This window comes from Manis pentadactyla, chromosome 5 (assembly GCF_030020395.1).
Source record: "Manis pentadactyla isolate mManPen7 chromosome 5, mManPen7.hap1, whole genome shotgun sequence".
Taxonomy (NCBI): Eukaryota; Metazoa; Chordata; class Mammalia; order Pholidota; family Manidae; genus Manis; species Manis pentadactyla.
The window spans coordinates 56,798,534-56,870,622 of NC_080023.1; the positions used below are offsets into that span (position 1 = coordinate 56,798,534).

Here is a 72,089-nt window from a genome sequence, read left to right on the forward strand (position 1 = left end):
TGTTGAGGTATGTGAGCTCTTTATATATTTTGAATGTCAACCCTTTATCAGATCTGTCATTTTCGAATATATTCTCCCATACTGTAGGATACCTTTTTGTTCTATTGATGGTGTCCTTTGCTGTACAGGAGCTTTTCAGCTTGATATAGTCCCATTTGTTCATTTTTGCTTTTGTTTCCCTTGCCCGGGGAGATATGTTCAAGAAGAGGTCACTCATGTTTATGTCTAAGAGATTTTTGCCTATGTTTTTCTCTAAAAGTTTTATGGTTTCATGACTTATATTCAAGTCTTTGATCCATTTCGAATTTACTTTTGTGTATGGGGTTAGACAATGATCCAGTTTCATTCTCTCACATCTAGCTGTCCAGTTTTGCCAGCACCATCTGTTGAAGAGACTGTCATTTCCCCATTGTATGTCCATGGCTCCTTTATCGAATATTAGTTGACCATATATGTTTGGGTTAATGTTTGGAGTCTCTATTCTGTTCCATTGGTCTGTGTCTCTGTTCTTGTGCCAGTACCAAATTGACTTGATTACTGTGGCTTTTTAGTAGAGCTTGAAGTTGGGGAGTGAGATCCCCCCTACTTTATTTTTCCTTCTCAGGATTGCTTTAGCTATTCGGGGTCTTTGGTGTTTCCATATGAATTTTTGAACTATTTGTTCCAGTTCATTGAAGAAAGCTGTTGGTAATTTGATAGGGATTGCATCGAATCTGTATATTGCTTTGGGCAGGATGGCCATTTTGATGATATTAATTCTTCCTAGCCAAGAGCATTGGATGAGTTTCCATTTGTTAGTGACCTCTTTAATTTCTCTTAAGAGTGTCTTATAGTTTTCAGGGTATAGGTCTTTCACTTCCTTGGTTAGGTTTATTCCTAGGTATATTATTCTTTTTGATGCTATTGTGAATGGAATTAACTTCCTGATTTCTCTTTCTATTAGTTTATTGTTGGTGTATAGGAAAGCCAGAGATTTCTGTGTGTTAATTTTGTATCCTGCAACTTTGCTGTATTCTGATATCAGTTTCAGTAGTTTTGGGCTGGAGTCTTTAGGGTTTTTTATGTACAGTATCATGTCATCTGAAATTGTGACAGTTTCACTTCTTCTTTACCAGTCTGGATTCCTTGTATTTTTTCGTTTTGTCTGATTGCTGTGGCTAGGACCTCCAGTACTATGTTGAATAACAGTGGGGAGAGTGGGCATCCCTGTCTTGTTCCCAATCTCAGAGGAAAAGCCTTCAGCTTTTCACTGTTCAGTATGATGTTGGCTGTGGGTTTGTCATATATGGCCTTTATTATGTTGAGGTACCTGCCCTCTATACCCATTGTGTTGAGAGTTTTTATCATGAATGGATGTTGAATTTTGTCAAATGCTTTTTCAGCATCTATGGAGATGATCATGTGGATTTGTCTTTCTTTTTGTTGATATGGTGGATGATGTTGATGGATTTTCGAATGTTGTACCATCCTTGCATTCCTGGGATGAATCCCACTTGGTTGTGCTGTATGATCCTTTTGATATATTTTTGAATTCAGTTTGCTAATATTTTATTGAGTATTTTTACATCTACATTCATCAGGGGTATTGGTCTGTAATTTTCTTTTTTGGTGAGGTCTTTGCCTGGTTTTGGTATTAGGGTGATGTTGGCTTCATAGAATGAGTTTGGGAGTATTCCCTCCTCTTCTATTTTTTGGAAAACTTTAAGGAGAATGGCTATTATATCTTCTCTGTATGTCTGATAACATTCCGAGGTAAATCCATCTGGCCCAGGGGTTTTGTTCTTGGGTAGTTTTTTGATTACTGCTTCAATTTCTTTGCTGGTAATTGGTTTGTTTTGGTTTTGTGTTTCTTCCTTGGTCAGTCTTGGAAGGTTGTATTTTTCTAGGAAGTTGTCCATTTCTTCTAGGTTTTCCCGCTTCTTCGCATATAGGTTTTCATAGTAGTCTCTAATAATTCTTTCTATTTCTGTTGGGTCCATTGTGATGTTTCCTTTCTCATTTCTGATTCTTTTGATGTGTGTTGATTCTCTTTTTCTCTTAATAAGTCTGGCTATGGGTTATCTATTTTATTTATTTTCTCAAAGAACCAGCTCTTGGTTTCATTGATTTTTTCTATTGTTTTATTCTTCTCAATTTTGTTTATTTCTTCTCTGATCTTTATCATGTCCCTCCTTCTGCTGACCTTAGGCCTCATGTGTTCTTCTTTTTCCAATTTTGAGAACTGTGACATTAGACTATTCATTTGGGTTTGTTCTTCCTTCTTTAAATATGCATGGATTGCTATATACTTTCCTCTTAAGACTGCTTTCGCTGTGTCCCACAGAAGATGGGGCTTTGTGTTGTTGTTGTCATTTATTTCCATATATTACTGGATCTCCATTTTAATTTGGTCGTTGGTCCATTGACTATTTAGAAGCATGTTGTTAAGCTTCCATGTATTTGTGAGCCTTTTTGCTTTCTTGGTACAATTTATTTGTAGTTTTATACCTTTGTGGTCTGAAAAGTTGGTTGGTAGGGTTTCAATCTTTTGGAATTTACTGAGGCTCTTTTTGTGGCCTAGTATGTGGTCTATTCTGGAGAATGTTCCATGCGCACTTGAGAAGAATGTGTATCCTGTTGCTTTTGGATGTCTATTAGATCCATCTGTTCTAGTGTGTTGTTCAGTGCCTCTGTGTCCTTACTTATTTTCTGTCTGGTGGATCTATCCTTTAGGGTGAGTGGTGTGTTGAAGTCTGCTAGAATGAATGCATTGCATTCTATTTCCTCCATTAGTTCTGTTAGTATTTGTTTCAGGTATGTTGGTGCTCCTGTATTGGGTGTATATATATTTATAATGGTTATATCCTCTTGTTGGACTGAGCCCTTTATCATTTTGTAATGTCCTTCTTTGTCTTTTGTTACTTTCTTTATTTTGAAGTCTGTTTTGTCTGATACCAGAATTGCAACACCTGCTTTCTTCTTTCTGTTGTTTGCATGAAATATCTGTTTCCATCCCTTGACTTTAAGTCTGTGCATGTCTTTGGGTTTGAGGTGAGTCTCTTGTAAGCAGCATATACATGGGTCTTGTTTTTTTATCCATTCAGTGACTCTATGTCTTTTGATTGGTGCATTCAGTCCATTTACATTTAGGGTGATTATCGATAGGTATGTACTTATTGCCATTTCAGGCTTTAGTTTCATGGTTACGAAAGGTTCTAGGTTACCTTCCTTACTATCTAAGAGTCTAACTTAACTCACTTAGTATGCTGTTACAAACACAATCTTAAGGTTCTTTTCTATTTCTCCTCCTTTTTCTTCCTCCTTCATTTTTTATATATTGGGTATCAGATTCTATACTTTTTCTCTATCCCTCAATTGGCTTTGGGGATAGTCAATTTAATTTTGCATTTGCTTCGCATTCAGCTGCTCCACCCTCCCGATCATGATTTTACTACCTCTGGTGACAGCTACCCAACCCTAGGAACACTTCCATCTATAGCAGTCCCTCCAAAACAGACTGCAGAGATGGTTTGTGGGAGGTAAACTCTCTCAGCTTTTGCTTATCTGGAAATTGTTTAATCCCCCCTTCAAATTTAAATGATAATCTCACCAGATAAAGTAATCTTGGTTCCAGGCCCTTCTGCTTCATGGCATTAAATACATCATGCCACTCCCTTCTCACCTGTAAGGTTTCTGCTGAGAAGTCTGTTGTTAGTCTGATGGGCTTTCCTTTGTATGTGATCTTATTTCTGCCTCTGGCTGCTTTTAACAGTCTGTCCTTGTCCTTGATCTTTCCTATTTTAATTACTATGTGTCTTGCTGTTGTCTTCATTGGGTCCCTTGTGTAGGGGGATCTGTGGATCTCCATGGCCTGAGAGTCTATCCTTTCCCCAGATTGGGGAAGTTTTCAGCAACTACCTCCTCAAAGACACTTTCTATCCCTTTTTCTCTCTCTTCTTCTTCTGGTATCCCTATAATGCGAATATTGTTCCACTTGGATTGGTCACACAGATCTCTCAATATTCTTTCATTTTTAGAGATCCTTTTTTCTCTCTGTGCCTCAGCTTCTTTGTATTCCTCTTCTCTAGTTTCTATTTCATTTATTTTCTCCTCCACCGTATCCAACCTGCTTTTAATACCCTCCATCGTGTTCTTTACTGATTGGATCTCTGACCTGAATTCATTCCTGAGTTCTTGGATGTCTTTCCGTACCTCCATTAGGATGTTGATTATTTTTATTTTGAACTCCCTTTCAGGAAGAGTCATAAGGTCAAGGTTGTTTAAATCTTTCTCGGGAGTTGTATTAACAAGTTTATGCTGGACAAGTTTTCTTTGGCGTTTCATGTTTGTATATTGTGCCCTCTAGTGTTCAGAAGCTCTATTCTGCAGCTGCTGAGCCCCTGAAGCAATGTCAGGGGTCACAGGGGAGTAGTACTGGGGGTAGGAAAGAGCTGTTCCCCACCTCCTGGCTGCTGTGCCTGTCTCCACTGCCTGAGTCAGCAGGAACATGGAATTTGTAGCATGTTATTAATGGAGAATGAATTCAGGTCAGAGATCCAATCAGTAAAGAACACGATGGAGGGTATTAAAAGCAGGTTGGATACGGTGGAGGAGAAAATAAATGAACACTAGAGGGCACCATATACAAACATGAAACGCAGCCAGATATGGATCCCTGCTTTCCACAAGCACCCAGAATCCCAGTCTACCCAGGAACTCTGCCTGTATTAACTTTCCAATCCAGTGGTCATGCGAGTCTCATGAAAGCATCATGAAATGTAGGTTTGTGCTCCCAGCGCAGATCTCTGGAGCTAGGTATTCAGCAGTCCCAAGCCTTCCACTCCCTCCCTGCTCCGTTTCTCTTCCTCCTGCTGGTGAGCTGGGGTGGGGTAGGGGCTCGTGTCTCGTGGAGCTACAGCTCTGGTACATTACCCCGTTCGCTGAGGTCTCCTCTTTTCTCCAAATGTGTGCAGTCTGACGCGTCCTCTTTCCTGTTGCTCTGTCAGGATTAGTTGCTCCAATTAAATTTTCTAATTGTATCCAGTTTTGGGAGGAAGCCTCTGTCTCTCCTCTCACACTGCCATCTTTAATCGCTTCATTCCTCTCTCACTGCTTTTAATACTCTGTCTTTTTCCTTGATATTTGCCATTTTAATCATTATCTGTCTTGGGTCCCTTGTGTTGGGAGATCTGTGCAGCTCCATGGCCTGAGAGACTATCTCCTTCCCCAGATTGAGGAAGTTTTCAGCAATTAACTCCTCAGAGTCACTTTTTATCTCTTTTTCACTCTTCTTCTTCTTCTGATTCCCCTATAATGTGAATATTGTTTCACTTGGACAGGTCACAGAGTTCTCTCAATATTCTTTCATTCCTAGAGATCCTTTTCACTCTGCCTCAGCTTCTCTGTATTCCTCTTCTCTAATTTCTATTTCATTTACTGTCTCCTCTGCTTCACCTAATCTGCTTTTAAATCCCTCCATTGTATGTTTCATTTCAGATACTCTATTCTTGAACATTTGGATCTCATTCCTGAATTACTCCCTGAATTCTTGAATATTTTTCTGTACCTCCCTGAGCATGTTTATTATTTTTATGTTGAAATCTCTTTCAGGAAGATTGATAAGTTCAGTTTCACTTGGCCCTCTTTCTGGTGTTTGTGGAATTTTGGTTTGAACTAGGTTTCTTTGTCATTTCATATTTGTAGGTGGCGCCCTCTAGTGCCCATAAGATCTATTCTCTGAAGTTGCTCAGCCCCTGGAGTAGTGGTGGGGGTTGCAGGTGAACAGCGCTGGTGCCTGTCAGGAGGAAAGAAGTCTTTCCTGCTTCCCGGCTGCAGTTCCTATCTCCACTGCCAGGGCCAGTTGGCCAAGTACGCAGGGAGAAGCCTCTATGTTTTGCACTTGTAGTTGCTGCAGGTGGGGCTGCCCTCCCACTGACCTGGTGCTATGGCAGGGGCAGCCGGTTTACAAGCTTGTGTCAGCTGGGAGGAAGGCTGCAGCAGGCTGCGTATCATGTTTGTGGGCCTTGTAGCCAGGGGAATGGAGCACTTGAAGCTCCTAAATGTTCCCAAACTGCTGTGCAGAGTGCACCCTGATAATTTTGTCCACCTGTTCTTTCTTCTCAGCAGCAAGCTTTGTGCAATCTGTGCCACTTTAGCAGCCCTCTCGCTGTTAGGAAGTCTCTCTGACTTCCCACCTTTCTTTTGTCACAGAGCATCCAGATGTGGATCCCTGTTTTCCACAAGTGGCTGGAATCTCAGTCTCTCCAAGCATTCTACCTGTCTTAGCTTTCCAACCACACTGATCTGCAGAGCACCATGTAATGTAGGTTTGTGCCTCACATCTCCAGGGCTGGGTGTTCAGCAGCCCTAGGCTTCCACTCCCTCCCGCTCAATTTCTCTTCCTCCTGCCAGTGAGCTGTGGTGGGGGAGGAGCTTGGGTCCCTCTGGATCACAGCTTTTGTACATTACCCATTTCCTTGAGGTCTGCTTAGTTTCCCCAGGTGTAGACAGTCTGCTACAGCCTTCTATCCTGTTGCTCTTTCTGGATTTGATGTTATTTGTTATATTTTCATATTATATGTGGTTTTTAGAGGAGGTTTCTGTCTCATCTCTCATACTACCATCTTTAATGCCATTGGAAATCTATTGATTTTTAATATTGCTCATATATATGGCCATCTTAAAGAACTTATAATAACCTATAATAATTTTTAGTTATATTTGATTTTTCTCAACAGACTAAATCCCTTCCTTCCCTATCCTATAACTCTGAACTTAGCTTCTTACTATAATCACTGTCAGTTGTCCTCACTAATAGTAACTGTTCTCTTTGTCCAATGTCCCATTCATGTGAAGAGTCCAAAATGACCATGTGGTATATGTAACTCTAAGTTCTGTGGAAACCTTATTTGTGACCCCTGATAGAAATGTCTCTACTATCCTGTTCCCCTGAAGCCAAACCTAGAAGAATCTAGGGATTCAAGATCTTCAGTCTCATCTCTGTACCTCAAGTCTTTTTCTGTCCAAGACCTGCCTTGAACATATGATGCTTCTCGAGGTGGGGAGTTGAGTTACCTTAGTAGTTCTTCTATCTTTGCAATTAAATTCTAAACCTGGTGCTCTGCTGCTGCAGAGGAAAGGAGTCTCTTTAAATACTGCCAAGGAGAGCTTCTGAATTTCACAGCAAATTTTGATTTATTTGTTTAAACTGAGTCTACCATTTTCTTTTTTCAAGGTTTCTGAAACTTAGCGAAAGTCATTCTACTCTATGAGCTGTACAATCATCATTGTTCCCACTTTGTCCATAAGCCAATACTTTACCTTCCCTGTACATCTCATACCAATTCCTTCTCCCCTGTGTGCTTATAAACTGTGATTAATTGAGTGCTAGGAGTTCTCACCATTGTATATGTCATCAGCAATAAGATTGTTACTGCCAGATGTCAGTGAATTGTCCAATTCCTAAATCTCATTTTGTGGGTCTGCTTTTTAAGCCAGTTCTGGTACAAACTCAGTCTGTGTTTCCCTTAGAAAGCAGAGCTTGAGATAAGGATCAGAATGTGATAGTTTATTTTGAGAAATCCTAGAGTATAGGAGTAGGAGACAGGAAAAGGTGAAACAGAAAGGCAGAAAAGTCAGTACAAGTATTTTGCTAAACTAATCATCATTGTGAGCAACTAGGACTTAAGCCCACAGGGACCCAGTAAGAAGCTTTATTTAATATACCAACAGATGTCCACCTGAAGGGTGGGAAGGGCTCCTAGTGAACAGTGCTGCTAGATCATGCACATGTGGGTGCTGATTTTCTCTAGCTATTGCATGCAGTGGTGTCAAGCCCCAGTGCAGAAAGTGAGAGGTCTATGCTACCAGGTTGTGTTTGTGCATAAGCCTCTTGCCACAGCAAAGATAGAGACATAAATGGGCAAAAAATGTAGGAGATAGAGCATAAGAAGTACTAAATATGAAAGAGCCCTCCTTTTTTTTCTCGTTTCATTTTGTAGCATGTTATTAATGGATAAAATATTTTTTACCACCTCTGAGGTTACTAAAAAGGCTAAACTTTAATTTTAAAATTCTCTTTTATTCACTGTTTATTCTTGTCTGTATGTATATGTGTATTTATCTTGGCCTAAAGCTGCCAGTTTATTAGCTTTCCCCAACTGTTTGCTGATCTTTGGTTTTCTGTTCATATTTAAGAATAAGTTAGTAGAATGGCTCACTGGTAGCTCTTTATACCTGTGAAGGACTTGTTAACTGACTGGCTTTGACTCTTGTGCTTAGTGTGTATTACTAGACATTACCTAAGGGGACCCATAAATGTTACAGTAAGAAAGGTTTTACTTGAATTCATTACATTGGTTCCCATTACCTGATTTTACCTTGGACAATTTATTTCAATTCCTTCAGAAAAGGACTCTCATTTCATTTGGGAAAGTGGTAGGGTATGTAGGATATAGGGACCACAGAATAAGAGTCCAGCTTCAGGCTCTACTGTTCTCTCACTCATTTATTTGTGCACCAGGATCCAACCCAAGGTCATATGTTGTATTTAGTTGTCCTATATCCTTAGTCTGGGTTTTTTTTTGTTTCTGGTTTGCCTTAATTTTAATGCTTGTGATGAACTATTGGCCACTTATTTTGTAGACTAGCACCCCAGTTTAGGTTTGCTTGATGTTTCCTAACAAATTCAAATTATGCATTTTTTGCAATAATTGTTCAGAAGTGATGTGCTCTTCTCACTACATTATTCTCAGGAGGTGACATGATAATGTAGCTCATGAATGCTAAGTAATTTTGATCACTTGGCTAAGATGATGTCTGCAGGTTTCTGTATTGCAAAGCTACGATTTTGAAATTGTTATTTATAAGGAGATACTTTGAGACTGTGCAGATATCCTGTTTGTCATCATGCTTTGCCCTCTTAGTGTCCATTAATAGATAATTCTTGCCTGAAACAAATACTACTATAGTATTTGCCTAATGGTGATTTCTATATCCATAATTATTCTAATAATTATTAATTGGAATTCTACCACAAGGAAAAACATCCCTTTTATTTATTTTTGTTTCTATCAATATGGATTTATGGGATTTATGGATATTAGACTTATTCTATGGGTTATAATCAATGCCTATTATTAATTTTGTTGCTCAAATTGTTCCATATTTGATTTGTTGTGACTCCCTTCAGTTGCCCCCTATATCTTTTTGATATATTCCCATCATTTTGTGTACTTCTTTACTTTCTGATGTCACAAGATGTTTCATGCTCATCTTATATTTTTCTTGCCCCAAGACTAAAATCAATCATTTGTCCAAGAAGTCATGTTTCCTTTTATTGAAGAATAGTATCTAGAATCTATATGTATATATATCTCTATGCACCTATATATTGCTTTATGTGAAATGACCTTTCACAATCAAAATGAATGAAATGATTCTTTGATTGCCTATGACTGAACATAGGTTTGAGTATCTGGCTAAATGGTCTAAGCATTGCAAAGATCACTTTTGACAAAGTCCTTATTGAGTTCGCTGAAGTTACCTCATTAAGAAAACAAATAGATTGGAATTCAGCATGGATAGTCCATGTAGAACTTCATTATGCCTCAGTGTAATGTGTATGTGTAAGGTTCCTAGCTACCCTACCTCTCCACACCCACTTCTGTTAAAAACAAATACATTAATGTAAGTAAAGAGCATTGATGCATTACTCTTTTTTCTCTTATGCAGTTTACTATTTATTTATTTTTTACTTTTTAGTGGCATGATTATATATTCAAAGTTTATTAAAAATATTGTCTGTTTTCTGGATATTACTGTTATTAGTTTCATTAACAATTATTGGTGAAACTATTTTTGTCATATAGAAGAATACTTTAAAAATCTCCTCCAGGTGTCAAAAGTGCTAAGGATACCTTGTTTCCATCCAGCTGCTCAGATGTACCTCATGCCAAGTAGAAGGACTGCTCTTAACTGGGTTTCTTTCTTCTTTATAGTTTTCTTTGTAAGTTGTGGTCTGGGTCCAAAGGCTCTAATTAGCAATATATAAAGGCAAGTTTTGGAGACCTTTTGCTATTTCAAATGCTTTTTCATGCATAAAAATTGTTGCACACAATATTTGTGGCTGCAGACTCAATGGGTCTGCTCTAAATCACCCTTATCAGGACCTCTGTATACTCCCACTTTGACAAACTTCACTCTAAAAGAAAGCCATGTATCAGTGTTTGGCTCTTTATCCACTGCTATTTATTTTTCTATCTGACATGAGGGAAGAATCAATAAAAATGTTATATGTTTCAGTTTTTATATCCTCAATATCGAAGATATTAAAGGAGTTGAAAGCATCTGATTTGACAAGATAAGGCCAAGAAATGGGAGGTCTTACTACAGGAGGAGAAAAATCTTCTAACATTGTTACCCAGAGGTCCTGGACTAAATGTGCTGGGGTACACTTACTGCTACTACTCTCTCCTTTCATTTTGTCTTATTATCCAATTATAAAGGGTTGTTTAATAAAATAAGAACAGTAATTCAATAATATTGAAGGCTTTGTGGGGGAAACATCTTTAATCTTTTTAACCAAAGATTTTACTAGTTAACACAGTTTTAGGTAGAAAGCCAGTTAGGACCACTCAGAATTTCTGAAACAAAAATTTACACAAAGGAATGTTTTGTGTTTCATTATGGTTGTGAACTGTAAAATCCTCATGTAGCACAAAGGACTTGACTAAATACTGTGCTAAGAGACTTGACCAAACTTTAACTTGACTTCCACTTGTACTAGGTCATGGCTGTTTCTTTCAAGAGGACCCCAGCCCCCAGGTCAACTTTACTCAAGAAAATGGGATCCTGCCAAACCACAAAATGTGTATTGTCCAGCCAACCTTTCCAAAACATTTTCAATAATTTTCCACTTACCCCTTCCTGTACTTTTCCATTTCCTCTTAGTCCCTTTTGGTTTTCCATGGCCTCTTAGTCTCCTTTCTGTTGTCCTCATTTCACATCCCATAGTCTCTTTTTCTTCTCTGTCTTTTCTCCCTTCAAAAATGTCAGTCACATTTGTCTTATTTGGAGTTGAACTCAGTTATACTGGAATCTCTCTCCCCTCCTATAGTAGAATGAATAAAATCTGCCTGCCACCTTTGACAAGTATCCAACTGTGTTTTTCTTTGACATAGACACATGTTCCATTTGCATTTATTTAAACAGAAGATGTTTCTGAAAATGCATAATAAAAACATTTGGCTTTTTGATATTTTCAAATCACAGACTGAGGCTCTAGTATGTCTCAATTTTTTTGAGTTATGAAATTGTATATAAGCCACCTGTAAAATTATTTGATGGTTGGTAAAGTTAGAACTGTAAATTGAATATAATCCATCTTATATCATCTTTATATCAGATACTTTCAACTCCTTTAATATCTTGGGTATTGAGGGTATAAAAACTGAAACATATAACATTTTTGGTTCAGTTAACAAAATTGATCATTTCAAGAGGAATATTAAAGTTTTTATGAAAAAAGATTATTTACCCTTCAGGGTTGAGTGGATTAACACAGTTTATTTAACTGACAGTTAAATATTTGGGTAAATGAGGAAAGGCAAATGAAGAAATGTCTTGCAAAATGTGGAGGAGAATCTTGTTGCTACGTGACTCCTCGTTGAATTGAACAATCTTACCTATCATGCCTACTAGCATTAGGTCTCAAAATCTACTTCCTGTTTTCTTCTTTACTGTCTTAACATGTTTTGACAACAAAATAAGCAACATTTTATAACAAAGAAAGTAACAATGCCACACAAGCCACTAGAATCCCAGACACATCCAAAGAGTGACACTGGAACCAGGTGAGGTTGTAGGAGACTGGCTGCAGGTTTTGGCTCTTGTGTGATGCATGAGAAACTCAATCCAGAAGACTGCTTGATCCAAGGGCTTTAGGGTCAGATCATGATTAATGGTTGATAACCACATAGCATTCTCCATAGTTGAAGGAAAATCAAATAGACATCTATTTATAGAATGAACTATGAAAGATAAATGTGAAATTTTCGTATGGATGGTAAAAATGCATGCCACATTAGAATTGAAGAAAAATTACTTTTCTCAGAGATTATTATAGAGATCTTAGTTTATGGGCTGGAATTTTTTGAATGCATAAGATTTCAAGCTGAAGAAGTTGGGAGAGGACAAGTATTTCTAGCCTAAAAAATGGAATGAATGAAGTCCCAAAGAGGGTAAAAAAAAAAAAGAGCACATGATTTGGGTGGGCAAAACTTGAATTATCCAGTAAGGAATTGTTAATAGTCCTTGTGAACTAGTTGTAAAATACTAACATAATCCAGAGACGGGAGGCAAGTCCATGATGAAGTTCAGGGACATGTCTGGGCAGGCTGATCAGGGGTAGGTATTGAACAGGAATTGTTATTAATTTATATCAGTGAATCAGTGGTTAAAGGTATGAAAGTAGATGGCATTGGTCTGAATCCCAACTCTGACACTTACCTTGTTGTGTGCTTTTTTCTGTTCCTCAGTTTTTCATTGTGAAATGGAATGGACAGGAATAGTATCTTTCTTTTCTGATTATTGTGAGGGCTAATCTATTAATTCTTAGAATTCTATCATTTGGAGACTCAATAAATGTTTGTTATTATTGCTGTGTTTTTTCTTGTTAGTATTGCTATTTTAGAATCTGGAGAGTGCTTGACATTTCATTCAGGCATTTGCAGCTGCATTTGTTTGTTATGTTGAAATGATCCTGGCGTAACAAGGAAGAGGGATGAATGAAGGAAGAGGGAGCACTGGGTTTTTAGTGGAGGACAGTAATCCTGAGACATTTTTATAATATATTAGGAAACGGTTATAGTTATGAAGTCATTAGACATGTGCAAAGTTTTGTACAATGTGTAGCATATCAGAAACATTAAATATATGTCAGCTAATATATTAGCTTAATTTTTATGATACCAGCTTTACATTATTAAAAATTTTTAAGTATACAAAGATATCTATACTAGGGAGAAGTGCTTTTACATAAAAATACCAATTGAAAGATATATTCCTTAAAAGAAAAAGGGTAAAGAAAATGTACTTTTCATGGTGCTCGTTTAAGATGAATAATAGTCGGACTAAAACTAAGTATTAAATAACACTGCTTTTAAAATGCAAATGTCTGCCAGTGTATTCTTAGTCAAAATGTTTTATTTCCAAAGTCACTATGAAACAACAGTAGGAAAAAAATAGGAAAAAATATATATGAGAATTATATTAATAATAGTAATATTGTATTTATGAATTAATGTATCCTGAAATCTGCAAAGAATTGGAGCTCAAATATTTCTAGTTTCTGAAAAGTTGGCTTTTATATAGGAATATTCCAACATATGCCTTCCAAGTCAATTGCTTTTTGATTTTACAATTCTTCCAAATAAGACAAAAACAAACATAATCAAAATAACTGAGAATATACTTATATTTATATGTAGTATCCATACAATTTTAATTGGATAAATTTGAAAGTCTTAGTTGTTTGCCATTTATCAGTGATGGGATCAAAATATTAACAAAGGAAATTTGGGAAGTGTTAAATGTAATGGAAATTTGAGATTATGTCATGTTGGTTTACTGAAAGAGTTTAAAACATTTGCTTGAATCTTCATGATGAACGACAGTCATAACTGTGGTTAGTACTGTTATAACATCATGGTTCCCTACTTCAATGTTGTGCTCAACGCTTCCTCTTAAACCTCCTGTTCTTATTTCAGTGACTTTTCTCCTTCTACTGATTGGGTATTTCAAACTTTCTCCATATCTTTAAACCTCTGACAAACCTTTCCCCAAAAACCATTGAAAAAACTTAATATGACACTCACAATGGTTATTGATGACTTTCTCCAAAGCATTGTGCAACTCTTATTCATCACTGTGTTCATGTCAAGACCCACTGCTGTCCCCTGGCCTTCATATGAAAATCTCTCTAGAAAGAGTGCTAGTTAAGAGAAAAAAAATTACACTCATGAGGCATCATTAGTTACTTCCTTCAATGCATTGAGCCAATCTATACCTGACATTATGTTCAAATTCAATCCAACAACTGCTCCTTTGCCCTCCATGTGAGCTGTTTATCAGGAGGACCTGCAAACAAAGGAATGTCCACCATAGGGATCCGGTGGTATGTTGCCTCATAGATGCTGCTGGTTCCACCATGAGTTAGAAAGGCTTTGATATTTGGTTGACCTAGGATTGAGTAAATTTTAGTAAAATTATTCATTATAAGTCCTAGAAATAAATGAGAAATGGGCATTGTAAAGCAAGGGAAGAGGCAGTGTTTTTTAGATAACAGATTGTTATACACATGAAACTGCATTTAAATTGCTTTCAGAACTTAGAGCAAGAAGCACCTATGTCTACTGGAGAGGTAAATGAAGACTATGTGAAAGAGGTGGTGTGTTATTTGAACTTCAAAAATGAATACAGGATTGGCAGGTGAACACATTCTGGATAAAAGAAACAAATTTCAAAAAAGTTGGGAGCATGTTAGAAACATATTCTTGTAAAAGAAATAGTGAAGTAATGGACTCTGATATGAAGGATGTCAAGATAGCAGAAGGATGATGGTGGTGGTGGCACTGGAACGAGAGGCGGGAATATCTACATTTTCTTATAAAATGTATTACCACTTCATTAAAAACATTGTGGATTTTGTCCTATAGGAAATAGAGTTATTGGTAATAGAAGAGAAACTGTTCTTTTTCAGTACCATTTGAAATACTCCTGCAAGGAGGGGAAAGATAGGCTTAAGGAGAGAATTTAGAGACTGAGCAACAATCCAGAAAGTTACTGAAAATCTATTCACTGTGAGAAGTTATTATGTTTTGTTTCTGGCCATAAGAAATGTGACTATGTATTATAAAATGCCACCTGTTACATTTTATCCTTTTTTTCCCCCTAGGACTGGAAATAAAGAACTTAAATTTTATTATTTGAGTATTTTGATAACAAATGCTCAAAAGTTTATTCCCTGTTCAACCGTTTTCACTGTTTTCACTCTGCTGAACTGTTACTCACATTTTCAGTATTTGTTCCCTTAAGTCTTATCAGGAAGGTCATTTGGGGGTGATCCATTTGTACAGCTGAGTACTGGGTCCTAAAGTATTTTGTTTCTTGCCATCAAATCTCCATAGAACCTGTTACAGTAAAGAAAATACCTTATTCCATGAGCTGAACTTTAAAGTTATAGTGTGTTAGAATTTTAAAAGAAAAGTCCTCTAGTTAAATGCCTTCTATATGACAGACAGGGAAATGAGACATGTTAGGTAATGAGAACCACTAAAACACTAAAGTAATAGGAATACTCATGTTTATGTACTTATTTTTATAATCAAACAGGTACAAAATACAATTATGGCATTTTACACATAGTGGCATAGATAAATCATAGTGGTGTAGATTATCAATGACAGATTCAAATATTTAAGAAATTGTTAGGCAATCATGATTCTAGTGTAAAAACAGTGACAAATTACTAATAATATACATACTTATTTAGCTTTATTTTATATCTTAGTTCTCAATTTCTAAACTTAAAATTAATCTGTTTATTTTCTTCTCACTGTTATAAAAGAAAGTTTACTTACACTCACTTGTTCTAGGGTTATTTGAGTTTGACATCTGTTGATTTACATAAAGGCTAATCTATGCTATCAACCACTTTGAAAATGAAGATAATTGCTTATTAATAATATATTAATAATTCTGCTTAAGCAGTAAATACAGCATTTGTTTAGGTTACAAATTGTTAAGCACTACTTCCAAGAAAAATTTTAATTGGTAATTTTTGACATGAATATGGAGTATTATTATTGCTAGATTTGAAAATTCTTTAACTCTAGAAAAGAGCCTATTGGCAATTCAGAAATATCAATATGGCTGTTGAAAAAAATTTCAACATTGTGATGTTAAAATTTATACAATGGGCATTAAACACTTCAAAATGCAGCACAAAGTATTTAAGCATTGATTAATATGGTTTATATGCCTAGAAACAAAAAAGTTACCAATTTTGGAATTTCCAAACAATCCTCATAAGCCAGATTATAATTTATTTCTAGTAACTTCCATTTGTTATGTAAAGTTTAATTTTTATTTGCTATGTGAATGTAAAGTAACTTTAGGACCTCAGCACACATTAGCATAGGTGATTAGAAGACTGTATCAGCTGGGAAGCTAAAAAGTAGTTCACAAATACTCAAAGACCACAGGTGTGTTTTCTATACTAGAAAAATATTACTACTACATTTTATGGGGAAGGAAGCATCTGAAACTCTTCCATGCCAGGCCTCCTCCTGCTTGACTCCCAAATTCCCTTCTCCCTCCTCACTCAGGAGGAGAGGTTAATCTGACAGGTTATAAGCAGAGTCCATTTGTGGCCAGATTCTGTCATGCACAGGGTCCACCCTCTCTTCTTTACCTGCCTGAATTACACTGGCAGGGCCCAGTCACCAGGGCAGGCTGATATTTCCTTCTCGAAATCACCATGGCTGGCTTGGGTACATGGAGGCAGCTTGGTGAGCTCTGGCCATCCTTTCTCTGAGTAGCACCCTGAGAAGCACACTGACCAGGCCTATTCCAAAATTTAAGGGAAATAGAGAGGCTGGGGTTGTACGGCACTTGCAAACTGCATGATGCATTCAGAATTTCATCAATTTTGCTTCACATTATTGTGCTAGTACAATCACTGTTACAATCTAACACCTTTCTTAGAATATCTGTGGTGTGTATACCACATCAGGAATCCTACAAGAATCAAATAGCAGTATAGGATTCAGTGGTATCTGTACCTGCCTACAATACCATTATAGTAGCAAAACTTCACACTGCAACTCTGAAATATGTATTTTTGTTACTCATATTGTTAATGCCAAAGTTATTGTCAAAAACACCCTTGACACTACTTTGGCATCTGCCATGAATATATCAGTTTGAACTCATACCTGAGATAAATTGGAGCTATCATAATGGTTGAGGTGGCATACAAGAAATTTCTGTAAGCAGGCCCTTAATAGAATTGAACAGACTCATTAGGTAGTTGCACACTATTAAGGCCCTTTAACAAAGCTTCTGTGGAATCTGGGCAAGGCTGACGCAATCACACTGGCTCGCTCTTCTGACATGTAACTAACCACGGACCCTGCAGTAAACACCACTTTACCATTTTCTCCAGAAATGAAAGACAACCTCTTTCATTTCCTGTGGAGGAAACTGGTTCCATCACAAAAGGGCAACAGCATAGCAAACACTTTTGAAAGGATGGCTGCAAACAACTAAAATGAGAAATCCAGTGTAATCATGAATTATTATAGTACTGCTGCTTTTTAAAAAAATGTAAAATAACACAACATAAAATTTACCATCTTAATTATTCCTAAATATTCAGTTCAGTGGTATTAAGTATATTCACACTGCACAAAAAATCTCCAGAAATTTTTCATCTTGTAAAACTGGACATTAAAAAACTCTCTATCTGCCTGTTCTCCAGCCTTTGGCAACCATCTTTCTATTTTCTGTTTCTATGAATTTGATTAGTCTAGATACCACATACAATGTTTGACTTTCCCCCAGTCTGTTGTGGTGAAGTGAGCTCCTTTGGGGATAGCTTTGGAGCTCTCTGTTCTATGTCCTGGGTCTCCCTATCTCAGGACATTTGCTCCCAGGCCTGGGGGAAGTGACAGTGCTACAGTTCTCTCTGAGTGACACCCCTGCTTTAGCAGTAAGGTAGTAGCAGCCATTTTTAGTTTGCTGCCTCCATCTCAGCAGCCCATCTTATGAACGAGCTGGGCACTTACCCTTCGGGATTCGGTATTCTCAGTGTGCTGCACCTTAATAAAACTCTGCCCTATGAGTGGGGCTGGGCAGAAGGAGAGAGAACCTTCTTGGCCACACTTGTCTAGAATTTAGCCTCTGTAACACTTAGCTGGGGCAGGTTGTGTGACTTGTGTGCATGTGTGAGAGAGAAATTCGAGTGTCCTGCCCCTTATAAGAAGACACCATAGGCTCAAGTGGAAGCTCCGTGTTCTTTCAGGCCCTACTTGCAGTGGAGTCCCTCACTTTGGGTAAGGAGGGTGCAAGACAGAGCAGTTCGTGGCTTCAAAGCCACAGGCTGTCACTGATTTTACTACTGATTTTACATACAACCAGCCATATGGTGGTTGGAACATATCTGGTAATCATTGGAAGGGCATATCTGGTGATTGGCTGGAGAAAACTCAAACTTCTGGAGGCTGGAACAACTGGCACTCCTTAGGCATATCTTTGTATCTCTTCTCCAATTGTCTATTTACCTGGACACTTTGGGTATGGTACAGGGCTCCATGGTGTCCACGTGCATGGTTGGAAACACATTTAAGCTCACTTTTTTTGGTAGACCTTTCGAATTAGAAAAATAGTTCTGTTTTATGCCAGGTTTTTCTTTTCTGCATGACATATTTCTAACTCTTAAACAAGTAGTAAATACCTTGAAAACAAATTTGATCTGGTAAGCTAAATTGTGAAAAGTCTTTTTATCACAGGAGGAAGGGAACCTTACATTGCAGTTTCTTGCTGGAATAAACTGGAGGAGGGCCATCTGTGAGTCATCCCAGCATCAGGCCTCAGATACAACTACTCCTTTTTGTCCTTCATTCCTATCTTAGCAAACTTCCGTCAACAAAACAGACAACATTTTGTGATGGCAAATAGAGCAGGGGCCACACAGGCCAGCAGGAACCCAATCACATCCAGGGAGTGGTACTGGAACCAGGCGAGGTCATGGGAGGCTGGCCGCAGGTGCTTGGCTCCTTTGTGGCGCATGACAAACTCGATCCAGAAGACCGCTCGATCGAGAGGTTTCATTGGCTGGTCATGATGAATTCTTGATAATTTCATAGCATTCTCTTTATATCTGCAGGGGAAATACAAAGATAGCAACATGGAAAGGAAGTTAATTTGCCTAAGCATATCCCCATGAAAGGCTTTTGAAAAGTGTCTTATGAATGATTCAAAATAAGTGTTATAAAATTGCTGTAGTACATTTTTAAATTGGGTTTGGCTTTCAAATTGGTATTTTCTGATTGACAATTAAAAATTGAAGACAAAGTTAAGATGGGATAGTTTACTTTTCTAGCAGAGGTAATGAAGAATGAGATGGTAAAAGTTCACTTTTACATACTCCTCATGAAGTACTTAATATGAATTGTGTCTTGATGGGTGAAATGATTCTTCACCAATCCCTGGGCTTCCACTCTTCTCTTCTGCCCCTTCTCTTTATTTTCCATCATGTAGCCAGTATGCTCTTTGAAATAGACACCAGATTATGATGCTCTTTGCTAAAGTTTCCATATGACCTTTCATCACACTTAGAATAAATTCCAAATCTGTTCTTGGCCTATAGGACCTTACATGGGCAGACTCTGGCAACCTCTTCTCCTATCCTTTGATCGACACACACTCTACTGTGGGCTTATTGGCCTTCTTACTGTGCCACACTGTAATAGCAAACCTAGGCTTTCTTCTGTTTGTGTGTGTGTGTGGTCTTTTTTTTTTCCACTTGATTACTAGAGTTTTTAAAATGCATTTTATTTTATATAAGAAATATTTAAATATAAAATATGTAAGAAAAATGCACATAAGCCTAATTGCTCAAAATTTCAAAATTGGCTAGAAAATTATTGTGAAGTGAATATGCTAATGTTCATACTATTCAGATATTGACATAGGATATCACAAGTTACCCAGAAGCACACTGCTTTCCTTGATCTTTTTAGTCACTACTCTTTCCAATGAATTAACTGCTATCGCAAATTTTACCACCATAAATTAGTTTCTCTTATTTATATTTTGAAATCATATAGTAGTACTTATTTCCTTTTGTCTTTTGTGTGTCACTTATTGGTTAATTCCACTGCTGTATAGTATTCCTTTGCATGGCCGTACCACAGATCATCTTGTGATTTAATCATTAGTAGACATTTGTGTTAACAATTTTTTGTCCACTGTTACTAATGCTATTATAAAAATCTTACATATTTTTTCTGTTTACATATTTTTACCATTCTGATTGTATATATCTAGGAGTGGAGTTGCTGAGAAAAAGGCATATTTATGATCATGATTTCTTTATTGACCCAGAATAATGTAGAAGTATTTTATTTATTTATTTATTTTTTTTGAGAGAGCATCTCTCATTTTATTGATCAAATGGTTGTTAACAACAATAAAATTCTGTATAGGGGACTCAATGCACAATCATTAATCAACCCCAAGCCTAATTCTCAACAGTCTCCAATCTTCTGAAGCATAACGAACAAGTTCTTACATGGTGAACAAATTCTTACATAGTGAATAAGTTCTTACATGATGAACAGTGCAAGGGCAGTCATCACAGAAACTTTCGGTTTTGATCACACATTATAAACTATAAACAATCAGGTCAAATATGAATATTCATTTGATTTTTATACTTGATTTATATGTGAATCCCACATTTCTCCCTTATTATTATTATTATTATTATTTTTAATAAAATGCTGAAGTGGTAGGTAGATGCAAGGTAAAGGTAGAAAACATAGTTTAGTGCTGTAAGAGGGCAAATGTAGATGATCAGGTGTGTGCCTATAGACTAAGTATTAATCCAAGCTAGCCAAGGGCAACAAAACATCCACAGATGCAGAAGATTTCTCTCAAAACAGGGGGGGTGAGGTTCTAAGCCTCACCTCTGTTGATGCCCAATTTCTCACCTGATGGCCCCCCTGCGACTGTGCCTGTCTTAGGTTGTTCCTCCCTTCAGGAATCTTAACCATCTCTGGCTAACCAGTCATCTTCCGGGGCCATACAGGGAAATGTAAAGTTGGTAAGTGAGAGAGAAGCAATATTGTTTGAAAAGGTTAGCTTTTTACTTCTTTGCAGATTTACACCTTGTGGCTTTTATGACCAGCATTTGTCTTGAGGTATCTTTACCACTTGGAAGAATTATGATACTTGGTAATTTCGTTATGAGGCATGAATTCTACTTAAGGGTTGTAATTAGGAAGGAAGAAGAAAAGCTATAGAAGTAGCAGATGGAAGAAAACATGGGAAGATTGATTATTTCTTTGACATATCTTCTTGTAGAGTAACATAAGCATGTATAGGTTTTAAACTATTAATTAAATTGCGCACACACATTAACATAATAGGAATACAGCTACATAACCAAAGCAGACCTACAATTACCAGCCATCTCCACTGAAACCAAGAAAACCAGTTAGACACCCTAGGCATTTGTGAAAACTTATCAATGATATGATGGATATTGCCTGACTGAATTTGAATAGTTTGAGAAAAATCAGACAAATTAAAACAACACATTCCTGGGAACTGTTCACATCCCCTATGTTCTTTTAACAGTAGATAGTCTGTAGTTGCAAGATTTTGGAGCACTATAACTTGCACTTCTCCTAATACTTGGTTGAGTTCCGACAGTATAGATCCAGTCGAATTTGTTGTTCTACTGTATGCACAGGCCAGCTTAGATATCTCCTTCTTCATTCCAATGACAAGTCTAGGAACCGGTGGGATGAATGCAGCTACAATTGCAACAGCGCCAGGATCTTTGTTGAAATTTTTTGATGATCATCTTCTGGAATGACTCTTCCAGAGAAAGTTGATGTTGGGAGTTTTTCTTCATATCGAATCTTAATTCATTTTCTGGGTAGCCAAATTAGGCTTTGATCCTCTGTATAAACACAAACAAACCCTTTGCCCACACTTTGATATGCCCTTTATATCATTGTGAAGAACTTATTGGAGATCACCACACAGGAACTGCTTTTTTTTTTTTTAAGAGAAAGGAATATCATCAGAAAAATGTACTTCCATAGCTGATCATCTGACACCCTTTAAATGATCAAAATTAAGGATATTTAGAGCATGCATTATTCGTTGATTTACAGTTAGTTTTATCCTATCAGGGAGTAATCCCCCTTTTCTTTCTTTTTTTTTTGTTATCATTAATCTACAATTACATGAAGAATATTATGTTTACTAGGCTCTCCTCTATACCAGCTACCCCCCCCACAAACACCTTTAGAGTCACTGTCCATCAGCATAGCGAAATGTTGTAGAATCACTACTTGTCTTCTCTGTGTTGTATAGCCCTCCCCTTTCTACCCCCCACCCATTATGCATGCTAATCATAATACCCCCTTTCTTCTCCTCCCCCCCTTATCTCTCCCTACCCACCCATCCTCCCCAGTCCCTTTCCCTTTGGTACCTGTTAGTCCATTCTTGGGTTCTGTGATTCTGCTGCTGTTTTGTTCCCTCAGTTTTTCCTTTGTTCTTATACTCCACAGATGAGTGAAATCATTTGGTATTTGTCTTTCTCCACTTGGCTTATTTCACTGAGCATAATACCCTCTAGCTCCATCCATGTTGTTGCAAATGGTAGGATTTGTTTGCTTCTTATGGCTGAGTAATATTCCATTGTGTATATGTACCACATCTTCTTTATCCATTCATCTACTGATGGACACTTAGGTTGCTTCCAATTCTTGGCTATTGTAAATAGTGCTGCGATAAACATAGGGGTGCATCTGTCTTTCAAACTTGAGTGCTGCATTCTTAGGGTAAATTCCTAGGAGTGGAATTCCTGGGTGAAATGGTAAGTCTATTTTGAGCATTTTGAGGAACCACCATACTGCTTTCCACAATGGTTGAACTAATTTACATTCCCACCAGCAGTGTAGGAGGGTTCCCCTTTCTCCACAACCTCGCCAACATTTGTTTTTGTTTGTCTTTTGGATGGCAGCCATCCTTACTGATGTGAGGTGATACCTCATTGTGGTTTTAATTTGCATTTCTCTGATAGTTAGCGATGTGGAGCATCTTTTCATGTGTCTGTTGGCCATCTGTATTTCTTTTTTGGAGAACTGTCTGTTCAGTTTCTCTGCCCATTTTTTAATTGGATTATTTGTTTTTCCTTGTTGAGGTGGGTGATCTCTTTATATATTTTGGACGTCAAGCCTTTATCGGATCTGTCATTTACAAATATATTATCCCATACTGTAGGGTACCTTTTTGTTCTATTGATGGTGTCTTTTGCTGTACAGAAGCTTTTCAGCTTAATATAGTCCCATTTGTTCATTTTTGCTGTTGTTTTCCTTGCCCGGGGAGATATGTTCAAGAAGAGGTCATTCATGTTTATGTCTAAGAGGTTTTTGCCTATGTTTTTTTCTAAGAGTTTTATGGTTTCATGACTTACATTCAGGTCTTTGATCCATTTTGAGTTTACTTTTGTGTATGGGGTTAGACAATGGTCCAGTTTCATTCTCTCACATGTAGCTGTCCAGTTTTGCCAGCACCATCTGTTGAAGAGACTGTCATTTTGCCATTGTATGTTCATTGCTCCTTTATCAAATATTAATTGACCATATATGTCTGGGTTAATGTCTGGATTCTCTAGTCTGTTCCATTGGTCTGTGGCTCTGCTCTTGTGCCAGTACCAAATTGTCTTGATTACTATGGCTTTATAGTAGAGCCTGAAGTTGGGGAGTGAGATCCCCCCTACTTTATTCTTCTTTCTCAGGATTGCTTTGGCTTTTCGGGGTCTTTGGTGTTTCCATATGAATTTTTAAATTATTTGTTCCAGTTCATTGAAGAATGTTGCTGGTAGTTTCATAGGGATTGCATCAAATCTGTATATTGCTTTGTGCAGGATGGCCATTTTGACGATATTAATTCTTCCAAGCCACGAGCATGGGATGAGTTTCCATCTGTTAGTGTCCCCTTTAATTTCTCTTAAGAGTGACTTGTAGTTTTCAGAGTATAAGTCTTTCACTTCTTTGGTTAGGTTTATTCCTAGGTATTTTATTTTTTTTGATGCATTTGTGAATGGAGTTTTTTCCTGATTTCTCCTTCTGTTGGTTCATTGTTAGTGTATAGGAAAGTCACAGATTTCTGTGTGTTGATTTTGTATCCTGCAACTTTGCTGTATTCCAATATCAGTTTCAGTAGTTTTGGGGTGGAGTCTTTAGGGTTTTTTATGTACAGTATCATGTCATCTGAAATTGTGACAGTTTAACTTCTTCTTTACCAATCTGGATTCCTTGTATTTTTTCATTTTGTCTGATTGCTGTGGCTAGGACCTCCACTACTATGTTAAATAACAGTGGGGAGAGTGGGCATCCCTGTCTAGTGAACGATCTCAGAGGAAATGCTTTCAGCTTCTCGCTGTTCAATATAATGTTGGTTGTGGGTTTATCATAGATGGCCTTTATTATGTTGAGGTACGTGCTCTCTATTCCCATTTTGCTGAGAGTTTTTATCATGAATGGATGTTGAACTTTGTCAAATGCTTTTTCAGCATCTATGGAGATGATCATGTGATTTTTGTCTTTCTTTTTGTTGATGTGGTGGATGATGTTGTTAGAGTTTTGAATGTTGTACCATCCTTGCATCCCTGGGATGAATCCCACTTGGTCATGGTGTATGATCCTTTTGATGTATTTTTGAATTTGGTTTGCTAATAGTTTGTTGAGTATTTTTGCATCTACGTTCATCAGGGATATTGGTCTGTAGTTTTCTTTTTTGGTGGGATCTTTGCCTGGTTTTGGTATTAGGGTGATGTTAGCTTCTTAGAATGAGTTTGGGAGTATCCCCTCCTCCTCTATTTTTTGGAAAACTTTAAGGAGAATGGGTATTATGTCTTCCCTGTATGTCTGATAAAATTCCGAGGTAAATCCATCTGGCCCGGGGGTTTTGTTCTTTGGCAGTTTTTTGATTACCGCTTCAATTTCGTTGCTGGTAATTGGTCTGTTTAGATTTTCTGTTTCTTTCTGGGTCAGTCTTGGAAGGTTGTATTTTTCTAGGAAGTTGTCCATTTCTCCTAGGTTTCCCAGCTTGTTAGCATATAGGTTTTCATAGTATTCTCTAATAATTCTTTGTATTTCTGTGGGGTCCGTCGTGATTTTTTCCTTTTTCGTTTCTGATACTGTTGATTTGTGTTGACTCTCTTTTCCTCTTAATAAGTCTGGCTAGGGGCTTATCTATTTTGTTTATTTTCTCGAAGAACCCCTCTTGGTTTCATTGATTTTTGCTATTGTTTTATTCTTCTCAATTTTATTTATTTCTTCTCTGATCTTTATTATGTCCCTCCTTCTGCTGACCTTAGGCCTCATTTGTTCTTCTTTTTCCAATTTCAATAATTGTGACATTAGACCATTCATTTGGGTTTGTTCTTCCTTTTTTAAATATGCTTGGATTGCTATATACTTTCCTCTTAAGATTGCTTTTGCTATGTCCCACAAAAGTTTTGGCTTAGTGTTGTTGTTGTCATTTGTTTCCATATATTGCTGGATCTCCATTTTGATTTTATCATTGATCCATTGATTATTTAGGAGCGTGTTGGTAAGCCTCCATGTGTTTGTGAGCCTTTTTGCTTTCTTTGTACAGTTTATTTCTAGTTTTATGCCTTTGTGGTCTGAAAAGTTGGTTGGTAGGATTTCAATCTTTTGGAATTTACTGAGGCTCTTTTTGTGGCCTAGTATGTGGTCTATTGTGGAGAATGTTCCATGTGCACTTGAGAAGAATGTGTATCCTGTTGCTTTTGGATGTAGAGTTCTGTAGATGTCTATTAGGTTCATCTGTTCTAGTGTGTTGTTCAGTGCCTCTGTGTCCTTACTTATTTTCTGCCCAGTGGATCTGTCCTTTGGGGTGAGTGGTGTGTTGAAGTCTCCTAAAATGAATGCATTGCAGTCTATTTCCCCCTTTAGTTCTGTTAGTATTTGTTTCACATATGCTGGTGCTCCTGTGTTGGGTGCATATATATTTAGAATGGTTATATCCTCTTGTTGGACTGAGCCCTTTATCATTATGTAGTGTCCTTCTTTATTTCTTGTTACTTTCTTTGTTTTGAAGTCTATTTTGTCTGATATTAGTCCTGAAACCCCTGCTTTATTCTCTCTGTTGTTTGCCTGAAAAATATTTTTCCATCCCTTGACTTTTAGTCTGTGCATGTCTTTGGTTGAGGTGAGTTTCTTGTAAGCAGCATATAGATGGGTCTTGCTTTTTTATCCATTCTATTACTCTGTGTCTTTTGATTGGTGCATTCAGTCCATTTACATTTAGTTTGACTATTGAAAGATATGTACTTATTGCCATTGCAGGCTTTAAATTCGTGGTTACCAATGGTTCAAGGTTAGCCTCTTAGTATCTTACTGCCTAACTTAGCTCACTTATTGAGCTGTTATATACACTGCCTGGAGATTCTTTTCTTCTCTCCCTTCTTATTCTTCTTCCTCCATTCTTCATATGTTGGGTATTTTGTTCTGTGCTCTGTTTAGGAGTTCTCCCATCTATAGCAGTCCCTGTAAGCTGCCCTGTAGAGGTGGTTTGTGGGAGGCAAATTCCCTCAGCTTTTGCTTGTCTGGGAATTGTTTAATCCCTCCATCATATTTAAATAATAATCATGCTGGATACAGTATCCTTGGTTCAAGGCCCTTCTGTTTCATTGTATTAAATATATCATGCCATTCTCTTCTGGCCTGTAAGGTTTCTCTTGAGAGGTCTGATGATAGCCTGATGGGTTTTCCTTTGTAGGTGACCTTTGTTCTCTCTCTGGCTGCCTTTAATACTCTGTCCTTGTCCTTGATCTTTGCCGTTTTAATTATTATGTGTCTTGGTGTTGTCCTCTTTAGGTCCCTTGTGTTGGGAGTTCTGTGTGCTTCTGTACTCTGAGCAACTATTTTCTCCCCCAGTTTGGGGAAGTTTTCAGCAATTATTTCTTCAAAGACACTTTCTATCCCTTTTTCTCTCTCTTCTTCTTATGGTACCCTTATAATGTGGATATTGTTCCTTTTGGATTGGTCACACAGTTCTCTTAATATTGTTTCATTCCTGGAGATCCTTTTATCTCTCTCTATGTCAGCTTTGATGCGTTCCTGTTCTCTTGTATCTATTCCATCAGTGGCCTCTTGCATCTTATCCATTCTGCTTATAAATCCTTCCAGAGTTTGTTTCACTTCTGTAATCTCCTTCCTGGCATCTGTGATCTCCCTCTGGACTTCATCCCTTAGCTCTTGCATATTTCTCTGCATCTCTGTCAGCATGTTTATGTTTTTTATTTTGAATTCTTTTTCAGGAAGACTGGTTAGGTCTGTCTCCTTCTCTGGTGTTTTCTCTTTGATCTTGGTTTGCCTGTAATTTTGCCTTTTCATGGTGATAGAAATAGTTTGCACAGCTGGGACGAGTGACGGCTGGAAGAACTTCCCTTCTTGTTGGTTTGTGGCCTTCCTCTCCTGGGAGAACAGTGACCTCTAGTGGCTTGTGCTGGGCATATGCGCACAGACAGGGCTTCTGCTTCCTGCCCAGCTGCTATGGAGTTTATCTCCGCTGTTGTTGTGGGCGTGGCCTGTCTCAGGTCGCTGCTCCAAAATTGTGGATCTGCGTTGGAGGGGGAGTGGTCAGGAGGCTATTTATCTCCGTGAGGTGCCTCCATGCTCCCTGCTGTCCAGGGGGTTAGAGTGCCCAGAGATCCCCAGATTTCCTGCCTCTGGACTAAGTGTCCCACCCTGTCCCTTTAAGACTTCCAAAAAGCACTCACCAAAACAAAACAAAACAGACAAACAGAAAACAAACAAGCAAACAAAAAATTAAATAAATAATTAAAAAAAAAAAACCACTCGCTTTTCTTTGTCCTCAGATGCCGGCCTCAGGGACCTGCTCACCAGTCTTGCTGCCCTGTTTCCCTAGTATCCAGGACCCCACACATGCACAGTGTCTGCGCTCTGGTCCGGAGGCTGGGGCTGGGTGTTCAGCAGTCCTGGACTCCCTTCTCCCTCCCGACTCTGACTCTTCTCCCACCAGGAGTTGGCGGGAGGCTCGCTCGGGTCCTGCCAGGCTGGGGTTTGTATCTTACCCCCTTCGCGAGGCGCTGGGTTCTCTCAGGTGGGGATGTGGTCTGGATGTTTTCCTGTGCGCTCTGGTCTCTATTCTAGGAAGAGTTGTCTTTGTTATATTTTCATGAATATATGTGGTTTTGGGATGAGTTTTCCGCTGCTCTACTCATGCCGCCATCTTGGCTCCGCCTTGTAGAAGTATTTTAATTTAAAAAATTTAGAGATGTCTCAGCTATCTTTCTTTTTGATGATTTCAAAGTGAATTCTAGTAAGGTAGACAATATACTCTTTCTAATTCGTATATTTCAAATTGCTGAGTCTTTGTATATGAATGAGCAAATGTCAATACCAGTATCTATTCCAGTCTTGAAAAAACGTATATTCTCTTTTGTTTTATCTGTATCTATACCTATATATATCTCAAAGTGTTCACATTTTTATATTGTGCTCTTCAAAACTTTCAGGTACTTATCCATTATTTTGTCATTTTTTCCTATGTTTTTAGGGAAGGTGTTTAGAAACTATATTATGATTATAGATTTATATATTAATTTTCTCTTTTGTCAAATTTTGCTTTACTTTGAGGTTTTATTAGTAGGTGTTACCAATTTATAAATTATATTGTTTTGAAATATTTATTTATTATTATGAAAGATTTATTTTTATTTTTAGTAGTGCTTCTGGACTACTATGTCTGATATTAGAGGTACAACGTCTTTCTAAGGTTACTGGCTGAAATAGATCTTTTCCTACCTTTGTACTTAAACTCTTTTACACTTCTATTTAAGCATATATTATAAACAGTGTATATAGGTTTTATAATTATGTCTGACCACTTTAAATTCACTTTAAATGATTTAGTCTATTTAGATTTAATGTAAGTACTGACATATTTACATTTTCATTTACCACTTTATTGTTTCTTTTGAATTTGTTAAACCTTCCTTGTTTCTTTTTCTAGCCTTTCTTGCCTATTTAAAAGTCTTTTTATCTTTGATTATTCTACCATTTTCTTGATAATACACATTTGTTTAGTATTTTTCAAGTGATAACTTCTAATACAATAAATGCTGTTAGTAGTAGTAAATGCTGAATTGATGGTTGTCAGCTAGGCACTGGGCACTACAAATTCTAGCATCTTATTTTTCTCCATAATATGGAAGAGTTTAATATCCATCTTATCATATTTTAAACTTTTATGCTTCAAAGGACACAGTCAAGAAATTGAGAAACCAGGCTATCCAGAATGATAGAAAATATTAACCAACCATATATCTAATAATATACTTGTATCCATAGTACATAAATAATTAATTTTATTCAAAAATAAGACAACCAAATTCAAAACTTGTCTAAGTATTGGAATAGACCTTTCTCTAAAGAGAATGCATGAATGGTCAATAAGCACATGAAATGATGTTCAATAGCCTTTGCTATAAGGGAGATGCAAATCAAGACCATAAGGAGAGGCCACTCAACCCACTAGAATGGCTATAATAATAATTATAATAATAATAAAGATGTTAGATAACAAGTGTTGACAAAGTATGGATCTCTCCTACATAGTTGATGGGAATGTGAAATGGCACAACTTCTTCTGATATCTGTTTGGCAGTTCTTCAAAGAGTTACCATGTATGACCTAGCAATTCTACTCCTAGATATTCATCCAAAATAAATGAAAAAAACACACGTTCACACAAAAATGTGTATAGCAATGTTCATAATACCCACATGGGAAAACAATCAAAATGTTCATAAACTGATAAATGGATAAATAAATGTAGCATACCCATACCCTAGAATATTATTCATCAGTACAGAACTACCACATGGATGAAACTGAAAAACATGGCAAGTGAAAAGAAGCAGTTGCAAAATACCATATATTTTTGGTTCCATTTGTATGAAATGTTCAGAACATGGTAATTTATAACTATAAGAAAGTACAGTGGTAGTTGACTAAGGCAAGGAGAATGGAGAGTGACTTATAAGGCACCTGAGGTTTCTTTTTGAACTGATGAAAATGTCCCAAATTTAGATTATGATGATGGTTTCATAACTTTGTAACACAAAACATATATGTTATATATAAACATGGAATTTTATGGTATGTAAATTACATATCATTATAAAATACATTAAAATAATGATAAAAGTTATTCAGCAAAAAAATATTTATAATTTCAGGTTCTTCATTCTTTCATCATGGATTCTATCATATTTTTAAAAACGTTTCTTTTTACAATTACCTGCATAACTTTTGCATTTGCATTCGTAGAAAATTGTTGCAGCCATTGGTTACTCATTAAATCATGGGTTTAACATGCAACTTTGAAATAAATGTCTTGTTGAAAATAAAAGCAGGTTTAAGATTGGTGAAATCATGTTAAAAATTTCTAAATTAGCCTCTTAAATATGGGATGAAACTCATGCTCACTCTTGACAAAAGAACCTATATGTATATACTATGTATTTAAAAATATTGTGATACTTACAGAGGGTCATTAATGACTCTCTTTAATGCATTGAGCAAATCTGAACTAGACAGTGTCCTCAAATCCAGTCTGACAGCCGCTCCCTTGATCTCTAAACGAGCAATGTTATCAGGTTGATCTGCAAACAAAGAAATGCCCACCAAGGGGATCCCCTGGTAGATTGCCTCATAGATGCCGTTGGTTCCCCCATGAGTTATGAAGGCTTTTGTCTTTGGATGACCTAGGATTAGGTGAATTTCAGCAAATTATAATTATGAATCTTAGAAATAAATGAAACTTGAACTATACATTGAAAGAGGCAGTATGTTCTAGATCACAGATTTATACACCTGAAACTTCATTAAAATGTTTCTCAGATCTCAGAACAGGAAGCACATAAGTGTGCTGGAGAGATAAATGAAGATTGGTGTGGTACTTATGACTTGAAAAATAAATACAAGATTGCAGATGGACAAGTTGAAAGAGAACATTTCAGACATAAGAAATGTGCAGAGAAAAAAGATGACGTATTATGACATATTCTCTTAAAGAAATAGTGAAGCCACTGAGTCTTCCAGTGTCAAAGCAGCTGGAAATGTGCCGGTGACGGCTCTGGTATCAGAGGAAGGAAAGGCTACACTTTAATCTGAAATGTGTTATCACTTCATGAAGATTAAGGATATTTTCCTATAGAAAATGGAGAATCATGAATAGTAAAGGAGGCTTTTATTTTTCATGGCCCTAAATTCCCACAAAGAAGGGGAAAGGATAGACACAATGTGGGAGAACTAGGAGTCAGAGATCCAAATAACTATTGAAAAATTCTCTGAAAGAAATAATTACACCTGAAATAAAGGTAGTGTGTTTCTGGCCATAAGGAGACAGTATAATTAATGAGACTGTATAATAAAATGACAACTGTTATTGCTTATCCTTTTCCCCCTAGGACTGGAAAATAAATATAAGTAAGTTAAGGTTTTTTTTTGAGTTTTTCAATAATTAGTGCTCAGCAAATTTGTTCTCTGGTGAACTATTATCACTGGCTGGAGTTACTCTCATTTCAGTGTTTGTTTTCAATTCGTACGAGTAGGTCATTCTGGGGAATCCACTTATACAGTCGAGTATTCCACCTTAAGGTTTCTGGTGTTTTACCATCAAATCTCCATAGAACCTGTTAGGGTAAAGAAAATAACTATATTCTATAAGGCAAACATTTGAAGTTATAGCATGTGAGAATTCTAAAGAAATTAAGGGATAATCTAGTTAAATCTTTTTCATAGATACACAATGATAAGGACAAGAGATATTAAATTTGAAAACTATCTAACACTGGTATAATAGGAATACCCACATTTTGCATTCTTATTTTATATTCAATCGGATTATGTATGCAATTGTGATGTTTCATGCATAGAGGTTAGGCAACTGAGATTATCAATGACAAATCAAAGTATTTAAGACATTTTTAGGTAGTCATTACAATTGTAGTGCAAAAAATACACATTTATATTGTTTTATCTTTTTATTATAATTGCTCTTATCTTCTAATGTAACATTAATATTTTTTAGTGTAACATACAGAAAAGACTTCACTTACATCCATTTGTTCCATAAGTTATTTTACTAGTTTTACGTTTTTTGATTTACAGAAAGGCTACTTTATGGAATCTAATTATTGTGAGAAATAAACAATTCTGTTTATTAATACTTTATTCACATAGATAATTTCTCCTTAGTAAGTGCATTTAACTTTTTCTAGATTATTAATTGTTAGGCAGTACTTCAAGAAAAATTTAAAGAGGTGATTATTTACATGAACCCAGAGTATCATTAAATTTCCAGGTGTGGAAATTATTCAGATGTAGAGAGAAGAGCCTGTCAGTACTTCATATGTAACAGTACAACGGTCACAAAAAATTCCAAGTTGTGATGATGGTAAAGTTCATTCAACTGAGTGTTCACACTTCAGTCATGTACCACAAAGCACTGACAATGTTGATTAAACTGGGAGCTACAGCCTAGCAATTTCCATGCCCTGCGCCAAAATAGATTCTGTTTTTGGAGTCCCTCAGTCATCCTCATAAATTGAATTACAATTTACAGTCATAATACATATTTGCTATATGAATGTTCATGTAACTTCAGATGCTCAGCAGAAAATTAGCAGAGGTGATAAGGAAAAGCTGTTTCAGTTAGAAAATAAAAAATAAGGTCACAAATACCCCAATAGAGCAGGTATAGTGTATACATCAGAAAACAATATACTACTGTGTTTTATGGAGAGGGGACATCTGAAACTTTCCCATGTTAAGCTTGCTTCTGGTTGGCTCCTTCATATATTCTCTTCTTCCTCAAACGGAGGAGTTGTTATTCTGATAGGTTAAAAGCAGAGTTCTTTCCAGGGACACCTGTTATTAAGCATGGGGTCACCTTGAGGGTGGACCTACTTCCCTCCTTCTCGTTTACGTTCTCCCTTCACTCTGTATAGGGCCCAGTCCATCAGGGCATTCAGTTTTCCTCTTCTAAATCATTGTGGCTGGATGGTTGCTTAATGCAGCTTGGTGAGCCCTGGCCATCCTTTCCTTAATAGGACCCTAAAAAGCACACTGAACAGGCCTATTCCAAAATTTAGGGAAAATAAGAGAGGCCGGGATGACCTGGCAAACCTAAACTGCATGACACCTTTCAGACTTTATCATTTTGTGCTTAATGTCACTGCTAAGATTTAACACCTTTCTGGGTACATCTGTAGTGTGCACACAACCCTCAGGAATCCTGCAGGGGAACGAGGCAAGTGATAGGATAGAATTTGGTGGTATCTGTACCAGCCTACAATACTATTCGTAGAAGCAAAACCTCACATTGAAACTCTGAAATCTGTATTTTTGGTGATCATAATAATGCCAATGTTATTGTCAAAAACACCCTCAAGCACTACTTTAGCACCTGTCACAAATATATCAGTTTGACTTCATACCTGACATGAACTGGAGCTATCATAAGGTTGAGGTGGCATGCAGAAAATTTCTGTAAGCAGGCCCTTTACAGAGTTGAAAGGACTCATTAGGTAGTTGAACACTATTAAGGCCCATTATCTAACATTTTGTGGAATCTAGGCAAGGGCTGATGCAATCACATTGGCTCTCTCTTCTGACATGTTGCTGACCATTGACCCCAGAGTAAACACCACAATACCGTTTTCCCCTGAGCTCTGTACAAACTGTTCCATTTCCTGTGGAGAAAGCATTGGTTCCATCACAAAAGAACAACAGCATAGCAAACACTATTGAAGGGAATGCTAGAAACAACTAAAGAGACAAATCCAGTGTAATCAGGAATTATTGGGTACTGCATACATTTTCAATTCTGGCACAATACACATGACCTAACACTTACCATGCTCACTATTCCTAAGTATATGGTTCAGTAGTGTGTGCATTGACATTGTTGGGGAACTAATGTCCAGAACTTTTACATCTTACAAAACTAGAACTCTGTATCATTATATAAAAATCTCCTGTATTTCCCTTCACCATCCCTAGCAACTGTCATTCTAGTCTCTATTTCTATGTATTTGAGCAGTGTGGATACCTCATGTAAGTAGAATCATGCAGATTTATCTTTTTGTGAGTGGCCCATTTCCCACAGCATGATGTCCTCAAGCTTTTCCATGTGGAATCATGGAATTTCCTTTACTTTATGGCTGAGCAAAATTTCATTGTGTATAAATACCACATTTTTCTTACTGAACCATCTGTCAATGGACATTTGGGTTGCTTTCACTTCTTGGCTCCTGTGAATAGTGCTCTATAAAATGGGTATGCTAATATCTCATGCATATCTTGATTTTAATTATTTCAGGTGTATATCAAGATATGGAATTGCTGCTGGACTAAATGGTAATTCTAATTTTAATTTTTTTGAGAAAGCTCACTTATGTTTTCAGTACTATTTTTCTTTTTTTCTTTTTTAATGGACCTAACCTTTCAATACCTTTGGAAAGATGTATGTAATATGAGGTTGATTTCCATTATTATGTATATTTTTGCAAGGGTGTATGTGCATGTATAAGTAAGAATGAAATAGATGTAGCACACAGTATTGGGTAGGTAATATTATTAGACAGTATTACACCAAGACTCTTCATTTATAATATTACTAATTGCTAATATAGACTTGGAAGGAGGCTATGCAGCAGGATCTTGTTTATTCCAGGCAGGTTTTTTGGTTAATTATTTTAGTTTGGCCATTAGTATTTTATTTCCCTATGAGCACTAAGTATTATGATTAAGATGACTTAATATAGTTTTCTTTTAGTTATATAATTCAAACCTACACTTTATTAGAATTTCCCAAACACTTCCCCTAAATCATTTAATAGCTAGAGGTTAAGAACTACTGATATTAAGGAGTCTGGTATAGTTTTCCAATTTCCACAAAATAGCCTAAAAGTCCTATTTATAATACATTTACATGTGTGTGTGTATGTAGTTACATATTTGAGTGACAGTATTTCCAGGTTTGTTATATATGACTTCTTTTACAGTGAAATCATATTGTAAAATTGATGTCCCACTAGAATGTGCTATTCACTGCACAGTGCTTCACACTGCAACTCTTAAATATATATATTTTGTGATCACAGTGTTAATGCCAGAGTTATTTTCTGTCATAAACACCCTCTCTACCACATTAGCACCTGCCATGCATTTTTCAGTTTGAACTCACACCTGAGATAAATTGGAGCTATCGTAATGGTTGAGGAGTCAGTCAGGAAATTTCTGTCAAAAGTTAAAGATGAGAAGATCTTGAAAACAGGAGAGAGAAACAACTTGGTATGTACAAGGGAACCACCATAAAACTATCAGAAGATTTTTCAGCAAAAACTTTTCAGCCTAAATGAGACTGGCATGATAGATTCAAAGTACTAGAAGAAAAAATTGCCAGTGAAGAATGCTCTGCCCAGAAAAGTTGGCTTTCATAATTGAAAGTGAAAGAAAGAGGACCCAGTAAGCAAAAGCTGAAGGAGTTCATCCGCACAGTCTCACAAGAAATGTTAAAAGTAGTTCTTCAAGCTGCAATGAAAGGATATTAGTTAGTAACAGGAAAATTATGAAAGTGTGAACCTCACTGTAAAGTAAATATATAGTTAAATTCAGAGAAATGTAATGGTGGTGGGCAAATCATTTATAACTCTACAGTTAAGGTTAAAAGACAAAAATTTTGGAAAATAACTATAATAAATTTTTAATGGATATGAGTAAAAGTATAAATTTTAACACCAAAAACATAAAATGTGTATGGAGTAGAGTAAAAATGCAGAGTTTTAGTATGCCTTCAAAATTAGTCATTATCAGCTTAAATAGACTATTATAAATAGAAGATGTTTTATGTAAGCCTCATGACAACTATAGAACAAGAAACTATAGTAGATACAAAAAAGATAAAGAGAAAGGAACTTAGGTGTACCACTACAAAACTCATCAAATCACAAAGGAAGAGAGCAAGAGAAGACGGAAAAAAGAAATTACAAAACAACAGGAAAAGACTGAACAAAATGACAATAGTAAGCACCTGCTTATAATGACTACTTTAAATTTAAATGGCCTAACTATCTAATTAAAATACAGAGTGACTGAATAGCTCAAAAAAATTGACCCAACTATGGCTGCCTCATTTCAGTGCTGACACACACAGACTGAAAGTGAAGGAAAGGGAAAATATATTTCATTAAAATGGAAGCCAAAATAAATTAGGACTAACTATACTTATATCAGTGTGAGAATGGTCACAAAAGACAAAGAAATTAATATATAGTGATGAAAGGGTCAATCTAACGAGGTATTACATTTGCAAATATTTACATGCCTAAAACCAGAGCACCTAAATATAAAGCAAATTGTAACAAACCTGAAGAGAGAGAGATAGCAATACAATCATGGTAGGGGACTCAATGACCCACTTTCAACAAAAGATAGATCATCCAGACAGAAAATCAACATGGAAGCATTAGTGTTTAGTTACATTAGAGAAGAACTAGTTCATAGATATTTACAGAACATTCTATCTAAACACATCAGAATACCCATTCTCCTCAAGCACACATGGAACATTCTCAAGGATAGATCATAAGTTAGTTCACAAGTCTTAGTAAATTTAAGAGTGTTGGAATCATACCAAGTATCTTTTCTGACCACAATAATGTAAAACTAGAAATAAATTACAAAAAGGAAACTGGAAAATTGCAAATATGTGGAGACCAAACGTACTACTGAACAACCAATTGGTCAAAAAATAAAGGGAAATAAAAAATATCTTGAGTCAGATGAAAATGCAAATACAACATAACAAAACTTATGGGAGGTGGCAAAAGCAATTCTAAGAGCAATGTTTATAGTGGTAAATACTTACAATAAGATAAAGGAAAGATATGAAATAAATGACCTAACTTTACATTCAAGGAACTAGATAGAGAACAACAAATTAAGCCCAAAGTTAGAAGGAAGGAAATAACAAATATCACAAATGAAGTAGAGACTAAAAACACAATAGAAAATATCCCTGGAACTAAGTGCACTTATTTTGAAAAGATAAACATAATAGACAAACCTTTAGCTAGACATACTAAGAAACAAAGAGACAGGACTCAAACAAATAAAATTTCAAATTAGAGATATCACAACTGGTACCGCACAAACACAAAGAATAAGAGACTAATAAGAATGACAACAAATTTGACAACCTATCAAAATGGGTAAATTCTTAGAAATATATAACTTACAAAGACTGAATCATAAAAAAATAGAAAATCTGAGCAGAGTATTACTAGTAAGGTGACTTGAGTCAGTAACAAAAAATCTTCCCACAAAGAAAATTCCAGAGCCAGATAGCTTCATGTTGAATTCAACCAAATATGTAAATAAGAATTAGTACCAATCCCTTTCAAAAAGGTTCTTCAAAAAATAAAAGAGGATGTAAAAGATTGTACACCCTGACTAAGTGGGATTTATTTATTTCAGGGATGCAAGGTTGGTTCAGGACCTATATATCAATAAATGTGATACACCATATTAATGGAATGAAGGATAAAAATCACATCATCATCTCAATAGAGGCAAAAAAAAGAAAAAAAGCATTTGACAACGTTCGACATCCACTCAAGATGAAAACTCTAAACAACCTGTGTTTAGAGGAAACCTACCTCATCACAATATAGTCCATATATGACAAGCCCACAACCAACAACATAATCAATGGTAAGAAGCTGAAAGCTGTTCTTCTAAGATCGAGAACAAGAGAAGGATGCCCACTATTGCCACTTTTATTCAACATACAACTGGGAGCCCAAGCCAGAGCAATTAGGTAATAAAAAGAAATTAAAGGCATCAAAATTGGAAAGGAACAAGTAAAATGGTCTCTATTTACAAACAACATGATATATGTTTAAAACCCTAAAGACTTCACTAAAATCTGTTAGAATTAATAAAAACAAATTCAGTAAAGTTCCAGGATACAAAATCGATATACAAAATTCCATTGAATATGTATACACTAACAATAAGTTAATCAGAAAGGAAAATATCCTTTCTGGCAATGAAAGCTAAATTAATAGGTGGGACTATCTCAAGCTAAAACCTTCCACACAGAAAAGGAAATTTTGAAAAAAAAGACAACCTACAAAAGGGAGACAATATTTGGAAATCATGTATCTGGTATAGGGTTGATAGTCAAAATATATAAAAAGCCCATAAAAATAACATCAAATAGTACAGTTGAAAAATAGGCAAAGGAACTGAATAGACATTTTCCAAAGAAGACATACAATAGATAACAGGTACATGAAATGGGGCTTAACATACCTAATCATCAAGGAAATGAAAATCAAAACCTCAGAGATATTACTTTTGTTAGAATGCCTATCATCAAAAAGAAAAGAGATAACAAATTTGGTGAGGATGTGGAGAAAGGGAATTCCAGTGCACTATTGGTGGGAAGGTAAATTGGTGCAGCAACTATGGAAAACAGTATGGAGGTACCTCGAAAAATTAAAATAAAAACTATCCTATTATCCAGTAATCCTAGGTCTGGGTATCCAAAGGAAATGAAACAGGATATAGAAGAGAGATATGCATTCCCGTAGTTATTGAAACATTATCAAAACAGACAAGATATGGCTAATAACAACCTAAATGTCTGTAAATGGATTAGTGGATGAAGGAAATGTGATACACATGCACACACACATACACACACACACACACACACACAAATATTATTGAGCCATGAGAAAGAAAGAAATCATGGCATTGGTGACAACATGGATGGACCTTGAAGGCGTTTGCTAAGTTAAGTAAGCCAGACCAAGGCAAATACTGCTTACTATTACTTATATGTGTAATCCTTACAAAAAAAGTCAGACTCAGGAAAAGAGAAGAAAAGTGGTTGCTTGGGACTGGAGGCTAAAGGAAATAAGAAGAGCTTGATTGAAGATCACAAGTTTTTATCTACAATGCAAATAAGGTCTGAGGATATAATGTATAACCTGGTGAGTATAGTTGACAACACTGTACTGTATAATTGAAATTTGCTTGGGGTAAAACTTAGTTCTCACACACATAAAAAAGATAAATATGTGAGGTGATAGATGTGTTAATTAGCTACATGAGGGGAATCTCTTCACAGTGTGTAGGTACATCAAATCACCATGATGTACACTTTATATATCTTACAATTTTATATGTCAATAATACTTTAATAAAGCTGGAAAAAAAAACAATAGATTGATTCATTAGATTGAATAGAACATTTACTAATTTTACCTCAGGCTTTAGATCTTGTGGTAATTACCACATATAGCTAAACATACTGTCGTCAAAATCAAACTAGATTAACTCTTGTATAGGATCTTAGTTTTCTCTTGCTGTCAAATAAACATGATTAAGAGACCATAAAATAATTTAATAAAGGATGTTTGCTTTTAAATTATGTCTTAAAGATTCAATGTCAATTTAAAACATGAGATTATTGCATTCCTCCATGAGGAACATCATCCTATATGCTAACACAATCGTTTGCAATTTTATACTATGGCAGTTTTCAGATATGAGTGGTCACAATTATTTGTTATTTATTAAATATTCAGAATTTATGGTCCTTATCATATATGCAGTGTACATTTTCTCTGTGCTCATTTTGTTAGTCAGCTATGATGTTGAAAACCATGTTCCCCAAGAGAGCTTTACAGAGATTTTGTCCACATATGATATATAGTAGAAATTACCTGATTTAATAGGCTAAGCAATTCCTTTAATGCTGTAAGATGTCAGACCCTGGAATCTCAAATGAGGAATTGTTTAAATGCTGAAATGACAGCAAAGAAATGTTAGGTTTGATTGCAATGTTGTTGGGACACATATTCATATTGTTGAGGAGTGGTCTTTCTTTTAAGCCAGAATACCGGTGAAATAAATGCCTCAGAACAAATACAACAAAACAAAAAAGGAATCAGTTACCTTAGGCAGAGGTTTCGCAGGTTTGCAGTGGAGGCCTCCAACATACTGAAAATTGGGTAAGAGTAGGTGAGGATAGTCAGAGTCCCAATGCGTTCTAATGAGTCACATATCAGCTTTCCCCATTAACTCATAAAGTGTAGTTGGTCTTCCTGAAAGGAAAAAAATAAAAGGTAGAGGAGATGAGAACAATGTAATATGAATATACTAGGGAATTTTAAGAAAGTAGTTTGGAAAAATGTAGTAAAAAATGTTTTAAAATATCTGTGGTTTCACCTAACATCATACTTAATGGTAAAGAGCCAAAATCTTTTCCTCTAAGATCAGAAACAAGGTAAGGGTGCCCCATTCTCACAACTTTAATTCAACATAGCCTTGGAGGTTCTACCCATAGTAATTAGATAAGAAAAGAAATAAAAGGCATACATACTGGTAAGGAAAAAGTACAATTGTCATTATTTGTAGAGGATTTGATATTATATATAGAAAACCCTAAATATTCCACCAAAAAACTACTAGAATTAATAAATATTCAGTAAAGTCTCAGAATACAAAAGCAGTAAACAGAAATCTTTTGTTTCTATATACAAATAATGAACTAATTGAAAGAGAAGTTGAGAAATCAGTCCCTTTTTCAATTACATCAAAAATAATAAAATAACTTGATTAAAAAAAAATTCAATCCAGGAGATGAAAATGTGTACCCTAAAAACTATGACACTGATGAAATAAATTGAAGGCACAAGTAAATGGAAAGTTATTCCATTCTCATGTATAGGAAGAATTACTATGATTAAAATAGCCATACTTCCCTAAGCAATCTATAGATTCTGTGCAATTCCTATCAAAATACCAATGGCATTTGTCACAGAACTAGAGCAGATAATCCTAAAGTTTGTATGGAACCAAAAAAGACCCCTGATAGGCAAAGACTGAGAAAGAATTGTAGGTATCATATGCCCTGTTTTCAAATAATACTTCAAAGCCACAATAATCAAAACAATGTTATGCTGTCACAAGAACAGATACATAGACCAGTGGAAAAGAATGGGAGCTCAGAAATAAATCCACACCTATATGGTCATTTAATATATGACAAAGGAGGCAAGAATATTACAGTGGGGAAAAGATAGTCTTTTCAATAAATGGTATTGGAAAAACTGGGAGACTACATGCAAAAACATGAAACTGGATTACAGTCTTACATTATACACAAATAGAAACTCTAAATAGATTAAAGACCTATATGTAAGACATGAAAATATAAACGTCCTAGAAGAAAGCATAGGCAGTAAATTCTTGAACATCAGCGCTAGTAATGTTTTTCTGGCTATATCTTCCCAGCCAAGGAAAACAAAAGCAAAAATAAACACGTGAGACTACATCAAATTAAAAAGTGTCTGTACAGCAAAGGAAACCATCAACAAAATGAAAAAGCAACCTACTGTATGGGAAAATATATTTTCACATGATATATCCAATAGGGGGTTAATATCCAAAATACATACAGAACTAATACAACTCAACATCAAAAAAACAAATAATCTAGTGAGAAAATGGGCAGAGGACCTGAATAGACATTTACCTAAAGAAGAAACACAGATGGCTGACAGACAAATGAAATAATGCTCATTACATATCACCAAGGAAATGCAAATCAAAACCAAAATGAGATGTCACCTCACACCAGTCAGAATGGTTAATATCAGCAAGGCAAGAAACAGGGAGTGTTGGCAAGGATGTGGATGAAAGGGAACCTCATTCACTTCAGGTGGTTTTGCAACGTGTTGCAAGCACTATAGAAAGCAGTATGACATTTCCTCAAAAAACTAAAAATAGAAATGCCAAGCAATTCCACTTCTGGGAATTTATCTGAAGAAAACAAAATCTCTAATCCCTAGAACTACTATGTTCATTCTAAAAAATGGATGCAACCTATATGTCCATCGATAGATGAATGGATAAAAAGATGTGGCACGTATACACAAAACAATATTACTCAGCTACAAAAAATAACATATTTGTGCCATTTGCAGCAATATTTATGACCTAGAGTTTATTATGTTAGGTGAAATAAGTCAAAGACAAATACCCTATGATTTCACTTACGTGTGTAATATGAAAAACCAAAACAAATGTACACATAAGCAAAACAGAAACAGACTTACAGTCACAGAGAACACGAGTGGTGGTTGCCATAGGGGAGAGTGGTGGGGGAATGGGTGAAATATGTGAAGGGGAAAAATTAGTGAGAATTTTTGATATATTGCTCTGGGCAATGGTTACCTGAGTGTATACACATGTCAAAATTCATCAAGCTGTATACTAAGATCTGTGCATTGTATTATATATACTTAATATAAAAAATATATAAATAAAATAAGACAAACACAGAGCATGGTTTGATGATACACATATATATTATAGAAATATATAAGATTTATATGTTTTATAATATATATATGTGTATATATATATGTATATATGTGTATATATATACGTATATATGTACACACACACACACAAGACAAAGTGTAAGGCACTTTCATCACAAATAGCATATCAGTACATTCACAGTCATAAGCAGTTATTAAGTCTATGCCACTATAGAATTAAACAGGCATTTATTTATAAGTTACAAAACTAACACATGCAAATTTAAACAATTTCATCTCCTAAGTCAATTAACCCCATCACACCCATGGAAACACCTTTCCCTAGAGTACTCAGTCTAGTTTCTACAGTTTAGCAAACTATTTTCTTGATCACAGGTTTTCCAAGAAAACTGTGAAGTTTTTTCCAAGAAAACTCTGGCTCACTTCTTTGTACCTATGGCTGGACTGGTTCATGTTAGGAGCTTAATAATATTTGTGTATTAAATAAAAATATTTGCAAATAAACTGTTGAAAAGGTATGGAAATAGATATGATCTTAATTTTGCCTTCACCTTAATTTTGGTTCATTTTTTTATTTAATGGAGGGACAGTTTTCAAAACATATAGACTAATAATGTATATGTCCACCTTTTGACAAGATTTTAGGCCTTTAAAACATGATTTATAGGTATTTATGAATTAATGCATAATAATTAGGAACCTCAAATTATAGATTCTGGAGTCTGGGGTAGAGTTATTATATCTATTGTCAAAGAATCCTGCTAATATGGCAAAACAGTTTAATCTTTAAATAAAGAAATTGAAGAAGAACAAGTGAAAGAATATTTTCAATGCTCTGCAATAGTGGTGCTAGCAATATATAACTCCTCAATCTACATGTCTACTTTGATCAAGATTGTTAGTGAAATTTCTAGTGCCTTTTCTTAAAGATGGAAAAAAGTATAGTGAAATGTATATGTCAGATAGGCACAGTACAGAGGATTTCTAGGACAGTGAAACTACTCTGTATGATATAATAGTGGTGGATAAATGTCATTATAAGTTTGTGGAAACCCATAGAATGTACAACACCAAGAATGAGCTCTAATGTAAACTATGCACTTCGGAGGCTAATGTGTCAGTGTAGATACATCAGTTGTAATAATAGTCCCCTCTGGTGGGAGATGTTGATAATGGGGGAGTCTATGCATGTGTTGGGGCAGGAGATATATGGGAAATCTGTGCTCAATACTGCTGTGAACTAAAAACTGCTCAAAAAATAAAGTATATGAATGCTCATAATTTTGACCCCATTTTTAATAAAGGGATAATCAAATACCAAGATAAATATAAAAAATGAAAAAATAAAGAATATTACAAACAAAGAATGGATATATAATTGCTTCAGGAAATTCTCAGTGCTTTGATTTGTGGGTTTTGACTTCCTGGAATGTCCTGTGCTAATAATGGACCCCAAGGTTCATACCTAACCTATGGTATAAGCCTTCCCATAATATTTGTGAGATTGAAATATCATTTTAATATAAAAGCCAAATTTTTCTGACTCTGTATTTATACAAACTTACTTTCCATGTCCCTAGTAAAGATGGGACTTTGTATTACCTACTAAAAAATATGACTTACCGATTGTTTCGCTGTAAAACTGATTCCACCTCTTCTCATTAAATATTTGGAACCGAAAGTCAAAATAAAGCACATACATCATATTTTTCACTCTCTCTATGAATGTCATTTTATCACTTAATTCTGACAAAACAACAGGTACATAGGGTGGAGGGAAAGAAAGGCTTCCACTGTACTTTTCAAATTCATAGCCAGGAGAGAAGCAGAGCGTGTACACTAAAGGTGTGTTAAGTAGCTGAGCCAGTAGCTCACCGCAGGGTCCAATGGCATCTACAAGAATGACATCAAACCTTGATTTTTGCAGCCTCGTCATAAGTTTTCTGTTCAAAACTGCATCTCTACAGAGCTTTTCAATGCAATCACTATAAATAAATGCAATTTCTTGCAGTAGTGAGAAATATGTACAAAATGTATCTTTTGGAAAATCATATGTCCATCTTCTGATATTGTGCCTAAATAAATCCTCTAATCAGACTTGGTTAAAGATGTAGGATAAATCTCAAATTTAATAGCAGGTGATTTGGTGGACTCAACAAGAATGGAGGCTGAAGATGCCAGAACAACCACTTCATGGCCTCTCTGGGCAAGTTCATCCAGCATTGCCTTTATGTTGATCCAGTGGCTGTATTCTGTGGGCCACACCAGCACCTTTCCGCAGCTCCCAGAGCTGAAGTAACAAGCCAGCCGTAGCAGCAGAGGAACTGAAATCCATTTCATAGACATCCTGGTGGAGAACAACGTCTCTCTTCAACTTTCTGTCCTCTTGTAGCATTGCTGGTGCTTCTATCAAGGAGAAATCAATCAGGAAGTTAATATATAACTCCTCCTCCTCCAAGTAAATACATTACATGAACAGAGCATTTGGATGGCAAGTGGAAAAAGCAAAAAGAGGTAGATGATCTTGCTTGTACACGAATGTGATTCATGTTTGTGTTATTATTATAATAGCCATCATCAAGCTAAGAGTCAATGACCTTGAATATGAAGTGGTCTGTCTTATGTAATATATCTTAGAGGTGTGTTAAGAATGGTGGCAAGTGAAATGTGACTGTGTCTGTATTCTCCTTAAATCAAGAACTAGAAATAAATATGATACAACAGAATCAGAATTTCTTGGAAATGATTCAAGAGATATTTGTTTTGTTTATAAAAACTTTAATGACATGTAATTCACAAACAGTAAAATTGCCAGCATTAAAGTGTACAATTCAGTAGTTCACAGTAGCTTCACAGAATTGTGCAACCGCCATGGCAATCAATTTTAGAGCACTTTCATGACTCCCAAAGGAAACTTTTACCCTGTGGATGGCAATCCCTTTTTCTGCATCTCCAGCTCTAGGTAACCTTTAATCTACTTTCTGTCCTAGAGTGTTGCCTAAACTGAACATATCATATAAATGAAGTTATACATTACATGCTTTTTTGTAACTGGCTACTTTACTTAGCAAAGGGTATTATTTAAACATTTTTTCTGGCATTATTGCTATATAATTGATACATTAAGCATTTTAAGGTTAACAATGTGATGATTGTTTTCACTTACATATTGTGAAATTATTATACAGTATGATTAGTTAACAACCATTATGTCACCTACTTAACATTTTTTGTGATGTATTTTAAGATCTATTCAATTATCAACATTCTAGTAAAAAATAAAGTATTTTTAACTATAGTCACCATGGTGTACATCAGATCACCAGAACGTACTCATCTTGAAACTGAGTATTTGTGCCCTATCACTACCTTCATCCATTTCTTCCACTGTCTCAGCTCTAGCAATCACCAATCCACTCTGTTTTTATGAGTTTTTTTTAATTCCACCATAATTGAGATTATACAGTGTTTGTCCTTCTCTACCTGACTTCTTTCCTGAGCATAATCCCATCGATGTCCAACTGTATTGTCATAAATGCAAGAAGTCCTTCCTTTTTTGACAATAATATTGCATCATATATATAATTTTATTGGAAAGGTAAATTCTTTCTATAACTTATTCACTCAGAGTTTTCATATGAGAGGACTTTGAATTTTGTAAAGTGCTTCTTTCTGAATCTATTAAGATGATCATATGATTTTTCTTTTGATCCTTCATTCTGTTAATTGTGTGTGATTTGTGAATATTGAACCATGTTTTTATCCCAGGGATGTATTCTCCTTGATCTTGATGTGTGATCCTTTTAATATGTTCTCTGTCTTTTGTACTTAGCCCAGCTGGAGGTTTTTCAGTTTTGTATATCTTTACAAAAACCAACTTAGTTTACTTTATCTTCCCTATCATCTTTCTTGTTGCTTTTTATTTCATTCCTGCTCTAATCTTTATTGTTTCTTTCCTCCTGTTAACATCTTGTTTTGTTTGTTGTTTCTTTTCTAGTTCATTGAAGAGTAAAGTTAGGTTGCTTATTTGAGATCTTTCTTTTTTTGTAATGTAGGCATTTATTTTTAAAATTTTTCCTCTTAAAATTGATTTTGCTGCATTCCATAAATTTTAATATATTGTATTTCTAGTTTCATTTGTCTCAAGATATTTTTTGATATTTATTTTCATTTATTCTTTCACTAGTTGTTTTTCAGGATATTATTTAATTTATATATATTTGTCAGTTTTTCAATTTTCTTTTTGTAATTGATTTCTTCTGTCATATCATTGCGGCTGGAAATGATGCATGATTTGATTTCAATTTTCTTAAATTTGTTAAGACTTGTTTTATGATTTAACATATAATCTATACCACAGAATGTTCTATGTGCACTTGCAAAGAATATGCATTCTGCTACTTAGATGGAATATTTTGTGTGTCTGTTAGGTTCATTTGGTCCAAAGTGTAGCTCTAGTCCATTATTTCCTTTTTGATTTTTCTGTCTGAATAATCAATGCATTGTTGAAAGTGGGGTATCAAAGGCCCCTTCTGTTATTGCATGCAGTCTATTTATGCATTGTGATATGTTACTAAGTGTTTATTATAATCGCTCCAATATTGGATGCATACATATTTTATGTTGTTTATCCTCTTAATTGACCCCATTTTTATTATATAATGACCTTTTTTTTTACCTTTTTTAATTAAAGTCTATTTTGTTTGAAGTAAATAGAGTTACCTCTGTCCTCTTTTGTTTCCATTTTCATGGAATTTCTTTTTCTATCTTTTTAGTTTCAGCCTATGAGTCTTTACATCTTAAGTAAAGCTCTGTACGGTAGTGTGTAGTTGGCTCTTGTTTGCATCCATATGGACACTCTCTGTTTTAACTGGAGAATTTCAAACAGCTGTATTGTTGCTAAGTAAGGATTTACTACTGCCATGTTATTGATTGTCTTCTGGTTGTTTTGTAGTTTCTTTGTTCCTTATTCTGTTCCTGCTTTGTGAATTGGCAATGTTTTTAGCAGTATAGTTTTACTCTTTTTCTCTTTATCATTTGTTTATCTATTATAGGTTTCTGCTTTGTCATTACTATTTAGGCTGTAATAATAAATCTTATAATTAAACAGTTTATTTTAAGCTAATAACAACTTAACTTCAGTTGCATAAAAAGTTCTAAGCATTTGCTTTTGCCCCTCCACAAATGTTGGTACATACCAATTTTTAGCTTTTTACATTGTGTATCCATTAATAACATTTTTTAGATATAGTTATTTTTTAAGACCTTCATCTTGCAACTTGCATGCTAGAGTCACAGTGATTTAAACACAGCTACTGTAGCATTAGTAAAGTTTTAATTTGATTATATATTTACCTTTTCAGTGAATTTTATACTTTCATATATTTTCATATTAGTAATTAGTGTTCTTTTGTTTTAGCTTGAAGAGCTCCCTTTAGCATTTCTTGAAAAACAGGTCTAGTGGTGGTACATTCTTTCGGATTTTAGTTTTCTGGGAAAATCTTCCTCTCCCCTTCATTTCTGAAGGTCAGTTTTCCTGGGTAAAATATTCTTGGCTGACAGTACTTTTCTTTGTGTATTTTGACTATATCATGCCACTTTTCCTGGCCTGCAAAGTTTCTGTTGAAAAATCTGCTCATGGAATTATTGGAATTTCTTTGTATGGGCTGTGTCTTTTATTTCTTTTGCTCCTTTTAGAATTTTCTCTGATTTTTGAGAATTTGATTATCATGTTCCTTGTAAAAATCTGTTTGGATCGAATGTTTGGAGATCTTTGAGAATCTTGTACCTATCTGGCCATGTCCCTCTCTATAATTGTGAAGCCTTCAGACACTATTTCTTTCAATAAGATTTCTGCCCTTTCTCTCTCTTCTCCTTCTGGTATTACCATAATTTAAATATTGTTCACTTGATGGTTTATCATAATTCAAGCAGTCTTTCTTCACTCTTTATCATTCTAGTTTCTTTTTTTCCCCCCGACTGGTGGGATAATGTCAAGAGTTCTGCCTTTAATTTTGCAGATTCTTTCTTCTACGTGATTGAGCCTACTCTTGAAGCTATTTCATTTGCATTCTTGAATTTCTGTGTGCTTCTTTTGTCTTTTATATCTCTTTTTGAACTTCTAGTTTTGTTCATGCATTGTTTTCCTTATTTCACTGAGTTGTCTCTCTTTGTTCTCTTAAATTTCACTGTGCTTCCTAAAAATAATTATTTTGAATTATTTTTCTGGTGACATAGGTCTCCATTTCTTTGAATTAGTTATTGGAAAATTGTTGTTTCCCTTGTTGGTGTCATGTTTCTGGGTTTTTCATGTCTCTAATGGCATTGCATTGATATCTGTGCATTTGCGTGTATAGTCACCTTTTCCAGCCTGTTCAGACTGGCTTCAGTGGTAAAAGACTTTCTTCACCTGAAGGTGGCTCTGAATTTGCTGGCTGTGTGTGGTGCAATATCATTGATTCCTGGGAGCGAAGAGCAGCCTAGTGTCTGCGAAATGTATCAGCTGAGTCCAACATTGCTGCAGATTGCAGGGGTCTCCTGTGGATGTCTCTTGTGGGTGGACATGATGAGTAGGAATACTGGGATCCCTTGGAAATGAAGGCTGCTGGGTATTCTTGTTCTCCTTTTGTGCCTGTGGTAGGAAGCTCTAGTTTAGGTAACACTTCTTTTCCATCCCATCTGTAACTCAGAGCAATAGGAAAGATGTTCCCGGGACAGCTGCATGTGGGAGCTACTGCAGCACATGGGGCACAGGTACACTTGCCACAGTGATCCTGGTGTCTAAGATGCTGGCATATGCTGATCTCACGTGGAACTGTCCTGTTCTGGGGCTTACCAGAGGACATGCTGGTGGTGGGTGGGGTGGGTGTAGAATGCAGCAGCAGCATGGATTCTGGGATGAGAGGGTACAGTAGGGGCTTGGACCCAGTGGGTAGGGCACAGTAGTGGCACAGCTTTGGATGGTGTGTCCAAGCCCCAAATATGGCCCCAAAGGGCAGTTGCAGAGCAGCAACATCCCATACCCTGTGTGCCCAGTGAAGGGCATCTCTGGGGTCCAGGGGCAAGTTGCATGGTAGTGGCAGTGTGGCCCTAGCAATGATGGGTCAGAGCTGTGACATGAGATCAGGTGGTGGGGCTGAGAGCAGTGGCATCATGGCTTCAATAATGAGTTAAGTGTGACTTAATTTACCTAAGCATATCATTCCCATGAAAGTTTGTTTTTTCGATTTTTTAAAATTATAGTTGACATACAATTTTACATTATATTCAGGTGTACAACCTATGATTTGACAATGATATACATTATGAAATTCTCACCAAGATAAATGTATTTAACATGTCAACATATAAAGTTAATACAATATTATTGACTATATTCCCTATACTTTACTTTTCATCCCCATGATTTATTTATTTTATAATTGGAAGTTTGTACCTCTTTATTGTCTTCACCTATTTTGCCACTCCTCTGTTCCTTTTCCCTCTGTTGTCCACCAGTTTGTTCTCGGTATTTATACATCTTTTTGTTTTGTTTATTTTTGTTCATTTGTTGTTTTTTAGATTCCACATTTGAGTGAAATCATATGGCATTTGTCTTTCTGTTTCACTTATTTTACTTAACATTAGTACCTTCTTGGTCCATTCAAGTTGTCAGGAGTGGCAAGATTTCATTCCTTTTACATGCTGTTTGATATTCCATGTGTGTCTGTACCATATCTTTATCCATTCATCCTTTGATTGTCACTTTGGTTTCTTCCATATCTTGGTTATTGTAAATAATCCTGCAATAAACATAAGGGCACATATATCTTTTCAAATTAATGTTTGTCTTCTGCAGGATAATATTCAGAAGTGGAATTACAGGGTCATATGGAGTTTCTGTTTTTAATTTTTTGAGGAACCTCTGTACTATTTTCCACAGTGGCTGCACCAACTTCCATTCTCATCAACAGGGCATGACAGCTCACTGTTTCCCCATGAAAGGTTTTTGAAAAAGTGTTACAGAAATGATTCAAAATAAATGTCATAGAATTACAGAGGTAATCATATATTTTTATTTGGGTCATCAAAGAAATTTTGGTTTTTAAACTGGAATTTTTCTAATTGTCAAATATCTCAAAAGTGAAGATGGAAGATATGGTGGGAAAACTAAATCTTTTCCAGCAGAAGAATTGATGTGAGCCATTCTAAGTGTTATATATAAGTTGAATTGTAGGAATGCACTTTTAAAATAATGCTTTTATAGTTTTTAAAGAGTAATTGTGTCATAGAGGTTGAAATGAATCCTAACCAGAACTTGTGCCTCTATATCTCTCCCTTCTAACATAAGAGAAGTCTCCCTTATAGGTGGTTTTGATTTCTGAGGTTTCCGTTACCTGTGGTCAACTAGATCTAGAAATAAATGATCCTCCTTCTGACATATAATCAGAAGCTCAGTAGCAGCCCAATGGTGTGGTACAGGGCCTACATCATTCACTCACCTCACCTCATTACATAGGCATTTTATCAACTCTGTCATCACAAGAAGAATGAGTACAGCACAAGATATTTTGGGGGCAGGGATTACATCCAGATAATTTTTATTATGGTATATTATAATTGTTCTATTTTATTATTGTTCATTTTTAATCTTTTATTATGTTATTGTTGTCTGTTAGTTATTGTTGTTTGTTAGTTATTATTGTTAATACTGTGACTATATACTAAACTTATCATAGGTATGTAAATATAAGAAAAACAATATATATAGGATTTACTACTACCCACAGTTTAGGTATATATTAGTGACTTGCAATTTTAAAATATTAAAAAATATATGGGAGGGGCGGAAGATGGCGGCGTGAGTAGAGCAGCGGAAATCTCCTCCCAAAACAACATATATCTATGAAAATATAACAAAGACAACCCTTCCTAGAATAAAGACCAGAGGACACAGGACAATATCCAGACCACATCCGCACCTGAGAGAACTCAGCGCCTCGCGAAGGGGGTAAGATACAAGCCCCGGCCCCGCGGGAGCCGAGCGCCCCTCCCCCCAGCTCCCGGCGGGAGAAGAGCAGGCAGAGCGGGAGGGAGACGGAGCCCAGGACTGCCGAACACCCAGCCCCAGCCATCCGGGATAGAGAGCAGGGTGCTCGATACTAGGAAAACAGGGCAGCAAGAACAGTGAGCAGGCACTGGAGGCTGGGCGACAGAGGACATAAGAAAAGCGCGCGACCATTTTTTTTTGCTTTTTTGCTGTTTTGTTTTGGCGAGCGCTTTTTGGAAGTCTTAAAGGGATAGAGACCCCAATACTAGGGAAACAGGGCAGAAAGACCGGTGAGCAGAGGCCTGAGGCTGGCACCGGAGAAAAAAGAAAAACGAATGACCACCTTTTTTTTTTTTTTTAATTAAAAACTTTTTTTATTTTTTTTTTTTAGATTAAAAAACTGTTTTTTTCTTTTTTTTTTTGGTGGGCATTGTTTTGTTTTGGCGGGTGCTTTTTGGAAGTCTTAAAGGGGCAGGGCGGGTCACTTAATCCAGAGGTAGGGAATCCGGGATCTCTGGGCACCCTAACCCCTGGTCTGCAGGGAACAGGGAGGCCCCTTACGGAGATAAATAGCCTCCCAGCAGCTCCTGCTCCAACGCGACTCCACCACTTTGGAGTAGCTGCCCGAGCCAGGCCACGCCCACAGCAACAGCGGAGATTAACTCCATAGCAGTCGGGCAGGAAGCAGAAACCCTGTCTGCGCACAGCTACACAGCACAAGCCACTAGAGGTCGCTGTTCTCCCAGGAGAGGAGGGCCACAAACCAAAAAGAAAGGAAGTCCTTACAGCCGTCACTCGTCCCAGTTCTGCAGACTATTCCTATCACCATGAAAAGGCAAAGCTACAGGCAGACAAAGATCACAGAGACAACACCAGAGAAGGAGACAGACCTAACCAGTCTCCCTGAAAAAGAATTCAAAATAAGAATCATAAACATGCTGACAGAGATGCAGAGAAATACGCAAGAGAAATGGGATGAAGTCCGGAAGGAGATCACAGATGCCAGAAAGGAGATCGCAGAAATGAAACAAACTCTGGAAGGGTTTATAAGCAGAATGGATAGAATGCAAGAGGCCATTGATGGAATTGAAATCAGAGAACAGGAACGCATAGAAGCTGACATAGAGAGAGACAAAAGGATCTCCAGGAATGAAACAATATTAAGAGAACTGTGTGACCAATCCAAAAGGAACAATATCCGCATTATAGGGGTCCCAGAAGAAGAAGAGAGAGGAAAAGAGATGGAAAGTATCTTAGAAGAAATAATTGCTGAAAACTTCCCCACACTGGGGGAGGAAGTAATTGAACAGACCACGGAAATACACAGAACCCCCAACAGAAAGGATCCAAGAAGGGCAACACCAAGACACATAATAATTAAAATGGCAAAGATCAAGGACAAGGAAAGAGTGTTAAAGGCAGCTAGAGAGAAAAAGGTCACCTATAAAGGGAAACCCATCAGGCTAACGTCAGATTTCTCAACAGAAACCCTACAGGCCAGAAGAGAATGGCATGATATATTTAATACAATGAAACAGAAGGGCCTTGAACCAAGGATACTGTATCCAGCACGACTATCATTCAAATATGACGGTGGGATTAAACAATTCACAGACAAACAAAAGCTGAGGGAATTTGCTTTCCACAAACCACCTCTACAGAACATCTTACAGGGACTGCTCTAGATGGGAGCACTCCTAGAAAGAGCACAGCACAAAACACCCAACATATGAAGAATCGAGGAGGAGGAACAAGAAGGGAGAGAAGAAAAGAATCTCCAGACAGTGTATATAAAAGCTCAATAAGTGAGCTAAGTTAGGCAGTAGGATACTAAAGAGGCTAACCTTGAACCTTTGGTAACCACGAATTTAAAGCCTGCAATGGCAATAAGTACATATCTTTCAATAGTAACCCTAAATGTTAATGGATTGAATGCACCAATCAAAAGACACAGAGTAGGAATGAGGAAGGAGATATCTAAGCTGGCCTGTGCATACAGTAGAACAACAAATTTGACTGGATCTATACTGTTGGAACTCAACCAAGAATTTGGAGAAGTGCAAACTGTAGCGCTCCAAAGTCTTACAACTACAGACTATTTGCTGTTAAAAGAACATATGGCATGTGAACAGTCCCCAGGAATGGGTTGTTTTAATTTATCTGATTTCTCTCAGACTGTTCAAGTTCAGTTGGACAATATCCACCATATCATAGATAAGTTTTCACAAATGCCTAAGGTGCCTAACTGGTTTTCTTGGTTTCACTGCAGATGGCTGGTAATTACAGATATGCTTTGGTTATGTAACTATACTCCTATTATGTTAATGTGTGTGCGCAATTTAAGTAGTAGCTTAAAACCTATACATGCTGAAGTTACTCTACAAGAAGATATATCAAAGAAATAATCAATCTTCCCATGTTTTCTTCCGCCTGCTACTTCTATAGCTTTTCTTCTTCCTTCCTAATTACAACCCTTAAATAGAATTCGTGCCTCATATCAACTTTACCGAGTATCATAATTCTTCCAAGTGGTAAAGATACCTCAAGACAAATGCTGGGCATAGAAGCCACAGGGCATAAATATGCAAAGAAGTAAAAAGCTAACCTTTTCAAACAATAAGGCTTCCCTCTCACTTACCAACTTCACATTTCCCTGTATGGCCCCGGAAGATGACTGGTTAGCCAGAGACGGGTAAGATTCCTCAAGGGAGGAACAACCTAAGACAGGCACAGTCGCAGGGGGGCCATCAGGTGAGAAATTGGGGATCAAAGAGGTGAGGCTTAGAACCTCACCCCCCTGTTCTGAGAGAAATCTTCTGCATACGTGGATGTTTTATTGCCCTGGTCTAGCTTGGATTAACACATAGTCTACAGGCACACACCTGATCATCTACATTTGCTCTCTTCCAACACTAAACTATGTTTTCTACCTTTATCTTGTATCTACCTACCACTTCAGCATTTTATTAAAAATCATAATAATAAAGAGAGAAATGTGGTATCCACATATAAATCAAGTATAAAAACCAAATGAGTATTCATATTTGAACTGACTGTTTAGAGTTCATAATGCATGAGCAAAACCGAAAGTTTCTGTGATGACTGCCCTTGTACTGTTCACTATGTAACTTATTCATTATGTAAGAATTTGTTCTACATGTAAGAACTTGTTTGTTATGCCTCAGAAGATTGGAGACTGACGAAAATTAGGCTTGGGGTGGATTAATGATTGTGCATTGAGCATTGACTCCCCTATACAGAATTTTATTGTCGTTAACAACCATTTGATCAATAAATATGAGAGATGCCCTCAGGAAAAAAAAAAAAAAAAAAAAGTTAAAAAAAAAAATATTAAAAAATATTTTTTGTTAATATATAACTTTTTCCAGTATGGCCAAGTCAATATATTCTGTGTAAATTCAATTTTTTCAAATTTTATGGCTGTTGGTTTATGGCCAGATGTATGGTCAATTCTGGTTTTCTTTTACTTATGCTTTTGTAAAATGTGTATTACCAGTACAGCAATATATTTATATATCTATATATATATATCTCAGGTTATATTTGTTAATAGTGTTCTTTAAATCTTGTATGTACTTATACATTAGTTTGTCATCTTTCTCTATGTTATTGAAAAAGGTATTTTAAAGCTTCCTGAGTATAGATTTGTATATTTTTTCTATCTGTCCACTTTTGCTTTATTTATTCTGAGGCTTCATTAGTAAATGCATATAATTATAATTTGTATTGTTTTGAAAAATTAACCTATTTACCATAATGAAATATTTATCTTTATTTTTAATAGTGCTTTCAGTCTACTGTATCTTATATCAGTATAGCCACAACGTCATTCTATGGTGACTGCTTAAATAGATCTTTTCCTATCTTTTTTGCTTATAAACTTCCTGTAGACATATATTTAAGCATTACCTGTAAATAGTATATACAGTTAATTTTTAAAATCTAGTGTTTGTGTTTAAATTATTTAGTTTATTGCTGATTTATTTACATTTGTATATGCCATTGTATTCCATATTTTCCTTTCTATTTGTCCAACATGCTTTATGTTATCTTATCATTCAATTGTCCTACTATTTTCTTCTTGATAATGCATATGTAATATATTCCTTTAAGAGATGCTCTGCTTATATATTAATCATAATTACAGTAATAAAAAATGCTAAGTTAATGTAGCCATACTAAGCACTACATATTCCACAAGAAATTGTATTTTATGTAATTAATAAATAGGCTATTAGATTTGACCTAACAGGTAAATATTGTTATTTGAATCTATTATTTTAAACCTACACGATGAGTCTACTGAGACAGTTTTATTTTCAAAGAATTCTTAAGGTTAGCCTAAATTTATGGCAAAATGCCTTCCTATTGATAAGCTAGACAATTTTAGTGGAGGATAGTTACTAGCACTTCAAAGAGAAGTTATTTATCTGGATTAATATCTAGAAACAACTTTTCTAGGCTCCCTGTATTATTAATTTCTTTTGAAAGGCATATAAAAAACTAATATGTACAACATCTGGATCACTCTTTAAAAACTAGTACTTTACTTTTTAAAGCAGTTTTTGGATTAAAACAAAATTGGAAGGAAAGTGGTGATATTTCCCATATAACCTTGTCCTCACACACATATGCATAGACTTTGCTATTAACATCCCCAGAGTGGTACATTAGTTTTAAGTGACAAACTTACATTGAGAGATCGTAATCACCCAAGGTCCATAGTTTACATTATAGCTAATTCCTGGTAGTGTAAATTCCATCAGTTCAGACAAATGTATAGTAATATGTATCCACCTTTATGCTATCATATGGGATATTTTCACTGCCCTAAATTTCCTTAGTGCCCTGCCTATTCATCCCTCACCCCACCCAACCCCTGACATCTACTGATTTGTTTGTGGTTTGCATAGTTTTTCCATTTCCAGGAATGACATATAGTTGGAATCAAACAGTATGTGGCCTTTCAGACTGGATTCTTTCACTTAGTAATATGCATTTAAGGTTCTTCAATGTCTTTTCATGATATAATAGATCATTTATTTTAGTGCTGAATAATATTTCATTGTCTGGATCTACCACAGTTAATCCATTCACCTTCTGAACGATTTCTTGGTTTGCTTCCAATCTTTGGCAGTTATGAATGGAACTACTGTTAACACTCATGTGCAAGTTTTTGAGTGGATATATTTTGAACTCATCTGGGTAAATACCAAGGAGCATGATAGTACAGTAAGTGTATATTTAGTTTTGTAAGAAACCACTGAAAAGTCTTCCAAAGTGGTTGTGCAATTTTGCATTCCCTCTGACAATGAATGAGAGTTCCTGTTCCACACTTGCCAGCATTTAGTGTTTGTAGGATTCTGCATTTTGCTTATTCTCATAGCTGAGTAATGGTATCTTATTTTTTAAATTTGTATTTCCCTGATGACATATGCTATGTAGCATCCTTTCATGTGCTTATTTGCCAAGTATATATCTTCTCTGGAGAGGCAACTGTTAATGTCTTTGGCTCATTTTTAAATCAGGTTGTGTGTTTTTCTTATTGTTGAGAGTTTTCTTTTAACATATAGGATAACCATCTGTTAGCAAAGATGTCATTGCAAATATTTTCTCTCAGTAGTGGAAGCAGAGAATTGTTATTAATTTTAATGAAGTCTAGCTTATTAATATTTCTTTCATGGACTGCACTTTTGGTATTGTATCAAAAAAGTTATTGCCATACCCAAGGGCATCAAGGTTTTCTCCTGTTATCTTCTAGGATTTCTAGGTTTGCATCTTACATTTAGAACTATGATACATTTTGAGCTTAATTTTGTGAAGGGTGTAAGGTCTGTGTCTAGAATTTATTTCTTTATTTTTGCATGTGGATGTCCTGTTGTTCCAGCACCTTTTCTCCTTTTCTTGAAAAGACTATCTTTATCCATTTTATTGTCTTTGTTTCTTTCTCAAAGATCAGTTGACACATATTGTGTGGGTCTATTTCTGCCCTCTTATTTCCTTTTGTTCTCTATTCCACTAGCTAGAACTTCCAGTATGACATTGAAAATGGTTGGTGAGTGGGGTCATGTTGCTTGTACCTAATATTAGAGGAAAAGCTTTGAGCTCTCCACCATTAAAGATGACTTTAGCTTCTGGTATTTTATGTATATTCTTTATCAAGTTGAGAAAGTTCTCTATTCCTAGTTTACTGAGAGTTTTGAATTGTTGTTGAATTTTTGTCAATTGTTTTTTTCTACACCTACTGACATGATGTGATTTTACTCTTTTAGCTTCTTCGTACAATGGGTCCTAATAATCAGTGTTTGAATATTGAATCAGGCTTGCATACTTGGGATAAATCCTACTTGGTGGTGGTATATAGTTTTTTTTATGCATTGTTGGATTCAATTTACTAACATTTTGTTGAGGATTTTTGTATCTGTGTTTATGACAAATATTGGTCTGTAGTTTTCTTTTGTTGTGGTGTCTTCATGTGGTTTTGATATTTGTGTAGTGCTAGTCTCATACAATGAGTTAGGAAGTATTCTCTTTGCTGCTATCCTCTGAAGGTGATGATAGAGAATTGGTATAATTTTATCATTAAATATTTGGTAGAATTCACCAGTGAATCCATCTGGACTTAGTCCACTCTCTTTTGAGGGTAATTATTGATTCAATTTAATAGGTGGAGGCCTAATCCAGACTGTGCACTTCTCTTCGTGTGAGATTTGACAGATTACATCTTTCAAGGAATTGTGTCTTTCAAAGAATGGTACCTTTCAAGGAATTTGTGGGTAAAGAATTCATTCATAGTATTCATTTATTATTCTTTTCATATACATACCATCTAGAGTGATAGTCCCTTTTTCATTTTGATAGTAATTTTTATCTTTATTTTTTTTTAGTTTGGCCAGAGGGTGATTGGTTTTATTGCTCTTTTCAATGCATAACCTTTTAGATTCATTTATCATTCGTTTGATTTTCTGTTTTTGTTTCACAGATTTCCACTCTAGTTCTTATTATTCTTTTCTTTCTGCTACTTTAGATTCAATTTGCTCTTTTTTCTGGCTTTCTAATGTGGGAACTTAAAGGACTGATTTAGATATTTCTTCTTTTTTGAAAATCAAAGTATATTTGGTGTAAAACTCTATACTGATTTCATGTATACAGTGGTTTGATATTTGTATATATCTTGAAATGATCTATAATAACATAATAATATAGTAACATATCATCTTATGTAATATGTTAGTGTAATTATGTATAATTAATATAATCATAAATTTAAATGATATCAGATATACTATAAATTATTAAATTATTGATTATATAATAATTAATACACGTTAATAATATGCAATAAAAATAAGTCCAACTAAGATCTATCAGTATACATAGTTAAAGAACTTTTTTCTTGTAATGAGAACTTTTAAGATCTAATCTCTTGGCAACTTTCAAGTATGCAATTAAATATTGTTAACTATAGTTACCATGCTGTACAATAAATTCCCATGAATTATTGATTTTATAACTAGAGGTTTATACCTTTTGATTCCTTTCACCTATTTCACCTTCTCCCATCCCCACCTCTGGCAGCCACCATTCTATTCTCTGTGTTTATGAGAACTTATTTTTAATTCCGCCATATGTGATCATATGGCATTTGTTTTTTCCTATTTTACTTATTTCCCTTAGCATAATCCCTTCAAGGTCACTGATTATTAGATTATTGATTTTTCAATCTTCCTTCTTTTCTAATATCTGCATTCAAATCTATAAATGTTCTTCCAAGCCCTGTTTTGCCGCATGCTACACTTTTAGTTCAAAATATTTTAAAACTTCTTTTGAGATTTCTTTTTGACCCATATGCCATTTAGAAATGTGTTGCTTGATCTCCACTTATGTTGGGATTTTTTGTTATCTCTCTATTATTGATGCCTAGTTTATTTTCACTGTGGTCCAAGCAGACATTGTAACATTTCTAGTCTATAAATTAAAGTATCTTTTGTGGCTCAGAATGTGATTTATTTTGGTTAATGTTCAATGTGAACTTGAGAATGTGTATTCTGCTTTTGTTGGATTAAGTAGTCTCTAGATGTCAATTATATCCAGTTGATTTGATGGTGTTCTTGAGTTCAACTATGTACTTACTGATTTTCTGTCTTGTTAGATCTGTCCATTTCTAACAGATGGGTGTTGGTGTCTCCAAGTTTAATAGTGGATTCATCTATTTCTCTTTGCAAATCTATTCATTTCTACCTCACACAGTTTGATGCTATGTTGTTAGGCACATATATGTTAAGAATTTTTACATCTTGGAGGATTGATCCCTTTATTATTATGTAACACCTCTCTTTTTTCCTGAAATTGTCCCTTTCTTTGAAGTCATTCTGTCTAAAATTAATATAGCTCCTTGGGCTTTCTTTTAATTTGTGTTGGTATGGTGAATTTTTCCACATCCAATTACTTTTAATTTCTATGTTTCTTTATATTTAAACTAGGTTTCTTGTAGATGACTTAGTTGAGTCTTGTTTTTTTGACACACTCTAACCATCTTAGCCTTTTAACTGTTGTATTCAGATCATTTGCATTAAAGTGATCACTGGTGTAGCAGATTTATTATCAATCCTATTTGTTTCTGTTGTGTTTGTTGCCCCTGCTCTTTGTTCCTATTTTTGTCTTGCATTATTTTTGTGCCTTTTGTATTTTAATTGAATATTGTATATGGTTTCATTTTCTCTCCTTACCTTATTGGTTATAATTCTTATTTTACTTTTTCTAGTGGACAGAATGTGCAATGTACATTTACCACTAATTCAAGTCCACTTTCACATAACATTATACTACTTCACAAGTAGTATACATAACATAACCAAATAATACAAATGGCTCCCTCCTTTCACTGTCATTGCTGTCACTCATTTCACTTATATGTAAGCATATGTGTGTGTGTGTGTGTGTGTGTATACACACATATGCATAAGATGTGACAAACTGTTATCTATTCAGTCAATTAAGGAAAAGAAAATAAAACATTTTATTTTCCCTTCATTTATTCTTCTTGTGATAATCCTTCTTTTATGTAGTTCTGGATTTGTGATTCATATTATTTTATTTTTCTCTGAAAACTTTTTTTTAACATTTCTTGCAAGGCATATCTACAGGAAGGAAATTCCCTCAATATTTATTTGTATTAGGAAGTTTTTATCTTTCCTTCACATTTGAAGGTTAATTTTGGGCACAGAATTCCAGATTAGTGGTTTTATATCTTCAATGTCTTAAATAGTTCACTCTAGTCTCTTCTTGCTTGCATGATCTTAAAAGAAGTCAGATATACTTCTTATCTTTATTCTGCCATAGATAAAGCCTTTTTTATGTTACTGTTCTAGCTCTTTTCAGTGCTTTTTCTTTATCTTTGATGTTCTGTAGTTTGAAAATGATAGGCCAATCCACTACTAATGGCATAATATGTATTCTGCATTTCTGTTGCAGAGTTTTTAATCTTCTTTTTGGTTTTCTCAGGATTTCTCTCTCTCTGCTTACACAGCACATCAATTATTACACAGTGTCTATTTTATCAATTAGGCCTTTAACATATTAAATTATTAAATGTTTAACATATTAAATTAAAATAATTCTATTTTAATTATTGGTCTGATAATTTAGTATCCTTGCCATCTATGGTTCTGATGATTGTTTTGTTTCTTCAAACTGTGTTTTGGTCTTTTGGCAGGCCTTATAATGTTTTTATGATAGCCAGACATGATGCAGTAGGTAAAATAAACTATTGTAAATAAGCCTTTTTAATGTGGTGGTGAGTTCTGGGAGAAGGGGGGAGCATCCTATAATCCTAACTGTCCCGTCCCGCGGGACTATCAACGAGGGCCAAAACGAGAAACCTGCAGAAATGAAACAAGCAAGGGACACAAAGCACGACCAGCAAGACAGGATGTCTGATCAAGCTGGCACAGTTTATTGTTTGCAGGCTCAATTTATACAGGTTAGCAAGGAAGGGGTGGGTCAGAAGATAATTGGACCTTAGGTGGCGCCGGCGGGAAGGTATAGAGGGGTGATTGGGCCTTGGCTGGCACCGGCGGGAGCAGAGGACCCGGAAGAGAAGCGGGGAGTTCGCCATCTTGTGGGCGGGGGCCCTTGGGAGGGAGGTTTTAAGGGTGGGGCCTTCCCCTGGGGCAGAGGATGTTCTTGAGAAGCAGGGTGTTGGCAGGGTTAGAAGGCCAGTGGAAAGAACAGAGGAGGAAATGTTCCTTAGCAATCTGACTGCAAGATCTATATTGATTTGGCTAGGAGAGCAGCTTTGCTTTTTCTAGGATACTGCAGAAATGATTGCTGTTGTCTTAACTTACATAACTGGCATTGCTTAAAGTCCATAGGCTCGCTCCCAACACTAACTAAGCTTAGGTCTCAATATTTTAGTGAGTCTATGCCACTGAACTGTGAACTTCACAAATGTTTTTCATTTTTTTTCTCCTACCTTATGTGGGAGATATGTATCACACAGAGATATGTGACCTGTCATTGGGCACATCAGTTTGCAATGTTGGGAAGGACTGGAGTTGGCTATTTCCCTTCCCCCATGTTGATTAGGCTCTGATAGTACCCCAGCATACTATGCACTGGTTAGCTAGTTTCCCTGAGGGTAGGCCTTGTTAAGAACAGAGTACTTGGCATGGAACATTTTCCAGAAAAGATCACATATTAGGCCATAAAAAGAGCTTTAGTAAATTCAGGAGGACTAAAATTGTGCCAACCAGCTTTTTAGACTACAGAGGTACAAAACTTGAAATAAATTATTCAAAGGAAACAAAAAAGCCCACAAACACATGGAGGCTTAACAACAGGCTCCTAAATAATCAATGAATCAATGATCAAATAAAAACAGAGATCAAGCAATATGTGGACACAAATGAAAACAACAACTCAATACCACCAAACCTGTGGGATGCAGTGAAGGCAGTTCTAAGAGGAAAGCATACTGCAATACAGGCTTACCTCAAGAAAGAAGAACAATTCCAAATGAATGGTCTAAACTCACAATTAATGAAACTTAGAAGAACAAATGTGTTTAGTTTGGGTAAAAGGAATTAGTCTATTCAGTCTTGGTCTAGAGCATAGATCTTTTTGAACCCTGATTTTTCTCTCCAGTAAGTACATAGACTAGCACATCAACTCCATGTCTTTGCCAGATGTCATAACTATGACCACTACATCTTCATATATATGCTGATAAGACCTTTGAGGGGGCCAATAAGTGATTTCTTGTGGACACCCCTAAGTACTAGTACATTTTCTATTTTGTAATTTGATACACCTTATATTTAGTGTACTCCCTAGGCCCCATATTGGTCATTGAAATTCCATGTTAATCTGTGTGCTTTCCAATCTGGATCCTTAGAATGGTATGTCATTCATTTCTGAGATTCTTGTTTTTTACATTTTTCATGTGTTTTCTCTCTCATATATACACTGCACCTGTTTTTTGCCTTCACTAGCTCCACTTCCCTTAATCCCTAGCTGATTTTACCATAGTCCTTTCCCAACTTTTACCTCTGACTTAGACACCTCAGCATTGTTGAGTTTGCTACATTAAACTTTCACCCAGTTGGGCTTTCTCTTCTTGCAAGCGCTCAAGATTAGACTTATTTCATTGTGTTTCTTTTTCTGCTCTAAAGCCATGATTGTTCCTGGAGGAAGACATGGAACAATATAGATTGATCCCAGTATAAAGATCTACAGAAAATTCAAATTGGCTCTGCAAATAAACCTACCAAAATAAAAACAATTTTAATAGAAGACCACTTGAAAATACAAATCAATCTTCATTATTTTCAGATTCCATACTTGTGTATTCACTTACTTGCTAAAATTTGCTAGTAAACCCAAAATCAATCATCAAGGCACTGTTGTGGTCATATGCAAACATGTGCAGAGTAGCAAATAACTGTAATTACTCAATGTGCACACTCCACCCAGGGTTAGACAAAGAGATGCTGCTTTCTTGTTTCAGTTTTCACACCATAAACTTGGGTCCTTTTTGTGGTCTATGTAATGCCACATTTTTCATTGTTTTGTGCTTTTTGTTCATGATATAGCCTTTTAAAATGGTCCCCAAGTGTAATGCTCCAGTGAAGTACAAGAAGGCTATGATGTACGCTTTACAGAGAAAAGACGTGTCTTAGGTAATCTTCATTGAGGCAAGAATTATAGTGCTGTTCCTGTGAGATCAATGTTAACAAACTAATACTATATATTAAATAAGGTGTCCTTAGAAAGAAACACACATAAAATATGATTTTGTATTGATCACTTGATGAAAACCTGGCCAAAGACTCATGGAAATCTAACCCTGTCTTTCCTCCAGGAGAATGACTCAAAATTCACTGATTCAGGATTTATGGCAACATCATAGAATATAACTACTGTGAATAATAATCAACTTTATTTTGTTTTCTTGGCAATCATAGGTTCATTGTTTAGATATTATTCTAGATCTTTTCTCATCTTAATCTCTTTCATCCTACGTGCTTCCATCTTTATTAAAACTATTGAAAATGTCTTATACTTTTATATTTGTAATTACCATTTATTTTTTCAGTAAAATATTTCCACCTCTATTTATGGTAACCTCCTTCCTAAATGTTTCAGAGGAATAGATATATGCCTCTTTAGTCTTTTATTTTAAAATTTTTATTAAAACATATATCAAATAAATGCAAAAATAGATAGAATTGTATAATGAACCCCCATGTACTCATCATCCAGCTTCAATAATGATCAACTCCTGGCCAATATCATTTTATTCTTATATATCTTAACACAATCCCATGAACTCTCCCCTCCCCACTCTAAATTCCAGATTGGTCTTGAAATAAATCCCAGATGTCATACAATTTCATCGGAAAATATGTCCCTTCCTGTACAGTGCCATTTCCCTGATGGTATTGCAGGTAAAAGTCCCTTACAAATTTGAGGAAATGAGGAAGCAGGGTTAGCCCTGTGATTACAATACCCTCCTTTCCTATCTCTGAAAGCACTGGCAACAGTTTCTTCCCCCTTTTCTGTCTAGAACTCACAATTCTTGCAGCTTGACTGGCTCCATGTATTTTCATATCTCAAAAATCATCAATAACTTTGTATGCAAAAAACTTTTACTTGAGTCTTCCACTGTTTCCCACTTGGTAGCATTTGGCTACCACTTCTTTCTTAAAATGTGATCTCCTTTGCTGGGTTCTGTGATCCTGAAATATGCTGACTGTCCCCCCTCCTCCTTTTCCATCACTCATTTCTGCTTCCTTACTTTGGTCCCTTTTTCTCTCCCTGTCTCTAAGCCTTGTTATCAACCAAAACTCAGGTGTCAGATGAAATTTTTTCCCTGCTGTCTATCTATATACTCAACTGAAGAAACTATCCTTTCTTTGACCTCACCTGTGTCACTTTAATGACTTTCACATCTACATCTCCAGAATTAACCTTTTGCCCAAATGCAGTCTCACATTTCCACCTACTCTTAAAACATTTCCATTAACATTTTTCAAGTTGTTAATATGAGACTAAAATCTGTACATGTGCCATCTCAGATTCAACAGGCATCATAAAATAGTTTTTCTATTTTCAAGTGTTTTATTTATGTTATTGAGTTTCATTATTTGTGAAGTCTTCTTTTACTTTTATATTTGCTTCACATGTTAATCAATTCAGTCCTAGAATAATTTCTCCCTTTACAATGTCTTTCACATTTATCTCTGTCCCCACTTTCTGTTAACACCCTAACCAATTTATGCATGACATCATATCCTGACCACTAAAATTACTTCCTGGTTTGGCTTCTAGTTTTAAACATTTCTGTTATAATGTGTGTATTCTTGAATAAATTTCTTGTTCTGCTTCTCACTAAACCAGTGACAAAAAATAGCAGGATTTGTGGGAAAAAGGTTACAGACAGATCAACAGATCCCTCAAAGTCTTTGCAGTGTTGTAACTAGAGAATTAACAACAGCAAAAAATAATTGTGTCTTGAAAACTAACTTGGATGCATAGGCAGGCAGAATGCCTTGGGTGGCTGGTGGCAGACATGGGGGGTGTTGAAAAGGTACAGAAACAATAGACTGGAAACTACCGGGACTAAGGCACTGCACTGTGGGGTATAGCCCTGAGCAGAGGAGGAAGTGCAGCTGCCAGGACCCGTGCACGAAGCAAGGCTGGGGTCTTTCTCTGTGTGTGTGTGTGTGTGTGTGTGTGTGTGTGTGTGTGTGTGTTGGGGGTTGGGGAGTTGCAGTTTTGGGTATAGGCACTCTTTTGACATTTTGTTAAAACTGGACACCAAAGGCTTCTGCCTCTGCAATAGCTGACTTGAGAGCTTTTTCCCTTTCCTCTGAGAAATAATTCATAATTTTAGTGCATTATTCTGGCTCCCCTGCCTAAGATAAAGCACATATAAACTATTACACTTTCCATCATGTAGTGACGTAACTTGCCTATTCACGACTGCTGACTAGTGAGCTAACTAGTATTAGCAGAACAGACTGTATCTTTCTCCATTTGACATCTGCTGGACATCATCATATTTTTCAGGTTGTAATGCTGCTATATACACAGCTACCTTATTTCTTTAATTACTTAATTTTCAGGATCATCCCTTCCTGTCTCTTAAATGGACTTAAGCTTTGTTGTCTTTGACATCTTCTATTTCTTCATCCTTATCAGCTCTGCTTATATATAATCTTAGGTTTCAATTACCAAAATGATTTATTTTCAGGTAGCTACCTATTGCACATCATATTTCTATAGGCAGACTGTATGCTCCTGGAGGGCAAGACCCATGTGTTTACACTCTTTTTTACATCTCCTGCCATATGTGAGGGTATAGATAAACATATATTAGTTAATTGATTTATTAATTACTAACACATTATTTCATATTAAGTTTTATCAGTTAATATTTTTAAATGGACAAAAGGAAACTCATAAAGAAGTTAGTATAGTGTAGGAGAGAAAACGTATGGGCTTCTGAGTTAGATCTCTCTGGATTCAAATTCAACTCTGCTACTAAATAGCATGTGATATCAGGCAAATTAATTTCCATGAACTTTCACTTCTTTATTTTTAAAATGGAGAAAATGAAATTAAACTCCATGATTTGTTGCAAGTATTGCACAAATTAATGAGATTATGTGTTAATTAATAAAACTTCAGAGATTGCTGATCACTTATGGGTGTTCAATAACTGGAGACCCCAGAATTTTGAGGAAAGATCAGCCAGTACCTTGTTTTTATGACCTGTATAAAGAAACAGCCTTCTGGAGTTCACAAGACACAGCAATTGGATTTATAGTTTTATGTATGTATTTACTAAGTTCAGTTTTGTGTCAGGTTCTCTGCTAACTACTTCACATTCACTGTGTATGTAATCTTCAAAATTGCCATCAGAGGTAGGTATTATCAGGAGCATTACAGATGAGCAAACTAAAGGTCGTAGCCAGCTTGGAAGGGCCAGACTTCATATTTAAACCCAAGTGTCTGAGTCTAATGTCTGTGCTCTTTATCAGTAATAGATTCTTCCCCCTTGTTCTGGGAGCTATGTCACACCGATAGAGTATAAGCAGTTCTTATGTCAGATGTACTAGATAACAGAGATGGAGCCTTTAACCTCAGGGCACTGAACTCTGCATCTAAGCCCCTTCTCCAGGTGGTGGAGCTCCTCGTCTGAGTGAATGACATAGAGGGAATCACTTCCACACTTGAGCACACTGAAGACTTAAAAACTGCCACTTGTATTAAACTTAAGTTAGGATAAGAGCAAACTCCTCTATAATGAACTGAACTGTTACTTACTAAGCTCTCCCTCTTCCTTTCTGGAGGACCCCTGTTTAGTCTGGATGCTAGAGATATCTGGTACCTTCCCGGCATAGTGAGCTGGGGAGATGAATGTGGGCAGTCCAATAAGCCCTGTATTTATACCAGAGTGACTGCTCTCTGGGACTGGATTTCTTCCAAAACTGGTATCTAAGAGAGAAAAACCTAATAGAATGGAACACTTTTGTGTGTATAGGCCATTTCTAGAGACCCAGAATCTCAGAAACAGCTTCGCAGGTCGCTTGGATCAGGCAATCTAACAAAACCTGTCTGCGGGATGCATGGGTTTCCTACCGTCCTAGCGCTGCTCCACACCAAGATCCTGCTTCTGCCACATGGACTTTGTCCCAAATTGGCAACATGAATTTCTCATGCTCTATGCAATTTCAAGTGATTCCTTCCTTCATTTCCCCAGCTTCTCGCATGTCGGTAAATTCCACCCTCAAGGCTTAGGGCAAAGAGTGAAAGGAAATATAAAAGGAAAGTACAACATTTTTATGTATAGAAAAGTGTTAGTCTTTTTTTTCCTTAACGGAATGAGGAAAATGATCATAGGTCAACTAAAACACCAAGCACTTCATGATGGAGAAAGAAGGGAACTTAGTTAAGGAAATACAGAGAAACCAAGAGATGGCTTTATTTTAATTTCTAACAAACAACTACAGAGATAAATATGGGTAAGATGCTATTTTATTGTGGTCTACAATAATTACACAAACTCTACATAATGTACTTTTTCTAAGTTAAAACAAATATATTTACTTGACAATGCACTGCAGAGGACAACAATGTAAAATAGTAAAAAAATAAATAATCCATTTGCTTGACATTATATAATAATCCATGAAGAAGGAGATGGGGAAAGTATCACTAATCAATTTATTGCAAATTCTTCTAAAATCTGAGGCTTAGAAGGAAAATCCATTTAAGAATAACCAGCATAACTTATGTTAAGATTTTTGTGTGGTGGAATGGGAGGGAATAAAATGACAATCAGTCCAAAGTATTCAATGAAATGAGATTATCACCGACTGCTTGTGTATTTGAATTTAAAGCTTTTCCACAGCACAAAACCTTAAAGGGGATTAAGGCCTAGGTATTATTGTGTAGTTGTAGTCATGCAAACGAAGCTAGAGGTCAGACCTCTGTTTTGAGATGATTGCAGATCTACCCCTGCAGCTGCTGGCTGCACCTTCAGTGGGTGCTTGTACTGTGGGCCTCATAGATTCTCTGGGCTCAAGCGGGAGTCTATCACAGAGAATTTCTCTTGGAAGTTGCCACCCTGCTACCTCCAGTATGGCACTAAATTGCTAATTGCTTAAACATAAAACTGAAGAGTAAAAGCCTAATATCAACCACCTGCCTAATTTTAATTTTGCAAATTACTACTGAGTCATTAGAAACTCGTCATGCTAGTGGGCTAGGACATTATGAAGTTAGAACCTGTGCCATGACATACGCCATGTTTATGGTGATATTTCACTGAGTTTTTCTGTCCTTTCCTCATAACAGCTGTTCAGAAAAGTTCTGTGTTGTACCATAGCATCTTTGAAAACACACATTAATAGGAAAAGTTGACCTTATTGACCCACATAACATTGACATATGAACTGATAAAATTTAGGCATTTGGCTGACAGAAAGATTATGAAAACTGATATCAGTTGACAGTATTCATATTTTGCACGAATGATTTTTATTCGCTTTAATGAAATATTTTGGAAATAAAGCAAAATTGAGGCAAGTAGTGAATATCAAGCGAAAATTTAAGAACGTATCAAACTAAATTAAATGACTGTTCCATTCAAAATGCATTCCCATGATTTCAGTGTATTCTGCAGTTAGACCTTTAGGTGGCACCCGCAAGCTGTAGCTTGCAGAAGACAGAGGGAAGAAAGACTTTTGGCTCTTGAAGTAATAATAAACACTGTAGTTGAAATTTTATATTAGGGTCTTGTGAAACCCATAGAATAGAGTTCGTCTTTGGAAAGGCATTTAAAAGTGAATCTATGTTAACTGGCATCATGATTAGTATTTTCCAGGTTCCTGGAGGTGAGTTTCCAAACTAACATAAAATTTATAACATAAGATATGAGGAATTTTCTCTGCAAAAAAATATGAAGATTTAAATTAAGGAGAAATTTCAGAACTTTGGCTTCACAATGGCATCATATTACTCAGAGGCATTTTTGGTATTTTCTTTTTTTGAAAGAGTTGAAAAACAGAGGTTGGGTCACAGTGAAAATATGAACCATAGTTCAAACTGTGTGTGCACAGATAAAAAGATAATACAGTATATTAAATAACTGTTGATTAAATGTGCTAAGAAAATACGTGCTTGTAAAATGGCAAATTTTTTTGGAAGATAACACATAAAGGGTTTCAGCGATTTGGCACATGTCTGTTATAACCATTTCATTGGCGAAAGTTAAGAAGTCATCACTGAAATATCTACTAATTGTGCAAGAAGGCAGGCACTTCCTCTACTGTATTTACCATATTTCTCCCCATAGCACCTGGAAAAATGCTCTGTATGTAATAGTTTTTCAATAAATGTTTTCAAACGTTTTTTTGATTTTTGTGTTATGCAGAAAACATAGCTTTATTATTATTTAAACATTGATTTTAAGAAGTAATCCCAGATTTTATACTGTGTGCTTAAGCCAGTTATTTAAATACTCTTAAGTCTCAATATACTCATTTAGAAGACAGGATATTAATATTTATCTCAAATGATTGTTTTAGGGACTAAAATGAGATAATGTTTGAAAGTACTTAGCACAGTTCTTAGAACATAGTAGGTGCTCAAGAAATGGTAGTTATTATAACTGTTGTAATTAAATTACAGCCTTGCTTTATACAAATGGTACTTGGTCATAGTGGGTTGAATAAATATTTTTGTAATGAAGAGATAACTAGATCTTCAGAATGGGCTCTTTTCTTGTTTATCTATGACTCTACAAAAGAAATTTTACTGGGATCATTCCAAAACATATTGTCAAGTTTATCTCTGACTGTTGTTCTGGTTTTTCATTTCACCTTTTAAAAAGGTTAAACTTTATTAATATAGAGTGACTAGATTATATCAAGATCTATGATCTAGTTCACATGATGCGTCTTCACTGAAGCTTTCCTTGACTCCCTTAAGTGGATATAACCTCTTCTTTCCTGAAATTTCTTAACATTAAGGAAAAATACTTAATTTTCAGATAGCTGTAGATTTGAATACAGTTCTCAAATATAATACAGAGGGATCCTGTGTACTGTTTATCCAGTTTCCCACAATGGTCACATCTTGTTTAGCTGTAGTACAGTATCACAACCAAGAAGTTGATATTGGGAAAATCCATCAGCCTTATTCAGATTTTACTGGTTTTAAAAACATGCAATTATGTTTTATGTGTATATCTAGTTCAATGTAACTTTATCATGTGTGGATTTGTGTGACCACCCCTGCAGTCAAGTTACAGGATAATTAGTTCAAAGGGATTCCTCATGCTACCAACAGCCACCTGACTCCCTGCTTACCCTTATCCCCAGTCTCTAACCCCTGATACCACTCATCTATTTTAAATCTTTACAATTTTGTAAATTAAAGAATGGCATATCAATGGCATCATACAGTCTGTAACCTTTGGAGTTTCGCTTTTTCACTCAGCATAATTCTGCTGAGATCAATGCAAGTTGTATGTATTACTAATTCATTCTTTTTTTATTGCTCTGTAGTATCGTATGGTCCAGATATACAAGTTTGTTTAACCATTCACCCAGTTGAAGGACATTTAGGATGTTTACAACTTTGGGCTATGATGAATAAAGCTACTATAACATTTGTGGGTGGGTGTGTAGGTCTCTGTGTGAATGTAAGTGTTTATTGCCCTGGGATTAATGGCCTATTGTACATTAATGGCCATATGGTACATGTTTAAAGAAACTGCTATATTCTTTTCAGATGTCTTGTTACCATTTTTTAAACCTCTTGGTAGCCATGCTTTTTAGACCTGTGTGAATAGATCTGATTTGAACAATTAGACTGTAAGCTCCATGTGAGTAGGGAACATGACTGATTTATTTTTATAAACTTCATAGTTCATTGATGAAATATTTATGGCATATGCTCAATAAATATTTATTAAATAAAGAGTGAAAATAGTGGAAAAAAAGTAAATATGCAATATATGTAAAAAGAAAAAGAAAAAATTACTTTGGGTAGAAAAAATTTAACAGTATTGTCTTCATGAATATATAAACCCTAATTTCTCTAATTCTGGACTTTATCACAGTAGCTGCAAGTATATCATATTGGTTGACATAAAATCTTGTTCTCCACATCCATATGGTACACAATCAGACACAGACTAAAGACATAGTTTATATGATGATCCATCCTTATGCCTGAATTTATATCTTGATATACAATATATTGAATAGTTTTCTGACCCATCTCTTCAATTTCTTCCCATACTTGTGGAGTGGATTCCAATATAAGGATATTATACATCAATATTTTTTGGTCTTAATTTTTATAACCATGACCCTATTATTCCTCTGACCCTAAAATAATTTTTATTATACAACTCTCAAGGTGGAGTAAAAGACAGAGGGCTGAGAAATGTGATGCAATCTCCCTTATTGAAGTTGACTTGTTAATCAGTATCTCTTTGGCATAGTCATATCCAGTCTAATAAATACCACAGTCAATCACTGTAAGTTCTGTCTGGCAAATACCCTTTACTCCTGTGTTTCTCTCTTGCTTCATCATCCTTTGACACTGTACCACAACCCTGATAAAATCCATATCTCCACCTACTCTTTTTCTATACCATGCAGTTGAACATGTTTAGGTGAAATATATACAAATACTCTGACAGATCTAACTTCAAATTCACAATCATAGTCTTCCAATGGGCCCTTAATGCTT

General features: G+C 35.8%; 1 pseudogene; it reads right to left on the minus strand.

Moving 5' to 3' along the window:
- Positions 1–18,639: 18,639 nt before the first annotated feature.
- Positions 18,640–44,967, minus strand: LOC118928673 (UDP-glucuronosyltransferase 2B31-like; annotated as a pseudogene).
- Positions 44,968–72,089: the final 27,122 nt, after the last annotated feature.